The sequence below is a fragment of the Thunnus thynnus genome, chromosome 9 (genome assembly GCF_963924715.1).
Source record: "Thunnus thynnus chromosome 9, fThuThy2.1, whole genome shotgun sequence".
NCBI lineage: Eukaryota > Metazoa > Chordata > Actinopteri > Scombriformes > Scombridae > Thunnus > Thunnus thynnus.
In genome coordinates, this window is record NC_089525.1 from 13887462 (window position 1) to 13959550 (window position 72089).

Sequence of the window (72089 nt, forward strand, 5' to 3'; positions counted from 1 at the left end):
GTCCTCAACCCAGAGCAGCTATTGCCTATTGTGTTTTTTTTGTTTGTTTGTTTTCCCCAGCCTGTTCTACCCTCCACACCTGCCCTGCATTCAGTCTCGTTAGCCCCGCCCAGCTCCCTGGCGGCAGTCAAAAAGTACGGCCTATCATCTTTTCCCTTAACCACTCTTCCTTGACCTCGATGGAAAACGCCACAAGGTAAAGGAAAGATGTGAAGGGGAATTCATAAGGTCTTAGGAAAAGACAACTGTGGTGCTAAGAGAATCCGACTGCACTTACACTGGGCTATGTAATTGTGCGACGGCGGATGCTGTTGATGTGGGTCTGCTGTGGTGAAACTTCAATGTTCTGAAGATGGACTACAAAAAGTGCATCTTAGATACTTCGCCGTTGTTTCATGCAGGCTATATAAATGTGGACAACACGGTGAAAAATATTACTTCATTACCAAGGTAGGAGTTGAATTTAAAAAAGGAACATAGGCTACCAGTCACAAAACTGAAATGAAATTGTCACATTGAGAATGTTTGTTCACACTCACCCTCCTGAACCCCAATTATTGTATGAAAATAACCGTTAAATGTATGTAAGATAGGCAGAACATGTTAGGCCTACAAATCTACTACTGTACATATCATCATTCTTAAGTTTCAAACATGCTGAATCAAAAACATCATCTGACTAAAAACGTCTCATATGCCTTTTTCTCAAAAAACAGACTTCTGTGTTATGGTTAATATGCCAATTAGAAAAAAGATATGCATACTGTACTATTAGCTCCCAGCAATTTTAATTGAGCAACGTTTCAATCTACCAGAGATCCTCTTCAGGCATTGTCAAATCAGCATCACAGAGCAAGACAAACAATATGTAGGCACAAACATATTCGGCACTCAGGTGATTGTAATCTGCATGACTGAAAGTCAATCTGCTCCCAAGTGAAACCAATCAGGGCAGATATGGACAACACTGTCTGATACTCCCACATGTGGAATAGAACATGCCTCTATGAAAAAGGCAAAAACAACTTGAAACAACAACATCAATATTATACAGGCACATATGGAATAGAACACTTCAAAAGTTTAATCAAATATAGATCATAAATTACGAGTCATCCAAAAAGTAAAAACTATTACATAGAAAAATACATAGAAAAATAGAAAAACTACCATACAGAAAATACATAGGAAAATAGAAAAACTACTATACAGAAATACATAGGAAAATAGAAAACAGTAATATATATGCCGATAATATGCCAATTATAATCTGTTATTAGCATGTCCATATAATAACTTAAGAACCACCACACAACTTAGTAAACACCTAAAAATGTTGACATTATTGTGCTTTTAAGTTGTTATGGTTGATACAGGCTGTGCATGTGTAATGTGACAAAATAGTTGATTCCCCAAAGACATTACTATCAGATAATCAAGGGCTCAACACTACTGCACTCAACAATTGGGTGCAGTAGTAACAATAACCCATCTACCCAGCTGAGTCATATATATCCCTATGAGCCCATCATCAAAAGTGGCCTATAAAAAGACAGCTGGGGAGTATCAGAGTTAAACTGCAATATGGGAAACATGGAGCTTGCTGCTGCTGTGTGGCTCACCTTTCGGCCAAACCAAAGAAACATTCATAGGAGGGTAGGGCTGTGGAGGCTCACAGCATTTTGTTTACAAATGGTAAGAGGATGCTGATATGGGTTTTGGACATAGATCACAGGATATGTTTCAACTGAACATACTATCAAAGAATAACTGAAATTGTTCTTGCATATTTAATGTGTTTTTTACACAGAATATAGCTGTTGTTTTGCCTTACACAACGATAATGCATCATTAGGTTTAAAAATGAAAAAAAGGAAAAAAACACAGCACAATAGTTATTTATTTACACTTTATTCTATTTAAACTTTATTTTGCCTGAATGGTGTCGCTTGGTCGCTTTAAATATTGCTGCCGCAAGGAATTGTAGGACGGAATTATATCCTTTCCTTTCATAAAGGATGGTTAAGTGTACCCTATGCTAAATGGGATTAGAAAGAAAGCACTGAAGCACCTTTCCTTAGCATTTAGAGAATTCAACAAGCTCTCATCATGGCTGCCACTTAGATACTTCCGGGTCATTTCACTCAGTTAGGAACCTTCCTAAGCAAAAAAGACTATTTGACCGCAGCTCCGGTGTCTTTCCCAGCCAATCAGCTCCCAGCTGGCCCTTGTGTCTTGCCACCTGTTTCTTGTTGCTTCATTAGTTCAGTTTATATGTTTTCAATTCAGTTTTGTTGGATCCTTTGTTCAGTTTGCACTGCTTTGTTCTGTTCTGTCTGTTCTGTTCAGTTTAGTTCAGTTTTCCTTTGCCTGCACCCGAGCCTAAAAATAAAGATGTTATTCTTCAGCCTTGCTGTGCCTGCAGTTTCCTGCATTTGGATTCACCTCCTCCGCTACACATAACACCCGTAAATATTCAGTTTATTATCATGTAAGACAAAGAAAATCATGAAGTCATCACATCTGAGAAGTTGAAAACAGCAAACATTTTGCATTTTTGCTTAAAAAGTGACTAAAATGATGAAGTGATTATTAAAATAGTTGCCGATTAATTTTCTGTCTATCGGCTCATCTATCAATTGACTAATAATTGCAGCTATAGTCTGTCTTTAAAACTATTGGCATGATTGCTGGCGTCATCAAGTAACATTTTTACTCAAATTATTTAAAGTAACATTTCAATTATTTTAATTATTTGAATAATAACAAGAGAGTTCTTGAGTGTTTCTAAGATACTTTCTTTTTGGGCTGTGTCACCCAGAGTAAAACTGAAAGTTGGAAGGAATTTTTTTTTGTCAGTCACAGTTTCCTCTTGCTAATACGAGGAATAAGCTTGACTCAAAATATCCCCTGTGTACCTACACATCAAAGAGATTTTATGTGCTGTGTTGCAACAGCACATGTGTTACTTATAATGATAATAATAATTACATTAAATATAGCCGCAAGTGGCAATGAACAGGGTCCGAGCACATTGAAATGAATTGTCCATGTGAGGATTCAACCCCTGGACCTTTGTATTCCAGAGAAGGTGGCTGCACCACTAGGGAGATGTGGTTTCCACACACCTTACAACTTGAGGCAATGACATCAAATGTGCAAACTGGGGTATTTTTGTCTGTTTAAACTTGAAAGGCTTACAACAGTGAAAATGTTGGTGAGAAAATTCTGAGAAAAGTCACACATTATTCTGATGGTTTCGGGTGTATTGTCAAATATTTTGGTGAAATTTGTTTAAAAATTAGATGAAATAGAAAATGTGCATACAGTACAGATTACATCAAGATATTGAATATCACTGCAGACTCACCATTTGACCAATCTGAAAACCAATTGACACACTTGATATTTACCATCTAGAGAATGTCTGTGTCAATTTTGTTAGCATATGAATGAAGACTTGTGGAGATACAGATGTTAACTGGTTTTGCATACTACAAATATAGAGTGACAGACTTCTGAATTGACCATGGGTTGCAGTGAGGCAAACTTTTGTCACCATCAGGGGATGTACTGAAAAAATTTCAGCTCAATAGGACATATGGGTGATTTATTTTTGATTTTTAGAAGTTTGGAATGTGAAATGTCAAGAATTTTAGATTTGTTGTAATAAGCCAAGCCCACTTACCACAATCATTACCAAATTTTATACATCGATTGACACATGAACGCAGATCGAATTTCATATGAATCCATTGAGCTTTTTATGTTATATAAACTTTTAGCATTTGTGGCGCCCCCTAGTGGCAGAATATCCCAGGACTGGGTAGCGAAGCTCAGACCTAGCATCCGAACATGTGCACCAAGTTTGGTTACAATCGCTTAAGGCAATTTTGATTTAAGAGCATTTATGTAAAATTGAACTTAAAGACACAGGTTTAAAAATGTATAATTTAAAAATGGATTGACATATTGAAATTTCCTTGATAACTTTTGATCAGGGACGTCCGTAGATGATACTGAAAAAGTTTCAGGACGATTGGCCCAACAGTTTCTCAAAAATAGGTTTTTGAGGAAATTTTCGAGATAATTTCGAAAATGTTAACTTGATTGTTATAGTGCCACCTTCAGGTCAATGAGTGTCTTTGACCTTGGCTGAGTAGTGGGTGGAATTTGAAACCCACTTGCCAACTTTGATGACTTCTGGTCTTATGGTTTTTGCTGCATGGGTTAGGGTTAGGGTTGCAACGCTTTAAGCAAAGAAAAATAAGACAGAAAGAATAATGAGAACAAAAACAATAGGGCTCCAGCAGCGAGCTTCGCTGCTTGGACCCCTAATAATAACTGCATGCTGGCTCACTGTTACAGTATTTAATGGACTGGGGTCATCACCGATTCCATCAATTCCTGTGCTTTCCTTGGGTGCGACAAGCAGGCTGCTAAACCAAAATCTGAGGGCCAAGCCACCATAAAATTTTACTTCTGTGTAAGAACATAAATTTGTTACTGCAGTTCTTGATGAGAGCAGGTAAAACAGATTACCTACACCTCATTCACATCACTCTGGTTCTTATTTGGTGTCTTCCTCCTCTGACGTGTCTGCGGGTTGTAGTCTGTGAGTATCAGCATTTCTTGTTAATATAAGCAGCAACACTTCGGTGGAGAGTATTCAACTTTCCTCTCAACCTGACAGTGCTGGCTCACGGTCTCTTCCAAAGACATGAAGAAGGTTAATGTTCAGAGTCTCTCACTGATGATGCTGATTGCAATGATCTGTGCAGCACCACATGGACAGACAGATGAACAGACAGACCCAAAACTTCTGCTGGACAAGATTCAAGAGGAGGTGGAAAAAATTATTCTCAATAAAACGGTAAGAAAACTATAAAACTACATGTGGTTTGTTTGTTTGCTTGTTTGTTTTATAATATACTGACGTTCTTATCTTGTCATAGATGTGGAAGGATATATACGTGCCAGAGATACCAAAAAAAGATCATAAAAGATGTGTGGTACGTTGGAAACATTTTACAATTATTTTGATTAATGTAAACAGTGGTCTTTGACATTTGTCAGACATTGCGGAAGTAATTAACACACTTTGCATGGAACGTGTGAAGATAATGATTTGGTTGCCATTGCTAATTGTGACTTCCTCTTCACAGGAAAATTTCTTCTGTTTAGCAGAGGAGGCTTTGGAGAGCACTAGTTTAAAGAATCTCGATGGTCTTTTGCATCAGTACAACAAGGAGGTAAAGATAATTAATTGTTATTGAATGCTTTTTAGTCCCCTCTGAAACCAAAATTCAAAAACAAATCAAACATGTTGCTATGACTCTAAAAGGCATTTGTTGTAACAATAAAAATGCTCTTTAACGGTCATCATTTTCTGTACCATTTTAATCCTGTGTTCAGTTAAATCTGTGTGTGCTTAGAATTGAAATTGTTGAAATGATTTTGTTTCAGAAATTGAATACCAACTGTTTCCTGAACAAGAACAACAGTGTTACTCTACACACAGTGCTGCAGGACATCAAAATCTGTATAAAGCATGCCTTGAACGAAACGAAGTGACCACAGGAATTATCAGGAGGGATTGTATTATTTAATTAAGACATGTAACATACATAAGTTATATTTATTTATCTAAAATGTAATGTTTATTTTCTTACATATCCTATTTTTGTAACATTTGTATTTATACATAATTAAATTATAATGTGACAGTAGTTTGTTGTGAGAGTCTTACTTTCCTCTGGCATATAATGTACTATTTATCAATATATGATGTATACAATATTTAGCAATCCAAGTCAAATTGTCAGGTGTGAAAAGGGTCTGTAGGCATGTCAGATTCAAAGCAGGCTGCTAAACCCAATGTGAGGGCCAAGCCACCATAAAAATATACTTCTGTTGTGTGTAAGGACATACATTTGTTACTGCAATTATTGATGGGAGCTTTGCTGGTGAGGGATCAATGGGTAACTTCTTAGTAACAGATGCACCTAGTGGAACATTTGATAGTAAAACAGATAATCTACACGTCATTCACATCACTCTAGTCCTTATTTGGTGTCTTCCTCCTCTGACGTGTCTGCAGGTTGTGGTCTCTGAGTGTCAGCATTTCTTGTCAATATAAGCAGCAACACTTCGGTGGAGAGTATTTGACTTTTCTTCTCAACCTGACAGTGCTGGCTCACGGTCTCTTCCAAAGACATGAAGAAGGTTAATATTCAGAGTCTCTCACTGATGATGCTGATTGCAATGATCTATGCAGCATCACTCAGACAGACAGATGAACAGACAGACCCAAAAATTCTGCTGCAAGACATTAAACAGGAGGTGGAAAAAATTATTCTCAATAAAACGGTAAGAAAACTATAAAACTACATGTTGTTTGTTTGATTTCTTGTTTGTTTGTTTTATAATATACTGACATTCTTATCTTGTCATAGATGTGGAAGGATATATACGTGCCAGAGATATCACGAAAAGATCATAAAAGATGTGTGGTACGTTGGAAACATTTTACAATTATTTTGATTATTGTACACAGTGGTCTTTGATGTCTAACAGACATTGCAAAAGTAATTTACACACTTTGCATGGAACGTGTGAAGATAATGATTTGGTTGCCATTGCTAATTGTGACTTCCTCTTCACAGAAACATTTCTTCTGTTGTGCAGAGATGATTGTGAATGGCACTAATTTAGAGAAACTCACCCGTCTTTTGCATCAGTACAACAACATAACTAACGAGGTAAAGATGAATTAATTGTTATTGAACATGCTTTTTAGTCCCTTCTGAAACCAAAATTTAAAAACAAATCAAACATGTTGCTGTGACTCTAAAGGCATTTGTTGTAACAATAAAAATGTCCTTTAATGTTCATCATTTTCTGTACCATTTCAGTTCTGTGTTTAGCTAAATCTTTGTGTGCTTAGAATTAAAATTGTTGAAATGATTTTGTTTCAGGAAGGGAATACCAACTGTTCCTTGACGGATGATAGTGTTCGTCTACACAAAGTGCTGGAAGACATCGAGTATTGTGCAAAGAAGAGGAAAATGAAATGATCACAGGAATTATCAGGAGTGATTGTATTATTTAAGTAACACATGTAACATACATAAGTTATATTTATTTATTCTAAAATGTAATGTTTATTTTCTTACATATCCTATTTTTGTAATATTTCTATTTATACATCAATAAATTATAATGTGACAGTAGTTTGTTGTGAAAGTCTTATTTTCTTCTGGCATATAATGTACTATTTATCAATATATACTGTATATAATATTTAGTAATCCATCCTCATCATTCAAGTGAAACATGAGGCAACTTTTTTTAGACACCACTTGCTTACTGAGGTTACAGATGATCCAGCTGTGGGATTTGTCCTCAAGTGAACTTTTCAAATCACCAGTAAACAATTTAGGAATATCACAATTTAACACTGAAACGCAGAAAGAAAGAGCAACAGGAATGTGAGATAAAACATGTCAAATAATTTAATAAATAAAATATCCAGGGGTTTGGTGGGTGTAAACATTTGACATACATTATGATACAAAAAAAGTCAGTTTGCCTCCACTACAGAACATTGTAAGATTAAATTAGCTCACAAAAACCTCATACTAGTGCATTATACTGAGGCAAACAGTATGTATCTCAATATAAAGCAAAGTGTTCTGACATTTAAAAATAAAAGATGACTTGCTTAGATTAGCAAATGGCACTAACATACTGGCATGCATACCCCCTATGCTTCTGACCTACAGGAAAAAGTATAAAGCGCACTTTTCAGTTACATACTTGATACTACAAACTCTCCTCTGATTGCCCCCCCGCCCCCATTATTTCTTGTCTTCTATAGGGAAGAGACTGAGGCTACGGCGTTCGCTCAGAGTAGAATAATTTAATTTAAAGTGCACCCTTCATTAGAATTCACTTATAATGTTTTCGTTACAACTTGGACTGTGACCAGTTTCTCAGAAAGCATGAAATTAGTGCAACATTGGAGACTTGACCTGTGTGTGTTCATCACGAATCATGTAGCATGTAAAACCGCACAACTTTCAGAAGAAGATCCAGTTTTTAGGTCATGTTGACAATTCTATTTTCAACCATCTGTAGCTTCTTTCAGAGCATTGATCATTTTCAAAACTACTGGTGCTGCAAGTGAAATATGCTTATGGTAGATTTCCCCTTAATGCTAATGGTGCTTAATTTAAACAGGCTGCTGCTGCTGAAATGTGTTCTAAAGCAACATTAAAATGTTGGAGATCCTCAAAGAAGTCTTAAGCTATAATACAAATAACTCGTCCTCTTGGCCAAGAGGTCTTAATCCTCCCTGAACAACTGCTCCTTCACATTTAAAACCTTGTCAGCTATACAGTGTATTCAGATAATCTTTTAAATAATGTTCAACAATAAATTCTTCAGACTCAACTACTGACTTCTTTTTCCTAAGGTTATGTCAAAGTTGTAGTGAAATGAAGCTCTCCTCTACGGTGTCTTCACTGCAGAAGGGATTCGATCACAGCTTCTGGCTTTGCAGTTCTTTTCCTGTGTAAAGATGGGTACGTGATAAGGGTTATCAACGGCTTCAGGAAGCTTTCAGCCTTCTCAATTCTCAGAATAACAGTATATCATGATATACGGCAAATACCATCTTGCAAACGCTTCATATCAACATGCTAGAAATAGACAAATTATTACCATTTGAGTCCACAACCAATAACATCTGTTTGATCATATTCACAGTATTTAACCATAGTATCTGATGTAGTGTGTTTGGCTGTGAGTTGAGATGGGCTTGAGGCCAAAAATGTACTATCAAGTAGTCACTCAAAATCAGGTTTCTGCTTTTCAGAACTTCAAGCCTCTTCAGCAAATGAGATAATTATCTGATATTAAAAAAGCTAAATGTAAACGTGGCCAAGAGGCATTCAAGTCTGATTTTTACATGTTTTTATGTCCATTTTATGCCGTTAATGTCTGTCTTGATGTGACGCATTTGGTGCATGTCATTTCTTTTGCTGTAAAGCACTTTGAGCTGCATTTCTTTTTGGTGTGAAAGGTGCTATACAAATAAAGTTATTATTATTAATTATTATTATTATCATTATTAAAACAACCTCAGGAGCGGTTGGAGATATATTCTAGCCTGATTCTGCAAATACATATGTCATTCCAAGATACATAGACATTTTTACTATTACTACACCTGTGAACAGTCTGTGTAAGACGACATTAACAAGATCTTCCCCTGTGATAATGGCAGCTTAAGTGTCTCTGAAATTGCACTGAAATCAACTATCTCTCACCCTGTAATTTGATAAGCAACAGCAAGAACAGGATTTGCGATTTCAACATGTAAGGTCATACAGAAGGTGCCAATGTGCTGTTGTAGAATTTTTCTGATCCCTGATCAGTGCAACCACTGAATTAACTGTATGGGTGAGGGAGCGTCGTGAAGATATTATAGTCCATACATGCGAGTCATCCATGTGAGCTGATGGATAGTTGTTCTAGTCTGCTCAATTATTACTGTAGCAACTAAACTGCTAAATCGTGCAGGTTATTCTTCATCTTGCATTTTTGGCAGTTACCGGGAGCGTTACCACCACCCTCTGGACTGGAGTAGACCTCACCCAGAAAAAACCGAGACAAACCGTGTCTGTGGTGTCTGTGGAGATTACCTTCGCCCAGTCTTGGGTCGGCCACTCTTGCTACTTTTAGAAGTCTTGGGCCTTTCTAGTTTCATCAATGACTGCCGCATGCTCTCCTCTGTGTAGGCCAGATACACATGGGACAGGTCCACCTCAAATGGCTACAGGAGGCAGGGACAGAAGCGGAGAGACGGCAAAATATGGCATTGTGAGGTAAAAAATCAGGAACATCAGTCATTACACAAAAACAGGGACAATAAAAACAAAAAACATAGAAAGAACTCACATCCTTTTCTTTTTTGTCTGGGGCGGGGGTCTGTTTTCTCATATTGTTGCCAGTGTATGCCACGCATTTCTGAAAAACACAAGATAAAATAAAAATACAGAAATTATAGAGAAGTCTAAGTTTAAACCACAAACCAATGTGTGAATGTGTGAGTCATGCAAAGTCAGCTCACCAGCTGCCATTCTCCAATGTCTTCATTCCAGTGCACGTAATTCTCTATCATCTCCTGCACAGGAAAACATGAGCAAATATAAAAGGAAAGACATTGTCATTGATGCAAAGCCGCCCCCCTCAGACATCTGTGCCACCCGTAAGCAATGAACGTTACCAATGCAGCCTTTTAGCCATGCTAGCTCTATGAATGAATTTGTTCATCCCTTTCAGCCACAACTGTAGTTCGTGTTTAGTGATAGTTAGCAAATGCTTGCTAATGCCCTAAGCTAAGATCAGTATTAGGGTTTAGCTCAATGATAGGTATGTGAGGTTGTGAGCAATGTTTCATGAGGTTCTTTGCATTGAACTAAACATATGTTCCAACAGAAACATTATAATGCTTCAGTTCATTTAAAGTGACTGTCCATGGATCAACTGTATTAGCTGTTTGTCTGCCAGGAGCTTGTGTCAGATTATTATACACAGAATAGTTTAAAAAAAACAAAGTTGTGTAAATGAAGTTATGTGGTGAGTCAGTAACAAAGGGAGATTTTTTTTTATTTTTTATTTTATGCCTTTTCTTTGTGTGCACAGATTGGACAGAGCAGATAAAGTTATGGGTATTTGGTGCAATATGAAAAAAATATGACAGAACCATAGTGCTACTAAAGTTAAGTCAACACACACACACACACACACACACACACACACACAGACCTGGTATTCCTGTGGAATAAAGTTGTCTATGATGAGCATCTGGAGCCGGAGTTCGCGGCTCAGCTGACGGATGTTCTCCAGGAGGCCCTCGATCTCTCTGTGATGCTCTTGCTGCAGATCTGCCATCTAAAACATAACAACCACAGTCGATCAATTTCCTTTCTTCCACCGATTAATCAAAACTAACTACAGCCATGGAGAGAGTTAAATATGAAAAACAAAATAGTAGCCTGTATGATTGTCCCCACACATTACACCATGCTATGCTTACTTCTGATTTGGCAGCCATCAGCATGGTCCATACTTTCTTCAGCTTCTTAGTCTTTCCTTGAGCCTCCTCCTGAAGGCTAGTGTACTTCTCTTCAATGTCCAGACGTTCTTGCTGTTGAGAGAGGGGAGAGGGATCAGCAAAATAAAATAATCCTTTATTAATCCCACAGCAGGGAAATTTGCAGTGTTATAGGAGCAAAGGGGATAGCGTAATAGCAAGAAGCATCAGTAATAAAGCAACATATAACAAGATAAGTAAACTGATTCGACGGTTGACTTCACATTATTGCACAATATAGGAAATAATGATATTGCAGTTGAGTATACATTGATAATGCACATGTGTGGGTTGTTAGTTTGTGTGTGTGTGTGTGGTCTATGGGGAGTTGTGTTGATCGTAAATTCTGACAGCAGCAGGAAGGAAGGACCTGCGGTATCCAATTATAGTGATTATATCAAAGGAAACTGTGGTCATGTAAAGGACCTGATTTTGTGCATCTAGGACAGTTTTCGAACCCTGACCTTTGTATTATATCAAAAGGCACACCAGTGTGCATTTACATTTATACAAAGAAAGTGAGAGAGCGACTATGTTAACCCTATTTTCCAACCACAGTGATGAAGTAATTTCAGTGTATATATATTGAGATCAGCATCTCGTGTGAACTATCTGATATCACATCCTTTTAATTTAGGAAGTGACATTGTTCTTATTCAAACACATCTTATTGATTTATTTTGATCAACTGTTAATTCAGACATACAAACATCTTTGCAAACAAACACAGCATTAAGCATTTAACTCCAGGATGATCAGTAGACATATTATTTGAGTGCAACTTAAACCTTACTTTAGTTACAGCATGATAGTGGTTGTATAGTTTTAAATGTGATGTAATCAATACATACATTCATGTAATCATTTCATACTGACTACAAGCATGACTGCACTCGTCATCAGCTGATCCACTTAATGAAGTACTCTGTAGTCGGATCAGTTCTGCAGATCGAGCTGAGGTAACTGCCATGTGTCCTTACCTCTTTCTCCTCCAGCTCTCTCCGCAGTCGCTCTGCCCTCCTGCGGCGTTCTTCCAGTTCATTGTTGGACTCCTGCAAGAGCTTCTCCTGCTCCTCAGCCTTGGCCAAGAGGTCCACGCCACCTACGATCACCTTCTTCTCTAAGGCGGACAACTTCTCTAGCAAAAGGTGATGCTCCTGCCTATGAGAGTTAAAGGTAGATGAGGGTATCAGACAAGGGGGTTAATGGGTGATGACGAGTTCTCGGATGACCGAAATATAAATTCTTTCCGTGGACTCACTGAGCTTTGAGCAGGTCCTTCTCCCTCTTCTCCAGCTCTGCTCTTGCCTTGTTCCTCTCCTCCTCCTCCATGTCCAGCTTTGCCTCCAGGGCCTTTCTTTCCTCTTCAATCTTTGCCTGCATCTCCACCATCTTGTCCGGGGAAACCTTCTTTCTCCCTGTAGAGAGACACACAGGGTAGCATACAATACTTTTAATTGAAAATTTAATTTAAATGTAGCTTCTCTTCTAACTACTTGTGTATGTTAGAGTGATCACAAAGCAGATTAATACATCTGATAATCAGCATCAGTATTATTTAACCTGTGCAGTTTTAGTTTATAAATATGTATCTGCTTTTTTTTTTTTTTTTTTTTACAAAAACATTAGTCTAGTTTATTTTAAGGACCTTAATCCTAACAGCGAGATCCAGCTGCACAAAGTTTTTATTCACTAATGCACAGTATTAAATAATTATTGTTAGTGTAAGCAAAATTTGAAAGGAAACTATATCCAGTGTGAGATTCTCTAAATGACACAGTGGTTATGTAGATGGTGAACATGACACTCACAGATGGCATCCATATAAAGACAGACAGAAAAATGTTAGTGGCGATTATACGATAAACCTATTATCTATTAGTAAGATTTAGTGAAATAACTACCGAAATGACTACACGACTTTCATATGGATAATTTACGTAAATAGAGACACCATAGCTACAGGACAGTAGGACCATGTAGATTCTCACACCAACCTCTTTCTTCTTGAATTAAGAGGTGTAAAGCAAGTCAGACAGGCGGCATTTGCACCAGGAGGAGGAAAGAGAGACAAAGAGCAACACATTACAGAGTGATCTGGAAAGTCTTATGACTCTATGGAGTGGAACGCCACATGAGGGAAGGACAAGGAGTGGGAGAAAGACCGAACATCAAAGACAGAGAGCTTCTGTAATAAGAATAACAGAGAGGTGAGAAGATATGACGTAGAAAACAAATAAAAATAAAACTTTCACATAATGAAACATGATGTAGGTGAAGGCCTGTTTAGTGTCTTTTGATGATAAGGGTCTGACAAAGTCTGGCAGAGGTGTAAACTGGAACTGAGAATATTCTGTCATACAGAAACTGTCTATGATGTGGACACATTGTGGTCATTTAGGTCATGCATGAAAAGAGTAGGAGAAAAATGTACTTCTTCAGAGGGTGTCAATCCTTTTGAAACAATCGAAGCAACACAGTGCAACAATTTGAATTCTGTGCACAAAAAACGTCAACACACAGTAATACAGGGATCTGTCCTGAGACATCGTTGTCAAAACAGCCACACCAGGAAACTCTGTAATCATTTTCATGTAAATCCAAATAATATTTGGTACATGAAAGTACAGTAGTGTGGTCTGTAGCGGTGGGGGGATTTGGGTTGTGTGTCTACAAGAGTGGCAGAGAGTTACATCTGACATGGGGGAAGTAAAAAGGCCCCTTTCACACATGCACTGTAATCCATAAATGCACAAAATTCACTCTGGTAATTTGACTACTCAGGACATAAGAAAGCTAAAGTGTCAATTAAATGAAAAACGAGACAAGAGAAGGTTACAATGAAGTTAGAAGCCACACTGGAAAGAAATCACATGCCTCCCTCTATCGAGGCTGCACAGTCATCTAAGGTTGTAAATTTAAAAAAATATTTTATTTCAATAATGGAAAATATATAGTATATATATATATATATAATATACAGTCATATTTCATCTGCATTTGGATCTGTATTATAATACTCTGGTGACCTAGTTGTTAAAGTGTTGATCATGACACACAATGCCCCCACTTATTCCCCATCTCTCTCTTACCTCAATTTCCTGTCACGTCCTGACTGTCGTCTGTCTAACAAATATATAAAATCCCCCCGAAAATAATACAAAAGATGAAGAAATCCTTAAAAAAAAAAATCCCTGATCTGAGTCAACACCAAAACCTGATCATTTCTTCCCAATATGTCCAAAATAACTTTTTTACCAAATACATCAAAATCATTTTTGGAAGTTTTTGTCAAGTTCTGCTAACAAACAAGAATCAATAGATACGCTCAACAAAATTTAAAAACATGTCTTTCTGATGTTAAGTAAAATCTTATTTTTCATGCAGGCCTGCCGTATTATAATGCACATCATATCATGACCCCTTCTTCAGACAACTGTGCAATTTCACTCTTTTACATGCTACTTAATGAGCACAGAGGTTAAGAACTTTAGAAAGGAAATACTACGAATGACTCAAGTTGTCGAGGAGACATAAAGGCATCAGGAAATTCCCCTCAGAAAACTACCTACACACACACACTGCAAAAAATATCACACATAAACACATTGGCCAAGTCGCGTAACACTTAATTAATTCCAACTAAACTAAAAAAAAAAAAAAACTTTTTAAGCCACAAACAAACGACATACCGGCTAAGCAGGAACTGAAAGGAGAGACAACTTTACAACCCCCAGGATGCCCTACTTTTCTAATTTTAAAGAGAAACTTTAAAAGCAGTCCAGGTGCTGCTAGACTGTGCATCACAGTCAGCGGAATTATCTGTCTTATTTATTTTGGATAAAATTAATAAAGAACAGCTACAGGATGCTGTGACAACTTTTCAGGATGCATAAGTGGAGGCAACCCTCCACAAGCGACGTCTATGGTCAGCAATCAAGCCGTGGAGATAAAAAAAAGCATTCAACGACAAAATATACTTTATAATTATTCCGGTAGCCTGCACAGCGTGGGAAGTGACAACGCTAATTTTCTGCAACTTGATATTTCGCAGCAGTGTTTCCACCATGGTGACTGCCTTACATCAATATTAAAACCAGAAAATTTACGGTTTCCATGTGTGAAAAGGGCTTAAATTAATGAGCATGTGGGCTGGTAGAGCAGGGGCTGCTCTAACTCACTAGTCTGAGAATTGTCCTCAGTGGGTGGTGGTACTGAGGAAGAGCAGGCAAGTTCTGAGCTATTGCTACTGTTGCTACTGTCTGCAAGGGAAGCAGCGAAAGTACCATACCCTTTGAAATTATTATGTGAGAAACAGGTAGAGGAGATCTAGGAAACATTGGTTAGCAGAGCTTAAAGCAAAATATAAGTGCTCTACATATGGTACAGGTCCTACAAATCAGGCAGCTGTGGGTGCACACATGCAATATACTCACAGAAGTTGGATGGTTTGCTTGTTATTAATTCAGACTAATCAAATACTATAACATTAAAAGAAGGATAATGAAAACTGGAATTTATAAAAAAAGATACTAATATAAAAACACCTGGGAACAAGATCTCACAGGAACAACAACAGTTTCACAGCATTGCGTCATAATTTGATTGCTTAACTTATGCTTATTCATCTGTAACTAACAAATTCCACTTAAAAGCAGAGCAGAGGAGAAGGTGAGAATACCAGGGGAACTCCTAAATGAGAACAGTGTTATGTCTAAAGCAAGCCCGATCAAAAAGAGTGGAGCAACTTCAGCTAGATAATTATCCGAGCTACTGGATGCTGACTCATGACAATTTAACATACTGATAGGAGGTGAAACTAGATATACAGCAAATATCCAGATTTTTATCAAACCATTTACCAAAATTGCAAATTAAACCACAACATAACACCCTTCACAGACTTGTGAAGATCACATCAAAAGATTTTTTTTATTTTGCTGATGCATGCTTAATGTGTATGCATTAATTGCAAATTCTCACCTCTTCTTCTCCTATGGCCATCTCCTGCCTCAACTGCTTCATCATCACCTTCATCCATCTCTTCTGATCCGCTGCCCTCTGAGCCAGAGATCTCCTCGCCTAGAATGGCACATTATAAAGAAATGTGCAGCAAAAAAACCCCAAAAAACATTGTAATTCAAACGGCATGATTACTTTCTACTGTCTTTACAGCTGAACTAGAAATGACTCATTACCTTCCTCCAGTTTCTTCTTCAGCTCTTCGATCTCTTTCTGAAACTGGCGCAGTAAGGCGTCCTTGGGGTCCTCATTGATTCTGGCTTTGTTCTTGATGTTTTTAGCCCTGTTAGCATAGCGCAGGGTACTGATGGTCTCATCGTAGTTATAGTCTGCAGGGCCTATATTTGCACACTGGTGAGGAGAAATATGTCATTTAAAATGTGAGGCAAAAACTGCAATGTCATGGTCTAGTACGCTAAGATTTTGTGCTTGGAAACAGTCAATGTGCATTAATTGCTCTTTGAAATGGAACTTTTGTTGCTAAAAGACGTCAATTTAAACTTTTTTTTTTTTTGCAACTCTAGCATGCATGCTTCTACTGTTTCAAACATTCATTGTACCATCATGGTCTTGGAGTTTCCTCCGAGTGAATCCTGCAGCAGACGGGTTAGTTTGGAGTTCCTGTAGGGCACGTGTGTGCTCTTGCCATCCACCAAGGCGGAAATGACATTACCCAGTGTGGAGAGAGAGAGATTGATCTTTGTGGCTTCCTTTAAGCGCTGACCTGTGGCCCCAGTCTTGCCTTGTCTCTCTGAGCCCTGCAGGAAGGAAGTGTGGCAGACAAATTGGTGGGGGTCAGATGGACCCAGAGTTAAAAAGCATATATTCACCTTACACCTGTATGATCTTTCTATTTTGACTCAGAACTTTCTGGCCGCAGATACATACTGCAAGATCAACCAGGTGGAGTTTTCCCATGCGGACATGTTGGTTTCCATCAACACCCTTCTCACTGCACTCGATGGTGATGGTGAAGATGGCGTGAGAACGGGAGCTGTGTTCATTCATGTTGGTGGCACCAACAGACCCTGGATACAAGGAAATAACATTTGACACAAATGACTCATACAAGTTATTATGACAACACACTTATAAACATTTTCTGTTTATTTCAGGCATGCCCTAGATTTACAATAAGAAACAATTACAGATTTTGTTTTATGTAAATCAATTAGTCAAATCAACACAACCTTGTATGCAATCAAGACTGCTAAAGCCTCTTCGAATGTTCATTTGTGTTTCTCACAGTCAGTGATGCGGTTTGAACACGTAGCACAGCTAAATATCTCTGAAAAATGTAGATCAACATTTGATGTTGTGGGCATCTATTTCCTTGCTATCAGTTAGTCTGCTTACGGTTTTTGTGGCCCAGTGTCATAATGCGGTCCATGTCATCAGCATTGTTGACGACGTAGCCAGAGAGGTCTTTGATGTACACACCAACATCTGGTCTTTCTTTGACCTGTGACGATAAAACAGACCTTTACCATGGAAAACCGCAGTGAGACATAACCATTTGATATGTGCAAATCTGCTCAGTGACGTTTTGCAAGTTTCCATGCTTGGAAAAATGACTGTAATGCCATTTATGACAAATCTTCCAAGACTGTTTTGTTTTTAATCACTGGATTCCATGATTTAGAGTAAATTAAAAAAAATTTAATTTTTTTTTTTACCTCTAGCCTCTGCATCTGGTCCTTGCCCAACAAGTCTCGCACTTCCTCATTGTAAATCTCCAGGTACGAAACGCGGACCAAAAACCTGTGGCAGTTTAATATGTGTATATACAGTCAGATTCCACACATAAGCAACCAACCAGAACAATAAACTAACATTATCAAATCCTATTCCTCTTCAAGGCAGTGGGCAAAACTTTCATGCTCAGTTTAACAGATTTTTTCCCCCCCCCACATACTTTGTATTATCAGAAAACCTACAAGCTCCCTCATTAAGGTAAAATCAGAGGTGCACAACGATGTCTACCTTTGCTTTTTCTTTACAAGCACTACCTGGGTGGTGTAGCTTTCAAGGAAACCATGTAAGGTTAAGTTACGTTGGTCCTTGGGGGAGGGTGGGGCTCATTTATTTGTAGACAAAATTGTTTTTAATATTTACAAAGTGATTGCTCTCTTACCTTGTGTCACCCTCTGCCTTGGCAATGTGACCAAAAATATGAGCAAAGGAGTTTGGGATTATCCCTCTGAGCTCTGGGACTGCTCTCACACCCTCCATGGTGAATGTTTTCCCTGTGCCAGTTTGCCCATATGCAAAAATGGTGCCTGAAATGGACGTATCACACCATCAGTGTCAGTATAGATTATAACAATTATAGATATAAAACACACAATAATTACTATCATTATCATTATTATATTATGATTAATAATGAAAACAACAATTCTAGTATGACTATGATCAAATGAGGATTAACGCTAGATTTATAAGAGTTTTTACCATTGTATCCTTCTAACACTGAATCAATGATGGGGCGGGCTGTTAGATTGTAGACATCAAGCTGTTTGCTGTCCGGTCCAAACACGGTGTCAAAGGTGAAGGTCTTGGGAGGCTCATGGAGAGTCTCCAGTTTGTTGACCGTTATGGTCCCACGGATCTCGTCCACCATGACGGCCTGTTTGTGGCCCATCACCTTCTCTTTCTGGTTAAGGGGCCGACATCTGACCACCACCTTAACATTATCACTGACCTCCGGCTTGTCATGTTTCTCAAGCTTATTGCTCTGAAAAAAAAAACACCCCAAAAACACACACAAACGAGAAGACATAGTGAAAGCACTTATTAGTCTGGCTCCACAGTACATATCAAACATGCTGTGTCAGTTTACAATCCCGGCAGATCTCTCAGGTCACGAGGTGGAAATCTCCTCCATGTGCCTGAATCATTTTCAAAGTCTGCTGAGACGGCATTCAGCGTTTATGCACCTAAAGAATGAACAGTTAGCCTGCTGATCTTAAACGTGCTCCAAAACTGTGCTCTCTTAAAAGCAGTGGAGCATTTTCTTGAATGAACACACCTAATTTGTACAGTATGTTTCTATGTGTGTGTATATATACATATATACACACACACACACACATATACACACACACACACACACACATGTACATATATATATATGTATGTGTGTGTGTGTGTGGTGTGTGTGTGTGTGTGTGTGTATGTATGCATGGATGTTTTTGTTTATAAGTCCATTTTTGCTGTTTTATTTTGTTTTTATATAAAGCACTTTGAACTGCTTTTGTATAAGATGGTGCTATACATATAAAACTTGAACTGAATGTAACCTAGGTAACATTAACTAGTTAGTTGATTAATTACAAACCAACATTTTTCAACATGGACATAAGGATACTGCTGTCAATCTGTTTGTAGTAAGTAAATAACACCAAGCAGTTTATGTGCAGATAGCATTAAGTAATTTGGTCAAAACGTTAGTTAGCTGGTTGACCTATACATACAGTGGCAATTTGACCCATTTTGACATTTGAAAGCAATAAAAAAAAAAACACCATAAATTACATTCTTTAAACCTGACATTTTGACTTTTCCTAAAGTGGCCAAGAATATACAGAAATGGAAATATTTGAAAATGATGTATTCGTGTGCAGCTGGTATACATTTTTGCACATAGAGGGAGCTCTGGGTCAGTGCTGACTGACTGGCAGGTTTTAATGAATATAATGAAACCTACCATTCAAATGTTGTTGCATTCTTCACTTTCAACAAATTAATAGAAATAATCATGGCTGTTATGTTCTCTTGCTTTAGATAACATGAGATCATGATATAGTGTGACTGTGAATGTATTTTCTCTATAGTGGCAAACCTAAAAGAAAACACTGCCTCTGCTCTCTGAATCATACATGAAGGATCGATCACCCCATTTATTGATGACTGATAAGATATCTATGGATGAAAACTGCATATGTGGTTCAAAACCTGGTATAGGGACTAAAATGAAGGGATACTTAAGCTGGGTGAGAATAAGAGCAGTATGCAAAGGTTAACTAACGTCATCTGATTAGCCTTGGCCGCTTGCTGGGTTGCTAACTCGGGCAGGTAAAAACGTTGACAGACGGACCACAGAAGATTTGATTAAATACTTGTTGAGCTCAATGTTTATAACACTTAATGATCAGTGAGGTGTGGTGACTGATAAAATGTAATGCTGAGAATAGTGCGCTATTTCCTAGTATATCAGATAAACGACATGCTAACCGGTTAGCATCACATCAGTGCGGTCGGAGGAAGGGAGGAACCCCTTCACCAACAAAACAAAAAAAAATGCAAACAGGCGTGGCGACTTACCGGCATAGCAAGATTGCAGAAACCGATTAGAGTAGAATTTTAGTGACAATGAGATATTTGTAAGGCTTTGACTCTAGCTTATCCGAGGAATTTATATGCCAGCGCAGCGCCCATATCATCAAAAGGCTCACATCCGATAGCTTGTTGTCAGGTCTGCTCTGAGTCGGTGTGCGCATGCGCTACAGATTGGTTACTGTAACTGCAGCAACGCAGATGTAATCAATACGTATATGGGCTTATCATTGCAGATATTAGTATTGTGCAGAAATACCAAAGAAATGTTTGAGATTATTTAGAATCAGTGTCTCAATCGCAGCCCCCCCCCCTTCTGTGGGCATTTATTTTTAAATAACCAAATTTAAGAGATCCTTCTCACAAACATTGTTGTCAGATTTTCAGATATTCATATCTGCATCAGCCTAAAAAGATAGAGTATCTGTCATGCTCTAACTTTGACCTCATCTAAAAGGGCCTCAAGGTTAGAAAATCAAGTAAGACATACCTTAAGCGTGGTGTGTATCCCTGATTAAAAATGTAAATTAATTAAATTTGCACACAGTGGACTTGTGGGAGCCCCTAGGGGTTATAGGTACTCCAGCCTTGCTGACTGCTGCAGCTACAGGTTGCAGAATAAGGACATGCAGAACATTTAGTAACTCCAAAACATTATATAGAATAGTTAGCTCAGCTGCAACATTAAAATAGTTGTTGCATGAGTGTTAACTTTTTAGAAGAAAGATAAGGCCTAATTTCATATTGTGATACTTATACATATTTGTCTGCTTTCTGTTGCTTATTTTACACACATTTTTGAATGCAATACTTTTGCATTTGACCAAGACTCTGTGCAAATACTGGAAATAAGACACCACCTACTAATGTTCTGGAAGTATAGTTTATTACCACATAAGCAGTACAGATATTTTACCTTATAATTTCTCTAAATATAGTTAAATATAGTTTGTTTTCTTTGTGGGTTTTGACAAAGGCACTCACCAATGCGTGTAACATGGGTTTGAACAGGGAACAGCCATTAGGTGGATTTTTGTGCAAAATCTTATATTCGTACATGTGTAACATACATGCACATACATTGAAGGACTCAATCTCTGGAGATTTAATCACACTCTCACATGCACTCAGGACAAAAATAAACACTTTCTTCATAGGATTGTCATTTGGCAGTATTAACCTTTGGACCTTAACACACATCCTGTTGTTCAGCAGGTCAGTCAAGTCATTTGGCAGTTTTGAACACAGGGAAAATAGAAATATACTACTACAGTAACACTACACAGTCAGCTGAGCCTCTCCAGGGCTTGAAGAACACTACTGTGAAATAAGCCTGTGTGGCCGCTGCTCTCCTGAGTAACCAGAACTCGTCTGTCGGGTCGAGGTCTGTGGACAAGGACGAACTCTCCTTGAAGCAGACTGAGTTCAGAGTCTGTCTGGGCTAAATGCGTTGTGGTCACTCTGTGTCTGAGAAGGAAAACAAGCAAAAGATAGTAAAGATCTCTGTGCAGTGAGTCACATCAATAGCAATTTTTCAAGCCTGCCGCTTCTGTCTGATAATTAATCACCACTCTCTGTTTTCAAGGGCAAATGCACAAATACAACACACCTGCTGGGGCTGAACTGAGCTGACACGGCTGAGAGCGACGGCTGGGATGATGATATTGGTTTTTGGGGGTTAGAATTCAGGTCTGTGATGGCTGGTTCAAGGCCTTTCCTGAGAATAGGAGCTTTTCCTTCTTTAAGAATGATTCCTGGTCCGTCTCTTCCCAGGGTGAGTGATGGAGCCCACACTTCTAGCGGAGGGGGGCCAGGCCGGCTGTTAGAGGGAACCTGACTTCCCGAGGACCAGGAGGAGGTCCGAAGTCTTGGAGGAGGGGAGTCTTCATCTGTTAGGAACCGCACTGACTTTGCAGGCTTGGGAAGTAAAATGTTTACAGTAAGGCACATGCAGAACTTTGAGTTTAATAGTGCAAACTAAAACAAATTAGTGCATAAATAGTGAATAACTTATGACAAATACAAGCTCAAAGCTCTTGCATGATACAAAAGTATTACTTTACCTTATCTGTATTGTTCTTGTGTGAGTCAGGTCTGACCAGAATTGAGTGAGGGCCATTAGAGGGCTGTCTAACATGGTGAAATGCTGCCTCATGAGAAGTGATGAAGTCCTTGTCCTTCAGGACTGAAGCAGCAGAGGGCGCTGCTGACTCAGTCATCCAGCGCAGTGGTCTGCCAGAGTTGGGAAGGATGCCACTGTTTTTCTTCCTCTGCAGGGCAGGTGAGTAGCCGGACGCCTGAACTTGTGCAAAGTTGGACGGGACATTCAAATTGGACGAATGAGAAAACGTGTTTGAGCCTGAAAAAAATACATTTAGAAAGTTAAAAGATGATCTTTGAAAACCTTCTGAAATCTCTAATTCAATCAAGATGTTAGATGATGAGCTGGTTGCTCACTCACCTCTATGTGGGTTAAAGATGCGCCTCACGGTGTCCCAACCTTGTGAACCCCCACAGAAGGACGATTTTCCAGCGCCAGTGGATGTCATTGCGTGCTGTGCTCCATTTGGCACAGATGGGACCTGTCCTGTTGAGTATATCGCTCCATCAGCGTTTACCCGATCAAGAGCAAGGACCACAGCAGGATTCTTGGCAGCTGTGGGTTTCTTTCCAGAGACTGTGTTATACTGTACGGACGCATTAGCTGCTTTGGTCTCCAGAAGTCTGGCCGATGTTCTGCAGTGAGGCAATGAGACACATTAATATAAAAAACTGAAGTACCTACATCACGTTATACTGTAGTTTAAGTTTATTTGCAGCTCGTTATATAGCTTTATATTTCTGATTCATGAATCATATAAATGTGTACATGATGACATGTCCTCCTGCCCACACTAAACTACTGAATCCTGAATCTAAACGTCATTTAGCCCCCACATTCTGCAGTCAGGGATCATAGCCTTTCACCTGAGCACAGGAGTGACGTAGTTGCTGGGCAGAATGCCTACTTTGCCCGTTCTAAGAGATAACCCACGCAGCCAGCCTTCTTTGAACTTTCCGTAGACTCCCACCATCTCTCCTTTCCTCAGCTCCAGCTCCTCTGGGCGTCGTGGTTTATAGGAGTACAGGACAGCACACCTGAGGAGTCACACAGAGGGTCACTACCACGCTTTCTACAACATATATCCAGATTAAGCTCAATTTTATGGATATTCGAGTGGTTGGTGTTTCTTTGTATATGGTTATGTTGCACCTTCATTTAATTAATATAAGGTTTAAAACAGTAACTCACACACTGATTGAGAGCTGCTGCGTGGAGGAGTTTTTGCTGTCTGCAGGGGCAGAGGACATCTGGGGGTTCACGAGAGCCATAGAGATGTTGGGTGGAGTCTCACTGGTCATCTTCTTCTCACTCTGTAATGAGTTGGATCCAAAATTATCATTATATTGAATTCAAAAAGAGGGATGAACATTATTCTTCCAAAAGATATTAGGGGGAAACACTAAAAGACAAACTACTGATCTCTTAGAACAAGTGTTTTGGGTACATTTTGGCAAACATCAGTTCCCAAAAGCTCGGATGGTTGCACTTGAAGAATAGAGGCATACAAACACAACTCAGAGCGGTACACAATATATATAATAATAGAGCCGTAAGTATCTCAAAGACCATCTTATGGGTACTTGTTCCTTTAGGTTCTGTGGTGCCAGGAATCAGAAAATGACTTTTAAAAAGGGAGTCAAATTAAAGCTTAACTCAGACGTTTAAGCTCAAACTGCCAAATATGGTAAGCTAAACTAAATATTCCCTCACTAAGTATTTTAACGATGATGGTGGGGAGCGCTGTCTAAACACATCAGTCTAAATTCAATTAGGTTGAGATATGTTGACTGCGAAGGACATAGCATATGATTCACATAATTTCATATTCATCAGATCATTCAGTGACATCTCTGTCCTCTTGCATCCGCATCTGCGGAGTTTCTCCACTCATTTATTCAGATTCTTCCTTCAATTTGTCACCCGTCTGACATGATTATTTGAAATGCTCAGCTCAATCTTTATCAATATAGACTGTTTATATTTTAAGCTATGTAACATACAGTAACAGTAAAATGTATATGTAATGGCATGACAGACGTCTTTTGCATTTTATTCAAGCTTCTCTTCAAAGCTGAGCGCTAAGAAACTCTGACAGGCCTCAAGTCATCAAGCAGTGAGTCAGGCCTGACGCAGCCAGCGTCTAGCAGGGAGTGACACTGAGGTGTGTCTCCAACTGTTAACAACACAGTATGAAGCTTAATACCTAATTATTTAATTACCAAGATGAAAAAGCCTTTTAGCGAGAGGTTTTTTATATACTTTTAATTTTCTCCTCTGACCAAACAAATCCCACACATGTGAGGTTTTCTTTTTGTTATCATTAGAGAGGGATGAAAATAACTTTCCCAGTGCCTATTATCTCCTCAGTGACGTCCGCAGATGCTTGCTGCTATTTACAGCACTACCACCCATCTACTGCTTAAAGCATTAATACTGGCCTGTAGGCAAAGGTTCTCTGTATATAGCATGTGCCTGGATCCTGATGTGCTGCAATGTATTCACACTGTACCTCACAGAAACACAAAGCAAGTCTTAATTAAGATGCAGCTATTGCTACAACCACATTCTCACTTGTCAAAAGCAGTGCTGTGAGGCAGAAGTAAAAAGAGATAAAGTTAGGATAGTATATCCTGAAGCCTTCCATCTTATATGAGCAGATGGATGTTCATCACTGTCATCTATAATGTCTTTGTCCATGCGTACGCTGAGCATAGAGCAAGGCTTTTATGACACAGCCTTGACCACTAAATAGTGAGAACTTCCTGTTGTAGCTTTCTCTAAATCACCTCTACTGTAGAGAAAATAAAGGCAGCAAGAGGGAAATTTAATTTTCATCTTGTAACATCTTGAAAATGTTGTTTAATGCAACAAGAAAGAAGCCAAACGCCACTTTTTTCATGTATTGAATTATTTAGTTCTTTTTATTATTCTGTGTCCTTTTTCTATTCTTGGTTTGTGTTTTATCAGATACAAAGAGCCTGTCTGAGTTATGCTGCAGTCACGCTATGGCCAGGTGCAGTGACCCAGCAACGGCAGTGGCTATATTTACATGGAGAGTATACCTCTACTGGCCGAACAGCAAATAAAGTCTTATTCTGTTCAAACAGGGGACATCCTCTAGAATCCCTGCTGCCATAAATAAACCAATTAACAGAATATATACATGTATGTATGGAAATCAGAAGTGTTCAAAGTCAAAGACACAAATAAAATCTTATAGAATAAATAATTGCATGAATAGATATAGTTTAAATATATAATATAACTATGGGATTTGTAAAATATCTTGATACAGCTCATTATTATGCAATGGTATTTCAGCCTGTGTCTTTTCTCAATAACAAAAGAGTTAACTGCAGGTCATTTGTCATTTGTATGTAATTTATTCTCTGTAATTTAAAATATTTCTTTTCCCAAAGCCAATTTCAATGCCACACCAGAATTTTTTCCCTGTTACTGTTTTGTTTTATGATGGCACTTAATCACAAAGTCTTTGTCTGACAATTGAAAAAACAAGGCAGAGGCCAGTTGTGATGAGATTGGCTGTTCAGTCTGAATGAGCAAAAATGACCTACAATACACTACTGTGTACTGTGTCCTTTCTAATCATATTAAATACAAATTTATCTGTGCATAGAAACATGTATCCAAAGTGTTTTAACTGTATACAGAACTCAGAAAGATCAGCAAAAAACAAAAACATCTCCGATTATCAGAATGCCATGTGATATTTTAAGTAATTTTATCAGAAAGAATAAGCCTGCAAAACGTCTTGCTGTAAAATGAAGGAAAAATCTCCAAATTCCAGCAAAAAAGATTATGTAAAAATCTATTTGTGAAGCTCAACACTTACGTATGTGTATGTAAAAATGTGATACACATATACATGTAAGTAACTAAACAAAGTGGGTTTTCGGACACACAGGATGACCAATACTTTTAGCTGTGAGATGAACACAAAGTGAAAATGTGTCAGAATCAATTACTGATTAAAAGGTCCTGCACAAGCACTTTCAATTACTCTGACTAATTAGGGCTTTAGTCAGGCTGAAGTTGGATGAAGCTATGCAGGAAATTATGTCACCAAACTCTGTGAACTAATAACATGAGCTTGAATTATATTAATCACATTTTGTACTATGAAAGTTTATTCTATTAATAGAATGAATGTCGTGTGGTTGAGGGCAACTTTTATGAGCCCAGAGAGGCTCAATACATTCAATCAATTCAGTCAATATTATTTTAATGCACAAAAACCTTTGGTAACAAGAAAGATGTGACGGATATTTTGACTATTAAATGGTGTTTTGGATTTCTTTATTTCAAGATGTGAGTTTGAGGCAGACAGGGTTCCTCACAAAGAATCTTTTTGTAACAATGATAGCTGGTATCTTGATGCAGCAGAGATGTATGATACGGTATTAAACTTTTTGTCTCTTTTCCATCCTGATTTATGTTCTTACATAATCATGCCAATATTCACACTAATTGTTTCATCCACAGTTGGTGGGAAGCTGCATCTCCTTGTGAAACAGCGGAGCCAGAGGTGAGAGGTGATGGGGCGCAACACTAAGAATAGCACACATGCTGGGTTGGTCAGTAGGGAGCTCAGCTTCAGCTTTAGGGACGGAGCCCTCCTCTCCTTTAAAAAGGGAAGTGCATGACTTGTCTGCTATTACTGGTCCACTGATGTGAGAGTGAGTGTTACCTGCTTAGTGAAGAGGAAGGAGTGAAGGCAGGGGAGAGAGAGAGGGGTCTGTTATGTAACAAACCACCAGTGACTCATCATCATCAGCATGAGAGAGATAAGCAGACACACTGAGGGACTCTCCAAGCCTCCCACACTCTTATTTTTCCTCCTCTTCCTACTTCTTGTGTTTTGCCTTTTTGCAGCTTGGGAAATTTTGTTTTCTGTTTCTTTTGCCAGCTCTACACCATTCTTTCTTTTCCTTCAGTATTTCCTCCTTCTTTTCTATCTCTCCCATTTCCTCATTTTTTATTTCAAGTTTCAAGTCTCTTCCACCTCCCTTCCTCTACTGGTTTTTCTCCAACCTGCATGAGGTCTTGCATTTTATGCTCTGACATGTATAATTGCAGGGCAGAGCTGAGAAATTTCAACTGACTCAAAGGAAATCATTATCTCAGGGGGCAAGGCACTTGGCAGCAGGTTATATTCTTAAACCTTGCAGAGACTTTTATGTCGGCACTTCACTCAAGCACTAGTTGGCACTACAGTATCCTCATTATTTTGCCATTATTTCTAATGTACATGAATGGACTTACATAATATTGTTGACATGACATGTATACATTAAAAGCTTTAAGGTGAGGTAATCAGACTAAATAAGTACATATTTTATTATTCTTTGGGTTTTTCACAGCATGGTTTGTTATTGTGTTTCTGTTATGCTGCACGTCATCTAAACATATTTTGAAAAATGAAATGCAGTGTATATGTGAACCCTCAGCCACATCACTACGCTGTCTACCACATGCAAACACTTGCCTGAAGAGTTTCACAATGTCTGATTTAGAAATTGTCTTATTGAGGTCTTAATCTTCCATCCATCATCCTGTCATGCGATACAGTCTGTATAAAATATGCAGGGCATATCATGTTGGTCATATGAAAAGAGTCGGTGAGCAGACAGTCTTCATAGTTTGACACCCAAACGTCACTAAATTATGAGTTTATTTAATTCATAGGCGCCAGAAACAGCTTCATGCAAGAATGAAAAACAGCCAAAATGGCAAAAGATACTTATATTTGTAGTCAGTTTTAAGAGTCTTTGAGACTTGAGTGTTCACCTAATAATTTAGTAATTTAGAAGACATTACCTGAAAGTTAACAGAAGTACTTTAATTGGGCCTCTAGTTCAAGTCAAAGGAGCATTTTTGTTTTTTCTAAAGCTCTACTGTTCTGCCAAACTTCTCTCAAGTTCTTTATTTTCTTTAGCTGGAGAAAGAAAAAGGACACAAACACTGTTAGACTGTTATTCACTTCTGACGAGAAACCCTGGCTTATGTCCCAGGACTGTTGATTAAAGACCTTTGAACGTTTCGGTCCACTCACCTCCAGTCCTTTCATTCCTTTAATCCTGCATATTTCATATCCAACCTTTTAACCACATCTGTGTTGTCTTAATGAGAGACACTTAATCGTGTAGCAGCCAATACAAGGGCGATGCCTCTCTCACATTCATTCCTTAAGCTTTGTGTCATGGTTCCCTCCCTGTGCCTCTGAGGACAACTTGATCCCTCAAAAAAAAACACCTATTATCTCACAGAAAAGTTTCATGCCTTTTGCCAACCACATGTTTACAGCAACTCACTGCAAACTACACAAAGTCAAACATAGTTTAGCTCACAAATTGTGAAAGAGGAAACTGAAAGAGATAAAAATATGAAACTATCACATCAAAGTGACATGCATAAAGGCAAATATTTTGGCACATGACTCACCTGTAACAGGTGTCTGTGTGTGTTGTCAGAGTGGCGTCTAATGCGCTGATAGTTCACTCTGGAGGGGTGAGCGTGTCCCCGGGCAGCAGAGGGCAAAGAGAGCCGGTATGTGTGACCCTGACGGTTGGAGCTGTTGAAACTGCTGATTTTGGTCGACTCTCTTTTGACCGTCTGATGAAAGTTGATGCTGCTGGCTCCGGGCTGTTTCCTCTGGTTGGAGAGAGGCAAAGCATTGATGATGGGTGTCTTTGCTGGAACTTGAGGGACTCTGTAATGGGTGGTCCTGTTGGATGCGTCAGTGGCCTTGTCTTTGCCCCCGCTCCCGGTCCGATGGTGAAATTCTGCTGAGTCACCCCCCCTCCGACTCTTTCCCTCTAGCAGTTTGACAGTCACTGAGTTTGGCTGGAAGAGATGAATGCATGAAGAGAAACCACAGTGAAAACCAGGACAAATCCTTACAAAGAGAACAGTCAATCTTCAATCGAGAAAATCCTCTCCAACTCGCTCCTACCTGCTACTTGCGCCTGTCAACCTCTGCTCCTGCTGATCAGTGAAACGGCTGTCTAAATACATCCACTTATGACTACTCCACTCACCCCTACAACTTGTTGGACAGGCAGGTAGGCAGGCAGACAGACAGGAGGATAAGTACCAGCCAATAAGCCAGGAAGTGTTGACTGGCGCTGAGAGAGGAGCAGGAGGCAACATGAAATATAGAGCTGCACAGACAGGCAGGCAGGCACACAGACAGGAATGGCAGGGTTAATGCTTTCACTCCCCACAGTGATGTGCTGTTATGCCACCCAAGCAGAGAAAGCATTACTGTGTCTTCACGCCTGGCTGCACGACACTCGAGGAGAGGCAGGCTCAGGAAGGAGAGGGGAGAGGAGAAAAGAGGAGGATGAAAGAGTAAGAGCACAGAGGTAGAAAAGGGATGGAGAGCACTGCCGAGGCGGGGCTTTAGGAGAAGACATGGATGAGCAGTAGAGGAAAGGAGGAGTAAGAGGAAGAGAGAACTAATAAGGGGAGGGGAAGAGTTAGAGAAAATTAGGAAAACAGATGACAAGTGAGGAAAGTAAACAAGAGGAACTGAATGAGGCACTACGTTAACCCCAATGTATGAACGAATACAATTTTCCCTGGCATGCATGAAGTTAATTCCTGGAGGCAGAAAGTACAGAGGAAAACAAATGACAGTCAGCTAGCTAAGCAAGCTCTGCAAACCTGAGTAAGCCACATAGTCACACACTAATAAGAAGCTGCAGACACAGCAGGGCTTCAGAGATTAGCTCTCTGCCTCAGCACTTTGCGGCGCAGGAGTGACATTTACGGATGAATCAAAGATTTGAATGGAAATCAAGGTAGCACCCCGGCAGTGACCCAGAATTAATGACATCCAGCGACGACATCTATGGTTCAATTCATTACAAGAGCTAAACTATCAGAGCAAAGTGGCCAAACGGCAGGTGTCAACCCTCATCACACTGAAAAGGCCATAACCCACATTCAAATAAAGAAAGAAAGAAAGAAAGAAAGAAAGAAAGAAAGAAAGAAAGAAAGAACTAACCTCAGTAAACTGCAAAGGGCAAATTCCAACTTTGTCCCCTAGCTTGGCTTCAATCCAGTGTTCATCCACCCGTCTGATGACAGTAAGGATGTCTCCCTGTAGATAAAAATAAGTAACACACACAGAGAGAAGTGAACTTAAGAGTGGCAAAAGTGACAACAAGGTGAAAGGCAGAGAGACTGCTGTAAAGAAGAAAAAAAAAACAAGTTGCCAGGTGCTTATAACAGAGTGTGCTCGCCCTGGAGACTGAGCACTGAGCTCTGAAACTCTCCAAGCCCAGCGTTTCTCCCACAGCATGTGACATGAACGCCCTTTGTGTCTGCAGGCCCAGTCCTTTCTGCGGCCAGCCTCGCTCTAAAAACCATTTGACCATCTGCATTTGTATTTTCAAAAAAGGCAAGCTCAAGTGTGCATTAATGGAGAGCACACTACTAAGTAGGCCTACTGAGGCCCTTATATAACTCTCTCAGAAATCCTTCAGGGTAAGTAACAACCTCTGCAGCAGAGGTCTGTGCCTCCAGTTGTACAAGTCTCAATTTTTAGGCTTTCAAAACAGTGAAAAGAACAAAAAGCAACGACCACTGACCATTATGTATTAGTACAATTGGGGACTTCCTGTGCTATACATGATACATAGATGCACTACCAGCTCAAATAAACCACACCAGAGGATGCAGACAGTGAATCAGGGAGTCAATTAAGCTAAGCAACTGAACTGACAAGGACATTGTGATAGTTGTATCACCAAAGGCAGCAAACAAGTTTGTTTTTTTTCATAACTGATGGATCTATATTTTGTTTATTCCAATTGATAAATACATTGTTTGGTCCATAAAATGCAGATGCAGATAAACTGACAAATGAGTATTTAAAGTTAAAAAGTAATCATTTAGTGATATTAACCAGAGAAATCAAGCAAATTAAAAAACAGTTAAATGTTTGCAGTTTCTTCCCGATAAATGATCCTTAAGTGGGTTTCCCTGTGTGTGTTTTTATATTGACTTGTGTTTTTCTTATGTCTTGTCTTCATGCCTTTCTATGCCTTATGAGATGTTGGATTGCCTTGTCGCTGAAAAGTGCAATACAAATACACTAGCTATAACCTCTGCCAGGAAGTTGTTTAGCAGAGGTGCTAAGCACCCACATCCAGACACATCTTGTTTTCTGATCAGTTTGGTTAGTAGATGACAGTCTAAGTCACACTCATTAAGTGCAATATAATAAAGGCGAAACAGCACAATTGTTCTTTTCCCTTTAAAAGTAATGTTTTAGTTCATAAAAGTGTGTTAATCTTCTGCATGTGTGCTTGTTATGTATTAATTACAGTGCAGATTTTGTGATGATGATGTTGGAGGAGGTTATATTCATTTCTATTTCCATCTCTGCTATTCAACACTGCAGGAAACCCTGCTAGTATTTTAAAAGATAAGATGTGCACATACAAGTGAGTGAACTCTATGCAAATGAGCATTATACTGCCATGTTAAGTAAGTAGTTTGAGAGTCAAACCTTCAGGAAGCTGAGACAATATTTACTGTCTTCTAGATTCATTTCTTCAGGATTAAAGTCGTACAGCGCTCTGGAGAGAGCCGGTGGTTGGGACTGCTGGAGGGGCTGCAGCTGAGGCATCTGGCTGACGGCCTGCGGCGTGCTGGCAGTGACAGACGCGCCGCTACTGTCACCGGCGTTTCCGTGATGCCAGCCTTCATCCACTTTGTATTTCGGCGTGATACTATTACAGGGCGTGAGCACCGGTGAATCTCCTTGTTGGTAACGTGTTGAAGCTCGGACAGCAACCTGAGGAACAGAAGAAAGTCAAATATGTAGAATGTTCAAGAAATATGGTGTCCGTTGTTTAACATGATTCACTGCATTTCTCAAGATTGTGAAATCAAACTCTTTTATAGGTTTTGGGTTGCAAAAGCTCTTGAGGCTGAGCTCTCTTTTAAAGGTGATAAATTGCCAACATAACTGCAATTTCAGACGGTGAACGCCCAACATGAAGCTATTTATTTTGTCCTAATCTTTAACTATGACAAGTCGTGACCAGATAGATAGATAGTTGACTTAATTAATCCCTGGAGGGAAATTAAATTGTTGTAGCAGGCAGATACATTAAATTACAGATGACAACAAGTACATGAACACAGCAGCTATGATGAATAAGCAGAAAGACTAAAGAATGGATAAGTGGGGATAAAGACTGATAGTCTGGTTATAAATAAGATATGAGATGAGGGCATAAAGTGCTGCAGATTAATAACATCCAGATACAGTCAAATATTCCAGTGTGAAATGAGCAAAGTGATTAGAATAATAACAATAAATAAAAGGTAAGTCCCTGTCCAGATATATTCAAATGTTCTGGTAATCCTGATATGCAAAAAGCAGAGTGTTATAAGCAAACAATAAAGGTAAGTTTAGTCTACGAGCAGTTCAATGTCAGCAGGCCTGGCAAAGGCAGATGAAATTTTGAGTCTGAATGACCTCCTGTATCGCTCCTTTTACACACCGGGGACAAGGAATGTAGTACAAAATATTGTTAATGAAAAAGAGAGACAAGAAAGATAACACACAGACTAAAACATCTGTCTGGTCCAAACACACATTTCGGGCTTTCAATCAGGATGTATCACTCTCAGTGATTCTCCTTCGGTTCACCGCAACCTGGTTTTCAGTACAAGAGTGTAGGCAGACTGAGAAAAACTCTTATGTTTTTAACACATTTTGTATCCAAAAGACACAGATGTATAATATTCTTATCTAGATATGCAGATGTGTTTCATATGACACATTCTTTTTCCTTTTAAGGATGATGTTATCAAGTGTTTCACGGTTTTCAGTTACACTTTTTCAGTAAGGTTAAGAGACAGGAAACCGCCAAGAGACAAACGTGATAAGGAATATTTTATAACTTGTGTGAATCTTCACAAAACTAATGTCCTTCAAAAAAAGAGAAGAGCATTGCATTACTTTCTAGATTTCTACAAATATACAAGTTAAATGGAAATATCTTTCTTGAAGAATTATCTATAATACAGTGTTAATAACACAGTGTGAAATATCATCGAACTGTTTACAATCCATAAATGTGATTGATGTCATTGAAGATTGGGACGATCACAACTCTCAGGGAAAAAATAAAAAGTAAAATAAAAATAATACCTACTCCATCTCACACTCAGAAAAAAAAAATTGTCCCATTTCTGGGACAATTTTCTGAGCAGTAACTAAGTGATGTTGTCTTCCACAGAGTCAGTCAGGGGACCCAATTTGTGCTGTTTATTAAAGCTGAAGAAGAAGAATACTGCTGAGAAATGATTCCTGAGAAGAGAAGTTGATGGATTTGAAGAAAACTTTTGAGGAATTCAAATCAACTGGCAAATAATTACAAAAAGCAAGAAACTGTCTACAGTTTTCCCTCATCAGGTCCAGCTTGCATTTAATCTCTACAGTATGTTGATGTTATTCTAAGATGAGCCCACTAAAATGGGACTTTTGTGATACGTGGAATGAGTGAAAGGATACTGCTGGAATAAGTTATCTAACACAGCTCTGAGCTGCAGGTTGTCTGAAGCGTCTAAAACGGTAGGATGATCACAAACTCTCCCTCATGAACTCAGCTGAGCTTTTCAAACTCTGGCTGAACTCAAGTGAAGGATTACAAGTAAACTCTTGAACGCCCTGAACAGTTTATACTGAACATAGTACTATTGAGAGGGAAGGTCTCTGTGTTTCTAATTGTTTCAGAGAATAAAACATCAGCATCTAATAAACACTGTGTAATGATTTACACACTGTGAAGTACATTTATGATCCGCAGATCTCTGCTGGGTTTAAATTAGGTGACAGCGTGAGGTGTGTTGTACAGACCTGCTCTATATAGATAAATTATTTTTAAACATTCATAGCTTTCTATTTTGTTATTTTCTTTTAAATTGCATTTTTTATTACATTTAACTAAAAATTCTGCAAATAAAATGAGAATGAATGACAATTTAAACCATTTTTTTTCTCTTTTAACTATAAATTTAAAATAGAGTTTTCAGGGTTTAAATCAAATTCTCGTCTTATAACATTTTTGTTACATTTTTCTGGTGTTTTAAAGCCTTTATTACAGTGAAAAGATGACAGGAAATGAGGGAGAAGATATGCAGCAAAAGCCTTTGTCCAAGCTGCTTTGTCTTGGTCGTGTTTTGATCCTGTCCTTCATTAGATAACTTTTGGTCTTTAATCTTTCTCTGTTTTATGTAAGAAACTAATTTCTCCCAACCATTAACTTCTGTATCTGGAATACTACCATCAGATGTCAATTTATATGACCTAATCTTATTGATAAGTTCGAGATCTTTCTGCATTCTGCATCTTCTGCATTACTTTCAATGAATTCTTCTTAATCTTAAAGCTATTACTCAATACAGTAAGTGTTTAAAGTTATAATAGACCTCTCCGCAGGACTCAGGAGGGTTGGGGTCTCCCATGTTCTCTGTGATACAAGAAGCAAGTCATTGTCAGGCTGAAATGCAGCTGTAAAATAACGAAACACAATTCGCACAGGTTTATGGAAATCTCATTGCAATAGAGACTTGGGAAAATACTGACTCATACTTTACCAGAAGAAACATTTTGATAGTTCAGATTACTTTCCAGCTCTTTATGTGTCATGTAATCTTATACAGCTGTTCATGGTTAAAAGGTGAAGAATCCCACTCAGCAATGAATAAGTAATTCATAGATCAGAAATGAGGCATACAGCCCGATTTCAGAGTGTGGAGGAATACATTAAAGAGACATCATAGTGGTGGGCAATGTGACGATATATACTGTGAGGCAACATAAATTTGCCATACGGTTTATACAGAGTAGCTCTCCCTTTAACATGTGTGGGTGTATCAGGTCATTGTGAGCCATGTTACAAATCCATGAGCAGCACTGCTTTATGGAAATACTAGAATTTTATATAATTGTTTACACCAATGTGATGAAGTACTAGGATTTTTCAGTATTTATGATAGATTAGCCAAAAATAGATGTTTATGTGTGGTTATTTAATACATAAACAGGTTTCCAGTTCATTTTCATAGAAAATTTACTTCATCATGATATATATCAATATTATGATATACACATGCATATGCTGTGACAGAGGATTTGATCCATATCATGCAGATCATGTTTAAAATCCAATAATGATGTTGATGTGAAAGAACGAATGTATTAAAAATGTTTTTTAAAAACTGTTAAGCTTTAGAAAATGGTCAGCATTGATGTAAAGTGTTTGTAGGAGATGGGCTAACCTAAGCTAACCCAACACTGTGACCACACTTTGGGTTGCATGCACATCCTGATTTTGCCAAGTGGTTGTTGTCCTGAGACCAACATTTTGTATGATAGCCCTGGGACAACATCTGCCTCAGCCAGTCAACGTCAGAGAGCCCTGCTGCTGATGCCTGCAAAACATTTTTTTTTTAAAAAGGAGGTAAAAACAGCTGTGCAAAGATGTGCACATAACGAAGTGAGACTGACATGAAAGTTCTAAAATTTACTTGTTAGTTTATACTAGTCTGCTACTACAGTCTTATTATTAAGAGGATATTAAAATAATTTCTTTTTAGATTAGCATTTTGCCACCATGGAAGTAAGCTAACATTAGCTTACAAAGGCGAGCTAACACTTAGCCAAGTTGCCACCAGCCAAAACTAACAAACATTGCTGTCTTTCTGGTTCAAACTGAAACAATATGAAAGTAATATTTAGATGTTGATATTTTTATTGTGTGCACAGCTAAAAAAAAAAGCTAGCTAGCTTGCTCATGTTTGCTAGACAGCTAAGTTTTACCTTTTTTTTTTAACTAGGCACACTAAATATTACTGTACTTTCAGATTGTTTCATTATGAGCCAGAAAGACAGTAATGCTCATCAGTTTTCGCTAGTAGCAACCTGGCTAACTGTTAGCTCACCTATGCAAGCTAATGTTACCTTACAGCCATGGTGAAAAAATGCGAATGTAAAAAGCAAATATGTATTTAAATATCATCATAATAATAATAATAAACTAACTAAATAAAATTTAGTTTTAAATAAAATTTTAGAACTTTCATGTTGGACATAGCACTGTTTTTAAAATTTGCAGGCATTGGCAGCAGGGCTCTCTGTGATGACATCACAAATGTTGATTGGCTGAGGCAGTTGTTGTCTCAGGGCTATCATACAAAATGTTGGTCTCAGGACCAAAGTACATCCAGCTGCAGCCACAGCTTGAACATGAAGGAAGTTGAACTTCCAAATATGGTTCATGGGCTGGAAGGATCACAGCAGAGCCATCTATGTGGCTCTGGGTCACAGAAGAGAGCGCGCCAAAAACATGATGTTGTTTATCTCAGCTGCTTGGCCGGTGTTGACACAGGAAAAGAAAAGATGGCACACGGAGCTCAGAAGAGATTGACAAACTTCGACAAAATATGGTTAATGAACCTCTTATAGTTTACATTCACGGAGTGCATGAAGATTCCAGTAAAGGTTTTGTAATGGACCCCTAGTGGTGCTGACTCACCAAAAATAACATTAATGTGAATGATTTAGTGCATTAGTGAGCCCCCCTTATGTGGTGTTAAAAAGTAGACAATTATTAATTATAATGATTGTGAAGGGTTGTTCAGTCCATACCAATAACATATCAAACTACAAAGGCTAATGTAAGATTCTGAAATCAGACTAAAAATCATGTTGTCAAGTTATAGTAAATGCACATGTTTGAAACTAATGATCCCATGATATGAATTTTGAAAAAGTTATTCAATTATTCACATTGTAAAATGTATGAAAACTACATTTTGATGTTCATAAATATCAACATGTATAACATGTTTTTAGCAGTTAAACTAACACAATTCATAGATTCTCCTCATTATTTCTGCTTAATAGTTGCAAAAATACCTATATTGATACTTATTTTTTCAAATCATTTCATTTTCCTAAGTCACCTTTTGTTTGCATTCATTCATTGATTAGACCACATTATTTGAGTTGAAAGTCATATATTGCTGTGGCTCAAACACCTAGACTAGGTTATCCTCATTTCTTTGCTTAATAGTTGTTAAGATTGCTACTTTTAATTACTTATTTTTGATCTGCTTTGGTCTATTGTCTTCCTCAGCCACTGACGCGTTGTGTATAAGTGGGCACGTTTTGGAGGAGGCATGGTTTGTAGGGTCTGCAAGGCCCTTTTCCTCCTCCACTTGGCAAAATCAGGGCATGCAAGTTGCAATATAGTGTTCAATCTTGTTGCAGTGTGACAGTTACAGTAATACAGTTACCACCATCAAAAGGCGGTGCATGTGTTGTAGTGTATAGATATGCACAGAATAAGGCCGGGGTCGAGCACTGACCTCATTGTGCCCTTGCTGCCCTCTCTGTTGGCTCTCCTGCTGCTGCTGACCCTCCCTGACTGTCATGATGCCCCTGGCCAAGGCCACTGCGTCGTGGGCTGTCTGCCTGCCGGGCCCCTTGAACCCCTGGAGCCCTTCCAGGAGCTGCACTAGCAGGATGTTTGCAGGGAGTTCCTCCACTGTCCTGGCCGGGACAGGGGCGAGACACTCTGGGCAGAGCAGCTGGGAGTTGGCTGCCTCCTGCTCCTGCAGACAGGACATACAGAAAGTGTGCTGGCAGGGCAGGACCTTGGCGGACACATCCAGCTGCTCCAAACACAGAGGACATTTCAGCAAGGCCAATAGAGCCAGCTCCTCCATTTTAAAACGGCCACCTCTCTTTGTGACTAGGGTTTCTGGTACATCAGGAACGCTGTAATCCACCATACTGGAAGAGAAACGAATGAAAAGCTAGTACAATGACAGGAACTTCACAATAACAGACCTACAGCATTACTGTCCAAAGTCCTCTACTGTATCTAAAGCAATAAGTTCACTAACAATATAACTTCAATGTCTGATTCAGACAGTCTGATAATGTGTAATTGTAAGATAAGGAAAAACTTTGGAGTAAACATTACACACTGCTTGCGTGGGTGTTGCTACGTGCTCACAGGTGTCGTGTCGGCTCACCTGGCTGCACAGGTAAGACCGCAACAGGAAAAATCCTCAGAAGACGAAATACTCCGACATCTGTTTGAACAACACGGACTAAAAACGACTTACACATGTGTCCGCTGACTGCCGGCGTAATATTCCCAAAAGTCCGATTAAGGAATGCGTAACTCCTTCTTCCCCGCTGTCGCCATGACGCAGTGCGTTGAGCACGGGACGGTGCAGCAGCGCGTGAGCTTTCACTACCGCTGACAGGCTCGTGCCGAAATGTTATCAGGACAAGAAACCTACCTGTGGAAATGATAGTCATAAAACACAGTGGTAACAAGCTCTCTATTACAACAAGGCTAACTCATCAAGAACTGTATCGGATTTCAGTGTCGCGTCTGACTGAGTTTAACCCTTAATCAGCCCTTAATATGAATATATAATTTAATTTGACGACAGGAAAATGAAGCAATGAGATCGAAATAATACACGTATATAAAATAATTATGGAAATATCATATATTCAAATACAAAACTTTAAGTAATTCCTCAACTAGTTCTTAGTCATGAATTAATTCAAAAATAAGTTTTGGGTGACTATTTCAATTAAATAAAGATCTAAATGATCAAATTCTGCCTTCTGATTCAGCCTCATAATAGTTTAGATCATTTATCACTTTATTTACATGTTCACTTCTCTGAGTGGCCCCATTTCTATTCATTTAAAAAAAAGGGGGGGAAATAAAGCAGAGCAGTGTTTACAGCACTGTCATGTGACATGGTCTCCCTCTGCTGGTGCATTCACTGACCCTGCAGCTCTGCAGCCTCTTTTCATCACCTGCAAGTGCCAGAACAGCCCACGTCAGTCCTGCTGGACACACCTGAGTAAAAGAAAATCAAATAATCCTAAACTCATCCTCCATATTTGTGAGAATATTAGCCTTTGCTGGACATTCAAAGCAGTAACAGCAGATGATCATGATGATCATAATCACTAGTGTCATCCATTTGTTTGTGATTATTTGGATTTAATTTGCAAAGTCCAAACCCCAAATTCCCTTTCTTGCATCTCAAGACTAAATAATTCATCCATATTGGCTATGTACCGAAAGTTCAGGACATACGTTTGAATTTTTTAAACAAACATGAATCTTTCATCTCTTTCTTCACGTCAGCAGAACTCAGGGAATTCTAAAAATGTACATATGGCTTTTACAGAGAGAGAGAGAGCAACAGAAAGAGAGAGGGGGAGAGAGAGAGAGAGAGAGAGAGAGAGAGAGATTAGCCATGACTTATTTACATGTTCATATCAATGTTGATACAGGTCCTTCCTCTCAAGCCTCTAAGAGTTTAATGGCTCCGGCAGAGGAAAGGGGGGCCTAAACAGGACTTGATTTTAGTTCTGGGTAATGTTTTTCTGGATTGAAACTTATTGCTTGATGACTGTAGTGTAGTGTTGTTGTTTTACTGATCAGAGGAAGTCAGCCCATAAGTGCTTATCCGCTTCTTACAGGTCAGTCTGGCCTCTACTGAGGAGACTCGGATGTTGCGAGATGAGGGACCATGTATGATGGTTCTGACATATAGTCTATCTGATGGAGAGGAAAGGGTCTCCCCAGGGATAGCTCTGAGCTTGGTGTGCTGTCTCTCAGAATATCATGGCTTGTCACAAGTTGGTGTATAAGTAGGAGCGCCTTCTTCTCCAGCGTTCATATTTTATTTAAAATGCTGTCTAACGCAGAGAGTGCTGCTAACTCACTGAATGTGATCTGTCTCAGCATTGCCTCTCTCAATTTTTTTTTTTTTTTTGGGTCCCTTTCTACCCCTCTGTCTGTGGCTGTGTTTGATCATTTGACTGCAGAGCGTACAGATGTGCTCCAGAGTGTGTGAGGATGTGTTTCAGCAGTTTAATTTGAACAAGGTGTCAGTCAAAATGTATAATCCTTGTGCCGCAGTTTGATGAGGATTAACCACAAATTGAACAGCACTTTAGGTGCATCAAAGCCACGTAATTAACTTCTCCCTTTCAGAGGGAACTAATCCTCCACCAAAAGTTAGTCGCTGTCATAGTTGCAGCAGTTCCCAGGTGATGATTAGGTGACTCATTTTATTGTTTCTATTTCTTTTTAGAAAGGTTTATTGACCAGCCTCAGTAAAAGCCAGCTCTCACTCTCACAAAGTAAACATAAGGTGAGGCTGCAGTTTGTTTGGGGGAAAATGCATTCCAGTTAAACTGGCTCAACCGGAACTTCTGCAGTTTTTTGGATAGCCGCAGGTGCCTTTGTGTGTATATGTAGACACCTCACCTTTTATGCAGGTGCAATGGTCCACTCCCATTGTCTGACAGACAAAGTCCAGTTGAGTTAATGGCTCTCAGTGTGCTGTCACTGCAGGTCAACTGACGCAGTCATGACTGCCTAAAAGCCTGGGAATGTCATTTAGGGCGAAAATGTATGCAGAGCAGCCGGCAGATGCTTTTTTTAACATCCATCCATAAAGCAACTTTGCGATTCTTCCACCCACAGTTTGTTCTGCCTGGTCCTCCTCTGCCAGCAGATTGAATCCTATAAATATTTCATATTTGATAAATAAATGAAACAACCTCTTTTCTTACTTCTGGGTAGCGCACTAAGTTGCTCCCCTACCTACGTATGCAGGAGCTTATTATCGCAGCTCTGACATTGTTTCAGTCATTGCCTAAATTAGGTTTGGCTCAGGGACATTTTCATTTATTTTTCAAATATGCGTTGAATGCATCTATTCTGCTGGTAGCAACACAAATGTATTTTCAAAAGTAGGTGCTCCTATTCAGCTTTGAGCCATTATTGAGATAGTTGGGAAAGATCTCAAGATTTCCTAAAGCATTTCATGAATTAAATATTTTGTAACCATGGCAGTGTCAAAGCGTTCTCAGTTTCTTTAGGTAAACAATAAATATAATATTCTCTCTTTTCTCAGCAGCCTGCAAAAGAAGCTACATGTCTGCCTTTCCTTTGGATAGCATAGTGACATCTTGGCCCATCGTGTCATTAATGACCTCCTCTTACTGCTCTCTCAGCCTCGTGTGTCCCCCCATACATTACTCACATGGGATGTAGGCTATTTACAGCTGTCTTGTCAGGCTGCAGGCAGTGTGCATCAGCAGCACTCTGGGTCATGTGACTTCACGCTACACCTCACCTTTGCGTTCATGTGTAAAAGTAACTCAACCTAACTAAACACAACCTAAGGGAAGCAGGGTTTAGGGGCGGGATTTGAGCTTCTAGCCAATTATAGCTGAAACACCTGAGCCAGACTAAAGTTTAAGCTTTCCTGTTGCATGATTTTTTTTTCTCTATTTTTTATTTTTTTGTCTGCAGGAATGACGGTGTTGAAGTCTTTGGTGTGCAAATGCTCCAGCAGCTGTTTGAGTTGGAGATGTGCATGAGGGAAACTAAAAATAGGACACACACACCTCTGAGCCAGCTGCCTCTTCACTGCCTTTGGGACTGCCTTTGCGTCTCCCGTCTCTCCTCTTTCAGTCCTCTTGCTCTCCTCCTTCTCTCAGAGTGGCTTTGTTACACCTCTCTCTCAATTTTCCTACTTTTCTGAGTCCCTGAATCCAGCCTTGTGTGTCTGGCCTGTCCTGTGCTGGCATGAAAGACCTGAAACGGGACACCGCTTCCCCTCACTATGGTCCATTACCCAACCTGATGGGAAACTAGAACACTGTGGCACAATAGTGAAAATGTGAAGGCTCTGTCCCATGAGTCTCGGATCTGATTATTTGAGAAGCCCACAGAAGTTTATATCCATCCTAAACAAAGAAGATCTGTGCTAAAAGGGTTATTAATATCTGAAATAATGTGTTTGAAAAGGATCCTGGAAAAACAGCAAACATTTTTGTATTCCAAGGTTGGCGGGACATCAAGTGTGCCTTTGTGTGGTTGGAGCATTTGTTGTCCTGCTTCATTATTTAAATAAGCTTCCTGAGCATATGAACCTCTCATCTGAAATATGAGACTGGTCATTTTCCATATTTATGTTTCTGCACAAAGGAAAATGCTGACAATATTCTTCAGGTGTTTAAATTGTCAACACATCCCATGAAAAGACCAAAACCAACAAATACTACCTGTGTAGCGAAAACCTAAGCTGTCTCCTTCCTCTGATAGACCTCCATCATTGTCCAAAAACTATTTAAAACCAATCACTGAGCAGAAGTATTGATCGGATGACACATTCCTTCCAACTCGTATCATCAGACAAGAATGTCAATATTGGACAATTCTGCAAAACCCCAGATTGCATTCAATGCAGGGATGTGCAGAGGGCCCATTATTTGTATTTGTATCTGCTGGTAGCACGCTGGTATTTAACATGTTTTTTTTTTTCTTCCTGAAAACAAATAATTTTTAAAAAATATTTGTATGAAACAAATATTCGTAAAAAAAAAAAAAAAAAAAAAAACATTATTTGTGCTTTGCCGAATAATGTTTTTGTATTCGGGCACACCCTTAAATTCAATGCCAAGTTTGTTTGTTTTTTCTTTTGTACGTCCAATGCATTGATTTAAAATTCTTGCTCTCTGCAATAACTGTGCATGGCAACCACAATACGTTAAGGTTAGGAAAAAGATTGTGCTCACGTAGAATATGGTTAAGTGTGGTCATAGTTAGGCAACGAAAACACTTGGGTAAGGTTGAGGAAAGATCATGGTTAGAGATAATAAGAAACAAGGACATTAATTGCAGATCTGTAGGACACAAACTCTGGTCTTCTGCATGAAAGTTGGACTCGCCACACACCCATCCATCCATTGGCTCAGGACGTAAATTGTGAGAATCAGAATCACAATCAGGTTTATTGCCAAGTATGTTTGCACTTACAAGGAATTTGCCTTGTTGTTGTGGTGTATAACAATCAAAACATGCAAAGTAAGAGAAAATTCAAGTAACACAAGTCAAGTAATGATACATAATATAAAATAGAAATTTACAATACAAATATGTAAAATATATTCTAAGCTGAAAAGAGCTGATAGAGTTTAAAAAGAAGAGAATGAAATGTACATACAGTATATTGACCGGGAATGTGCAAATGTTCATAGTGTAATGCAGAATCGTCCAATATGGACATAATCTGAAGGGACACTGGGCTGGTTCCTTCAAAAAAAGTCAGTAACTGGTTTATTTTAAGTTGATCCAATATAGACTGTCCTGGCACCAAATGTGTATTAATCCACAGCTGAAAATAGTCCCTGACAAAGGGGACAAAGGGGACTACTTACTCCTATTTGTGTAATGTTTGCTGAAAACTACAGTGCCCAGCTGTTTTAGAAAATTACTGAGTTTGTTTTTTTAATGAGATGAACTATTTGTGGCCTGTTTTTAAAGATTTATGTCTCCAGTAGGAAAATGGGCTTGGGGCTAAGTGCCACAGACAGGATAGGGAAGATGGAAAGTATTGATAGATGCACTAAAGCATTGTTGGTTTTTGTCTTCTCATAGGATTTATTGCCAGTAATAGAAGTATAGAATAACACATAAACATCAGTTTATGCCAAATTTTAGAGCATCAATTCAAAGGTGAAGCAGCATTACAGACAAAGATTTGGCTCTGCTCTACGAAGGACAAAAATCAGGCAGGTCTATATGCATGTATGTTGCACGGCCTATGAATTAGAAAAGAAGTGGCCTCTATTTATCATCCCCGAAGACTCCATGAACAGGAAAATTCTCTTTCACAAAGTAAACGCAGTAACATGATTATTATGGCCTGCTGTATGTGTGCAGATGATGAAAGTAATTCACATCTGAAATGACTGGCTGAGTTTCTTTCACTCATCTCCTGTGGAACAAACCCCTTCAATCACACCCTTTGATGTGCTTTTGTGTGTGTCTAATTCCCATTCAGTAGGCAGATACATGTGTCACACTGTTTGCTTGGTATCAGTTTTGGAGACAGACTCGAGCATTCAAAATAGGTTACGCAACCTCTTCCTTTCTCTCTTTGCCTCATCGTTATTCATGCACATCTATTACAAACACACATCTGTGATACAGCACTCCAATTGAATTATTGTTCAGGAAATTAACTGTTGGGCCAACCAACAAGGGCCGATTGGAAAAGTGAGGTTGAAGATACGAGAGAGGTGAGTAGTTATATAGAAAATTATGAAATCCAAATTAAAAATGTTAAAGTACACGTTGAGAGCTTCTGTCAGTCAAGCCTTACCACTCTGTGACATTTTTCGATAGTTGGTGGCAGTGATGAAAAGTGTGTCAGAAGTGATTAAGGTGACACTGAATGCCATCTAGAGGCCAGATCACAACTGCTGGTGAACCATGGATATAATCTGTATGGAGCACAAAAATTGGGAAATGTCACCGGTCCCTCCGAGGGGTTTCTGCATTTGCTCAAGGCTCCCTCTCTCTCTCACACACACACACCTAAACGCACACACACTGTTCATAGGCCTGAGAAAACAGGAATGTTTTGAGCTTTAAATGTGGAAACAGTGTTTATAGATTGTAGCTCATTAGGCCTCAAGATGATGTTGACATAAGTGTGTTGCATATATAATTAAAGCTGCAAGCAGCGTTCAACTGGCCCTCGCGCCTCCACGCACGTTGGGCCACGACGAAATTGAAGGTCTTCTGTCACGGGCATGTAGATGTCTTCAGACAATGCAAGAAGGAGAAAAACATCACTTCCTTTGTCCACTGTTTTGCCTGCTGCTGGGGCTGCTTTGCTGCAATTTTGTAGGGGGCACTATTCAGCCAGTTTGCATCACTGATGTAATATTGTCATGTAGACGTGTTCAGGCCGGGACTCTTATCATATAGTTTGGTGCAGACTGGAGCATGTACAATAAAGTTATAGCAACTTCCTCTGTCATGGCGAAGCATCAAATCTCAGAAAACAGAAACAGAAAAATACTCATATATTTGAATGGAGAGTGTGAGTGAACCGCTAGGTGCTTGGGCCCTAATAAAGGAAAAACTGCAGTACAGAGCTACAAATTTTAGTTTTGATTTTATTTTTCTGCAGCACTTTATCACTAAACTGTCACCCTCACTCAATGAGCTCCATTCAACCCCCCCCCCCCCCCCCCCCCCCATTCTCTCTCTCTCCCTCTCAGTTGGAGAGGAGAATGTCACTCTTCTTGTGAAATATCCTCATAAATCCCATGACTTTGGCCAAATCCTACATTAAAAATCACATTCTTTTGTAGGAAATTTCGTCGCAAATCCATTGATACAGGTTTCAAAGTGGTCAGACTTATAGTTTAGACATCAGAACCATTTGTTTGACACAAAGTCCATGCCTGGAGATTGCCTCCCCATTGGTTTACATTGTAAGGTGTGATGTGGCACTGCAACTTTCAGGGCTTACAAGATCTAAACCATTCGAGTTATTACTAACTTTTTAACAATTTTGTTCAGCTCAGTGTCGTAAGTCATGTATTCAAGTTTGAAGCCGATACCATTAACGCCTTAGGAGGAGATAGCGTTTCTTGGGAGTCCAAAATTGGCGCAAAGTCGTACTTTGATTTGCATATTGCAGACTTCCTGTTGGATTTAGGTCAGGGGTGTCAGTGTATGATTTGTAGGTCTTGATGAGACAAATAATTGAGTTTTGGTTCGATCTCTCTATGACATTCCTACGGGCCGTGGCGGCCACATTAGATACATAGGTGGTACTATAGAGCACATTTTGGCACTTTGGGGGATAATTTTTACATTTTATCAAATTTTTCACCAGACCTGATGTACGTGCCAAATTTGGTGAGTTTTTGAGCATGTTTAGGGGGTCAAATTAAGGGTTAATGAAAGAATAAGAAGAAGAAGAAGAAAGAAACAAACACACGAAATACAATAGTGTCTTCACCCCTTCGGGGCTCAGGCCCTAATAAGAAGAAGAAGAAGAAGAAAAAAGAAACAAACACATGAAATACAATAGGGTCTTTGCCCCTTTGGGGCTCAGGCCCTAATAAGAGGTCTAAAAGTGATCTATATCTTAGGAATGCAGAGAGTGTTTTCTTTTATTGTGTTTTAGTAACAGTTCTGCAAGTCGTCTGCCCTAATATTGAAACATGGATTTCTAAACACTCCTTGTATCTTATTTTCCTGAAAATAACAGCAATCCTGTAGAGAACGGGATTATCTTCATCCTGTATGTGAGTCGCGTCTCTATTTCCTCGAGGAGCTGTGATCCAGGTTGGCTGGATCTGTAGTCTCCTTTATCTAAAGTTAATCACACAGCGGACTTGTCCCTGACTCATGGCTGGCACCCAAACTGTGGATTTATCACACATACAGTACACACACACACACACACACACGCACACACACTGTGTTTTCCAGGGCAGCTCAGTATCACCAACCGCTTACACCCTGCCCTTAACACACTCGTCTTTCCTCCTTTCACCTTGACTTCACTTTCTTGTGCCGGACCTCTTGTAGCTTAAAAAAAAACTACTAAGCAGATGTTGATATTTCATCCAGCAAAAACAGACTTTGTGGCATTAAAACAAACGACAGACAGAGCTGTGGAGACTAGAGCAGATTTAATCAGTGTTACTCTTGAGGCTAAACTTTGGTTGAGCTGTGTAAGAAGCTTGTAGGTTAAAACCACACGAGCAAGTAAGCTCTTGATTGTGGACTGTGATAGACTGCAGGCCGTCTCCATGAGGGTGACTAATTAACAGCGCCCTAATTTGAGAATCAGTCATTCTTTGGTGCAGAAGCAGGCTGTGATTTAATACCACAATCAAAATCAAAACCAATCACCCAGGCTTTCAGGGTCTGCAGGGTTATTTCTGAGTTTGTTGCCATGGCAATCAAGTCCATCCCATCGTGGCATTTCCAGAGTGTAGTGAAGGATTAGATGGTGATGTCAGACATCTGTGTCAAATCCTTCTCCAGCTCATTTCAGCCGTTTTTCATGTTCTCGGATGACAGATGACAGCCTGATACTTCCAGAAGAAGTGAATGTGCTATGATTAGTTTCAAACTCTTGTTTATATCCCACTTCCTTTTCCCGTCTCCTGGCTTCCTTCCCCTCCCGCCTGAGGTAATATGGCCTTTGAGGTAAATACCATTTGTTTTGTGGCTTTCCTATGATGGCTGAATAATGGTTTGAAGTATGTGGCTAAATGAGAGTCTGAGGCCAAGGATGGGAGTAATCTCGCCTTTCTTTCTAAGCGGTGACACAGACCAATAGAGATTAATGAGAGTGCAGGGGTCTTAACGCTTTCACGGCTACAGGAGAAACAGCATCTGCTCGGCTTTGTTTTGTTTACACTTCTAAACTCACCAACAGCCGTTTATTGGTCCTACACTGCTGCACTATATTAGCATCAACACTATACAAGTCTTGAACAGAACAAAAATAACAGAGTACAGAAGGTTTTACCCAGGATTTTAGAAATCTGAGGTCCCCAATCACAACCTACAGCCCAAACCCCCTCAGAAGATTTTGATCAGACACCAAAAAGAAAGTCAGTACACTTTATGTACACTTAATATGTCTAAATGTTGTTTCTTCTCCAAACTACCAAGAATAAGAAAATTGATTGTGGAAATACTGAGCTTTTTTTGTTGGTCCTTTATTGGCTTCAAATTTTATTGTACTCAAAAGTCCACTGAACTCTGCCTGTAAAATACACGCCATGTGTAAATTTCAACTGTTGAACGATACCTAGAAGCCCCAATATGCCAGAAAAATATAGAGGACATGATCCCAGCGTCCACAGTGTTAGCAAGACAAAAGGCTACAGCCAAGCAAGTGGCTATCTGAAGCTGTACCTAATAGTTGTTAAAATATTTCAGTCTAGACCAAAGTGGTGGATTGACAGACTGCCATCACCATCCTTAGAGCCAAGCCGTTATTATGGCTAAAAATCTGTTGTTTGCAAGTCTATATTAAATAATCTATATTTTTTTCCACAGGCTCCACATGTTTTTGGATGAACTCTGTACTATTATTTCTCCATGTTCATTATTGCTGTTGATCTGAGGTCATAAATTCACCTGATAAACTGTGTGTTTTTTTAAACTCACCACTGAAAACACTAGAATATCCATATGACGTATTTTCCCCCTGAATTTCATATTTCCAGGCCTGATATGCTTTTAAGTCATCTGAGCAGATATGTTTAGTGCACTGTTTGTAATCACAGAGCAATGGCAGCAGGTCAGCGGACGATACAACATGCCCACCATCTGTGTGCAACATTTAATCTCTGGAAGGATTAATCTGGTACTCCATGTGTAATATGAGGGGTTTCTTACATGCATAATGCACAAATCTTAGCAAAAATTCAGTATGATACCCTTTTAAAAATACATCCTGCAGTCCTGCGTTGGAAGGTGACATTTAAATAATTGTTTCTCTAGAGAAAAGAAGGCTGTTTAATGAGTGTAGCTGGAAAATAGATGTATTTGGCATTAATATGTGGCTTCTGTTGTGTTTTGCTGTGTCCCCCCATCCTTTAAAGACAACAGATTACTGAAAATAGATTGGATTACATTCAATGGATTGTGGCAGACTGAGTGAGAATCTTCCTCACTGTGGGTTTGTGTGCCACATGGTCACCTCCCAGCAATGATGGCTGATTCGCTCTAAAATGAAACCGATTTCAATTACAAAAAATTCAGCAGATTCTGTGAATCCTCCAACAATGATTTTTGGTCTATCAGCGACTTAGACGCTCACATTGCACAAGTTGTGCGAAGGATTTGTTTTAATTAAACCTGAACCCCCTCCATCGCCTTGGAGTCAAATTGAATGCTCAAATTTAATACTGAGATTATTTCCCTTACACAGTAATAGCTCTGTAATGCATTCAGAGCAGGGTTTCTCCGCAGGCCCTTGTTAAAAGGCATGAAAGAAATTAACAGCCAACTGAGTCTTTATCTCGCTTATACACTCAAAAGGGTTACACATAAGGAAAAGTCCTCTGAAGCTATTTGTGGATGTTTTATAAAGCAACGACACCTCAAGGTATGGTTGGGGCATGCAATTCTAATTGCACAGCACTGGGAAAATGTTGGAAGGAATTAACACAATGTTCCCCTACTGATTATCTAATAGGCCAATACATTAGCTGAGTACAGCACATTTTGACTGTACAAAATTTGGCTCAACAGAAGTGTGAAATCTTCCGTCTTCACTCCTGTATAATATCGTACCGACAAAATCCATTATAAAATTCAAATTATAAAAGGTTCATGCCATAATTTCAGGTTATAAAAGAAGGTTAGTAAGTCCTTGTCCATTCTCCCATAACTTTATAACTGTTTACCTGTCTTGCTATATTCATTGTCTGATATCACAGCTAACAGACAATCAGTGATTATTTTCCAGATTTATGATACAGTGTCCCACAGTATTTTATCCCTTGCAATATACTCTGTACTCTTCCTTTGATTTATAGAAGCCGCTGCCCTGCTCAGCTGCACACACCACTGTATGCTCCTTATGCTGTGGTGAAACAGCGCTGATCAGTAGCCCAGGGAGGTGATTTATGAGCAATGGGATTTCCGGTCAGAACAGCTTACTTGAGCCTGTATATTCTCCAGAGCAGTCCTTGAGAAAGAGATAAGGTAATGAGGGAGAAAATGACAAGTAGAAGACACTTTGGCTGTAAATCAGCCTTCTTACAGCTGCCGAGAGAAAGCGTATACAAAAAAAAAACAAAAACCAGTAAGTACACCTGCACAAATGCTGCTGGAGCTTCAAGTTCACTTGACTGACCTCATAACAAGACAGGAGACTGGTTTTTCTATTGTACCCTCATTTTCTTCCCTTTCTTCACCCACTTTTGGACTCCCACAGGGAGCCAAGGAGAGCATGGGTATGGAGGTATACCTAGCTCGCTCTCCTCCACTCCTCACTCACAACCCCTGGATGGATTTTGCCTCATTAGGAGCTTTGCACCTGGATTCAGAACCTTGTTTTGCAGTACAGGAGGCTGAATGGATCCCAGAGGGGTTTTGAAGAATATCCAAGAATGTGTAGAGTTGCACATGATAACTAACTGTAATGCTGACAGTAGTTGTCTGAGCGCTCTGAGGAGGTGAATGATTGTATGTCCGTTGCTGTACCTCAGTGCTGGCGCCAGTGCAGCCAGCTGAGGGAGGAGATAGGGCGCCAACAAAGTGCAAAAGTAGACTCACAGTGGATTCAATGCCTGCTGAAGTCAGCACTATTGACTGACACCTGTCACTGCAGTATGTGTGTTGGGGGGGTCTGTAATAGGCTACTTGCAGGGACAGATTTCAGACTAAAGACCAGTTGATTGGAGACAGCTTGTCCAACTGGGGACAAAAGCTGTGTCCACAATTGGTAAAACACTGATTTGTGGGTCAGTGGTTAAGGTTCAAGTAAGGGTTGGGTTAAAGCAAGTAGTGGTTATGGTTAGGGTTAGGTTAGAAGAGATGGCTCTTAAATTGCCACAATTGTGGGTCCGGTGCGTGAATGTAAGTCTATGTAATGTCCCCAAAAGTGACCTAGGACAAGAGAACACACATCAGAGTTTATTCACTACTGTGTGTGTGTGTGTGCGTGTGTGTGTGTGTGTGTGTAATGATGAGAACAGGTCTTCTGACTACCCAGGACTCCCTACTGAGGGAAGCCCCATAAAGATTTGGCCTTCAAGTTGGTATTAATAAATCAATACACTCAGTTGCCAGCCCTGCAATAAATCCTACCTCTTTGAATAATATTTTGTTCCACTCTGAGTTGTTTCTAATATTTTCTCTAATATAAATGAGTTGGGTAAAATATTACTATAATGAAATACAACATATAGAATAGATGATTGATCTACTGGATGTATAAACTCGACACTGAATGTAAATTACCATTTTTTTAAACTTATTTTTGTTATAGCGCACAGAATTGCAAACAAGCAAAGATTTTCTCAAAAGTATGATATCACAAATGTTGTAATGTGTCTTAAATAATCTTGGACTACCAGAAATCAAAGAGTCGGTTCACCCAAATTGCAAAAGGAAAATATTTCCGAGATTTCCGCCATTGAGGTGGATGACATTTTGTCACAGCATCATTTAAAATCAATTTCTCATGTCTCTCTTTTCAGAAGCAGTGTCCCCATTAACCTGAATAGGCCACAGATCTCACTGTCAACCGTTTCATGGCGGCTATTTCTTCAGTAGAAGGAAAATTGTTCACAGTGAGGTCTGTGGATCACTCAGAATAACTGAGACATAACTGACAGTGACTTCAAAAAGAGACGTGACTGTTTCATTTTAAATGTAATTTTTCAATGCTGTGAACACTAAATGAGGCTCCATTCATCTCCATCTCATTGTGTTCACGAAATCTCAGTGGCAGATATCTCCAAAACTGGGACAAATCAAAACAAAATTAAAGCTACAAGCAGGGTTGAACGGGCCTTCGCGCCCTTGCGCACGTCGGGCCACGGCGCAGTCGAAGGGCTTCTATCACGGGCATGTAGATATCTTCAGACCCGGGCTGTTTTCAGACAGTGCAAGAAGGAGATAACCATCACTTCCTTTGTCTACTGTTTTGCCCGCTGCTGCAATTTTGTAGGGGGCGTTATTCAGCCAGTTTGCGTCACTCATGGAATATTGTCATGTGGACGTATTCAGGCCGGAACTCTTATCAAACATGTAAAGTTTGGGGCAGACTGGAGCATTTGCACTAAAGTTATAGCAATTTCCTCTGTCATGGCAAAACATCAAAACTCAACGCCACACCATGGCCACAAGCTTCAACGATAGCTAAATTATAGCATATTAGGCACATTACCACCACCCTCCGCTTCGGACTGTAGACCAAATATTAAATCCTACACATCAATCCTGTCTGTCTAATAAACTCAAAAAAAAAAAACAAAACTGCTACTCCACCCACTTGGCAGGTTCATTTGTAGCCGGGTGGGAAAACGTGACTGTAGCTATTAACGCCACCAGATGGCACTGTCTAAACTTGGAAAACCCCTGTGAGGGAAAAGGATGTTGGGAAACAGTTTAGAGAGAGAACCGGAGGAGAAAAGCCATCTTGTTTACCACGATGTGAGCATGCAATGTTTTCAGGTTATTATGGACTGTTTCTGAAGGTAAATATCATGTAAAATGTGACTGTTGATACGAAATATCAAATGATACACATTTAAGAGTAATGGATACCTACAAATTGTAAGATGTTGTATGCTGATGTTTCTGTATTTGTTGGATGTTGACAGACATGCAGACAGTGCATAGAGCATAGTCGTGTGGGGAACTCGAGGTAATTGTGTCCCGCCATCACTTTTGTTTGTGCTCCTGGACAGATGCACAAGTCAGTATGTATTTTAGTTTACACATTCATTGTAGAATTTCAACAACTGTGAATGTATGTTAATTGTAAATTTGTGGGCTCTGTGTGTTATACATATAAGACTCATAATTATTGTAAAATAAATGATAATAACACCAAACTTCATACAAAGTTTGTATATGATGTACTGTATGTATATAGGCCTTTCTGCTGTATCCTTCAAAAATGAGCTGCATTTAACTGTGACACCCATCCCCCCATTTTCTTCCTTCCTTCTCCCTCTCAGCTGGAGAGCAGGATTTCAGAGCACTCTTCTTGTGAAATATCCTCAAAAATCCCATGACTATGGCCAAATCTTACATTAAAAATCATATTACAGTAGGAATTTTCGTCGCAAATCCATTGATACAGGTTTGGAAGTGGTCTGACTTATAGTTTAGACGTCAGACGCCTCAGTTTGGCACAAAGTCCATGCCCAGAGATTGCCTCCCCATTTGTTTACTTTGTAAAGTGCGATGTGGCACTCCAACTTTCAGGGCTTGTAATATCTAAACCATTCGAGTTATTACAAAGTTTTTCATAACATAACAGTGTGTTAAGTCATGTATTAAAGTTTGAAGCCAATACCATTAACGTCCTAGGAGGCGATAGCGTTTGATCGGGGTCCAAATTGGCTCAAAGTCATACTTTCATGGGCATATTGCGGACTTCCTGTTGGATTTAGGTCAGGGGTGTCAGTGTATGATTTGTAGGTCTTGATGAGACGAATAATTGAGTTTTGGTTCGATCTCTCTACGACATTCCTACGGGCCGTGGCGGCCATATTAGAGATATAGGTGGTGCTATAGAGCACATTTTGGCACTTTGGAGGATAGTTTTTACATTTTATCAAATTTTTCACCAGACCTGATGTGCGTGCCAAATTTGGTGAGTTTTTGAGCATGTTTAGGGGGTCAAATCAAGGGTTGAAGTGGTGTAATAATAAAGAAAGAAGAAGAAGAAGAAGAAGGAAACAAACACTCGAAATACAGTAGGGTCTTCGCACCTTTGGGGCTCAGGCCCTAATAGAGTTCTAGCAACTTCCTCTGTCATGGCGAAACATTAAATCTCAACAGTGTGAGGATGAGAATTTCTGGCAGGGTGAGACATGGCTGCCTTGCTCACACCTGTGTCATCAAAATCAAAGTTTTGCGCCCATTCACTTAAATTGCACGACATTGGATTTTTGTCGATATCCGATATGCTGATATTTCCAACTCATTGTGGCCAATTGCCGATGCCAATACTGATATATGCACATATTTTTACCAGCTGGCTGAGGAGGCTATTATGCATGCAATCATAGATTATACTATGATCAAGAAAGACAGTATATGAAGGAAGAACTTAGGAAGACTGGAGTTCAGTAGCTCAGCATTAAAACTTTAATGAACCTGCCAAGTGAGTGGAGCAGTAGAGTTTTCTTTGAGTTTATGAGACAGGCAGGATAAATGTATAGGATTTATTCTCTGGTCCACACTTCGGAGCAGAAGGTGACAGTAATGCACCTAATACGCTGGTTGCCAACCACCGGCATAAACCAAAAAGAAGAAGTTATTTTTCCCTAAACAGAGTGGTACATCCAGGACTAACCTCAGCTGGGAGGCTAGCGGAGCATTGGCATGACCGGAAAGAAGCACGACCAGTTAGCTTCTGATAGCCTCTCAGCTAGACCCAGCTCTCTGTTTGGATCCAACCAGACCACCGAGCCCCGGTTTGTTATTCAGGTTAAATTGGGAAGAAGCAGCGAGTCTGTCGGCCAGCTGAGTGAAGTGAAACCTGCGGAACAAACACCAGGACCAACAGAGTGAAATAGTCCGTAGAGGAGGTGCTGTGTTAGATAGGAAATCCCTCGGCTGACAGGATGTACCACTCTGTTTGGAAAAATATTTTACTCTCCTCTTTTTGGTTTATAACAGCAGTTGGCAACCAGCGTATTAGGTGCATTACTGCCACCCTCCGCTTCGGACCGTGAACCAATGATTAAATCCTACACATTATTCCTGTCTGTCTAATAAACTACAAAACAAAACTGCTGCTCCACTCTCTTGGCAGGTCCATTAAAGTTTTAATGCTGTGCTCCGGAACTCCAGTCTTCCTGAGGTCTTCCCTCATATAGGCTACAGTCTTTCTTGATCATTAGTACAATATATGATAGCATGTGTAATAGCCAAGTGGGAAAAAATATATGCATATATGAACATTGGCAATTGGCAAAAATGACAGTCAAAAAGTAATTGTGTTAAATAATCGTGATCTCAGAATGGAACAAGATAATCGTGATTATGATTTTTGCCATAATCGAGCACCCCTAAAAACAACATAAATTGTGATTTACACACACACACGCACACAAACACACAAAGAGTTTAAATATGTATGTGATAAATTGTAAATATGTATGTAATGAATTGTTTTCTTTAAGAAACTGTTACTTGAACATTTTTCAGTGTGCTCCTAAAGTTATATGTGTGCTCCTAATTTTTTTCATTTAGGAGCACATGTACTCCTTGAAAAAAAAGTAAGGATTGAACACTGCTGTCGGATGTGTAGAAACACTAAGTAACTGGAGTGTGGCGCAGTCCAAGGGCTTTTGTCACAGGGATGTAGATGTTTTCAGACCTGGGCTGACAGGTCTTACTTTACCCATCCCCCCCTCCCATTCTCTCTCTCTCCCTCTCAGTTGGAGAGGAGAATGTCACTCCTCTTGTGAAATATCCTCATAAATCCCATGACTTGGCCAAATCCTACATTAAAAATCACATTTTTTTGTAGGAAATTTCGTCGCTAATCCATTGACACAGGTTTCAAAGTGGTCAGACTTATAGTTTAGACATCAGAACCTTTTGTTTGACACAAAGTCCATGCCAAAAGATTCCCTCCCCATTGGTTTACATTGTAAGGAGCGATGTGGCACAACAACTTTCGGGGCTTACAAAATCTAAACCGTTCAAGTTATTACAAAGTTTTTAATAACCTTTGTTCAGCACAGTGTGATAAGTCATGTATCAAAGTTTGAAGCCGATACCATCAACGCCCTAGGAGGAGATAGCGTTTGATTGGGGTCCAAAATTGGCACAGAGTCATACTTTCATGGGTGTATTGTGGACTTCCTGTTGGATTTAGGTCAGGGGTGTCAGCATATGATTTGTAGGTCTTGTTGAGATGAATAATTGAGTTTTGGTTCAATCTTTCTACGGGCCGCACATTTTAGCACTTTGGGGGATAATTTTTACATTTTATCAAATTTTTCATCAGACCTGATGTGCGTGATTTTTTCAAATTTGGTGAGTTTTTGAACATGTTTAGGGGGTCAAATTTAGGTCTGAAGTGGTTAGATAATAAAGAAAGAAAGAAAGAAAGAAAGAAAGAAAGAAAGAAAGAAAGAAAGAAAGAAACAGAACAGATACAAGAGGGTCTACGCCCCTGTGGGGCTCAAGCCCTAACTATGTGCATAGCTAGAGACCCCCAGACATAAGTGAGAATCTATGTTTTTATGGAATCTGGATGATTCCTGTAAATAGTTTAAAGAAGAGTTTGAAGTAGATGGCTGTATTTATGTAGCTGTCACTGTTCAAAGACAAAAGGAACCCAAGAGCACAACTCAGGAGGCAGATATAAAAAGTAAAGCATCTTTACTTAGAAAAATACAAGGATACAAAAATCCAGGTAGTAAAACAAAGTACAAGGGGGTCAGGCTGAGGCAGAATCTGAAATACACAGGCAGAGTCAAAACTAGATCAGGATCAAATAACAGACAGGCATTATCAGAGCGCTGGAAAATAAAGACACATAGCACAAAGACAACCTGGCAGAGGGTGTGGAAATGGACCGGTAAATATACTAGGGAGCTAATGAGGGAATGGGGAACAGGTGAGTGGGGAGGATGAGCAGGTGAGGTGATTCTACTGGTGGGAAGGGCAGGTGGGAGTGGCAGGGTCTGAAATGACAGCAGAATTAGAACATGAACAACCAAACTGAATAAACGAGCAGCCTGAATTTCAAAACTATGACAGACCCCTCAAGGAATGGCTCCTGACATCCCACCACACTGGTCAGGATGGGACTGAAGGAATGCAGAGATGAGCTCTGGGTCCAGGATGCTGTGAGCAGGGACACAAAATTGCTCTTCAGGACTGTAGCCTTCCCTGTCCACCAAGTACTTGACAGTATGTGCCAGCTCTCCATCAATGAGCCAGGTGGGAGGTGGGGGTCTGGAGGCGGGCTGCAGAGGGCTTTCTGTGACTGGTTTAATGCGGGAGACATGGAGGGAGGGATGGATCCTCAAGGGGTGTGGAAAGCACAGGCACACCGCTGCAGGATTAATGACTTTGGAGATGGGAATGGGGCAATGAATCGGGACTCCAATCCCAAAGGCATGTCCCGAGTGGAAAGCCAAACCTGCTGACCAGGTGATATCTCTCAGAGGAGAAGAGTGGAGTGGGCCCTGAGCCAAGTGCAGTGGCAGCATCTGATTAAAGCCTGGACGGAGGGGACACTGGTGCTCTCACTGGTCAGTGAGAGTAATAGGCCAACAGCTGCTTGGCCAAGCAGGAAGGCTGTTGGACTGCAGATGGAACCCAGAGAACATGCTGGCCGAAGCCCTCAACAATCTGCAAAATGCCTTCCAGAAACAGAAGGTGAACTGGGGCACCCGATCAGAGACAATGTCTCTGGGGAGGCCATGCAGGTGGAAAACATGGTGTGACAACAGTTCATCTGTCTCTTTGGCAGTGGGGAGCTCTGGCAGAAGAATGAAGTGTGCAGACTTGGTAAAGCCACATTTGACAGAATGACTGTTAGCTTCAGAGTGGGGCAGATGAAATCCAGGGATATATGGGACCAGAGTTGATGAGGTACTGGCAGGGGTTGGAGGTGACCCACAGGGCTTTGATGGGAAGACTTGTGTTGGGAGCAAATGGAACAAGCAGCCACAAACTCTTGTGTGTCCTCCTCCATGGAGGTCCACCAGAACCACTGACGGAGGAGGTCCAGGGTGTGCTGCACCTCAAGGTGTCAGGCCAGATGAGAGAAGTGCCCCCACTGAAGGACCTGGGAGCGGAGATGAGCTGGGATATATAGGCAGCTATCTGGATAGTTACTGGGTGCAGAAACATCAGAATGAGACTGTTTGACCTTAACTTCAATGTCCCAGATCAGAGCTCCAATCACACAGGAAGGGGGAAGGGTCTCCTCAGTCTCCGCAGGGTTCTCCTCCTTCTGAAACTGGCGAGAGAGGGCGTCAGGTATGGCCTTCTTGGAACCTGGGTAGGAGAGAGTGAAATGAAAATTTGTCCCCCTCCCGGATGCAGACCAAATGATAAGCAATTCTAAGATCCAGTATGGTGAAAACACTGGAAACTAGGAGCAGTTCAAAAGCAGATGAAATGAGTGGGAGGGAGTTCCCGTTTTTCACCATAATGTCGTCAAGTCCTTGATAATCAACGCAGGGACACAGGATCACATCCTTCTTGTCCACAAAAAAAGAACCTTGCTCCTGCAGGGGATGAAGAAGGACGAATGATGCCAGCTGCCAGAGACTCACTGATGTATTTTTCCATGGCCTACCTCTCTGAGATGAGGAAGTGGCCGTCAAGAGCGTTGGCCTGAATGGGGGACTCCAGGAGTTTCTGCAGGATGTTGAATTTATGAGCCAATTTATAATCCAGAAAGTTGGCATCTACCCTGAGTTGATGAAGAATGACATGGGGTGTGTGTGTGTGGCCATCCAGGAGGAACTGCACATGGATTAATGGTCAAGAGGGCATTTCAGCAAGTCAAGCCTGGCCCATCAGCACCCTCTGGATTACTGATGAGCTTTTTCTTTTACTGGGAAGGAGGTGACCAAGTGTCCCTGTTGGCCATCATACATGCAGCAATTCTCCATGTGACGCTGACGGTGTTCCTCAGGGGAGAGATGGGTCATTCCTAGCTGCATCAATATGAATAGTCAGTTCAATGAGAGCATCTAGCTTGCTGGGTAATTCTTGAGCCACTAGTTCATCTTTAATTTTATCAGCCAAGCCATGATAAAAGGCATCATACGGAGAGGGAGACTTCCACTTACTTTCAGTGGTGATTGCCTAGTCATAGTCAGCTACCCGTTGTTCCCCCCGTCACAGGTTAAGCAGCCCCCTCGCTGCCTCCTGGCCCAAAGCTGTGTGATTGAACACCTTCCTTAATTCTGCTGAAAACGTCTGAGTCAAAAAAGGTTGGCAGCTGCTGGGCTCACCGGTGTAGCATTCTCGGTGGGATACACAAGGTTCCGGACTGGAGATGACATGAACAGGAGGACTGGTAGACGATGCAGCAGCCAGCGGTTGACTGAGCAGAGTGAGCTGCTGAATCTGGTCATGAAGAGCCTCCAGATGCTTGTCATGGCATGCAGAGGATTCCTAGAGAGCCCTCACAATAGCAATGAATTATTGTTTGTGTTGGCATAAAGCACTAGCATGTGCCTCCATCTCTTGTCTTAAAGTCTCAAGAGTCAGTTCATAACTGGCCAGATTGTTCTGTCACAGTTCAAAGACAAAAGGGACCCAAGAGCATGACTCTGCAGGCAGATGTAAAAAGTAAAGAGAAAAATACAAGGATACAAAAATCCAGGCAGTGAAACAAAGTTCAAAGGGGTCAGGCCAAGGCAGAATTCAAAATACACAGGCAGGGTCAAAACTAAATCAGGTTAAAAAAAACAGGCAGGCAATAATCAGAGGGCTGGAAAGCAAAAGCACATAGCACAAAGACAATCTGGCAGAGAACTAGTGGAAATGGACTGGTAAATATACTATGGAGCTAATGAGGGAATGGGGAAAAGGTGAGAGGAGAGGATGAGCAGGTGAGGTGATTCTACCGGCAGGAAAGGCAGGCAGGTGGGAGTGGCAGGGTCTGAAATGACAGCAGAATTAGAACATATATGTACAAACAACCAAAATGAAAAAATGAGTAGACTGAATTTCAAAACCATGACAATAGCACTTTTGTCCAAAGCACTTTGCAGCTTTTTTGCCGCTCATTCAGCCATTCACACACACACACACACCAATGGCAGCAAGCTACCATGCAAGGTGCTGCCTGACCATTGCGAGCAATTTGGAGTTCAGTATTTTGCCCAAGGTCATTTTGACATGCAGAAAGGAGAAGCTGCGGATTGAACCACCAATCCTGTGATTAGTAGACAAGCCGCTCAAGTAGAGGACAGTATGGTCATGGTAACCAATTAGTCAAGGAAGTCAAGGTGTCCAAAACGCATAATTTAAAGAGGGCATGTGTCCAATAACTGATCTGTACACATGTTCATTTTACCTGTTGATAATTATAGTTTCTGTAAAGTGCCTGCATCTGCATCTGTATGTGTGCACATGAGTGTTTGTGTCTTCCTGTCCCCGCAGTTTCACTCTAGCAAGGAAGTCCCACTATGCAGGGTATCGCTCCCAATTTTCTGCGGGGGTTGATGTTGATGACATTCACTGTGATTTTGTCATTTCTTCCCCTGAATTCATTTGTAATCTGTTCCATTGGTATTTCCACACATTGGACTTGGCAGAATCAGGCCAGAGTAAGACCCTAAATGTACTCCGCGGCTGTAAATTCCCATTGCTCTAACAATGTCCCTGCAGGCTCCTCGTGAAAGAGCACAGTATGTAGGTTTAATCACAGCTCAGAGCACAATGTGGTTTAAAAAAGGAAAATTGTCCACTTTAACATAAATATCTATGATTTTTTTTTTTTACCAAAAGTGACACCAATGGGAAAATTGGGCCCCTGTATTTGTGGCACTAGAATGTAAAGATTATTGCTGTTAACCTCTTAAAAAAAATCATAAATGTGGACAAACTAGTTTGAGCTGTTGTAACATTTTCTCAAGCTCTAAGCATTTGCAAATGACTGTAAATCTGTCTTTTTTGACAATTGACAGTGTACTGTAGCATAATCCTGGGAATACCCTTTCTTGCCGTCATGATTAACAAATATACAAATCACAAAAGATGTGAACCTCAGGAGAAAGATCGTAAGTCCCGTTGTTAGTCAGCCACATTTCCATTAATTTCCGAGTGTTCCCGAGTGTATTAAACTCAGAAATGTCAGTCATCTAAAATTAGATGAGTGAGCAGAAAAACATGTTGGTCTCAGATATTTATGGAGATGTGCTGCAGGCAACAAGACCTCTCCCAGTAGAGTTTGGATATTTTTTCAGATGAAAGAGATAAATTGCATATTTCATCTTTCTATTCCAGTTGTCGAGCTCGGCAGAAATGATCCAGTGCCTTGATGTATAGTTCCAGACATCTTCCATGTTACACAATAACAACAGTTATCACCTTGGATTTATAATGTACGAGGAAAGTAAACTACAGTCTCTTTCAAACCTCATATAATACTGTTTAATCCTAATATGTATTGTATGAAAGGTTAAATCCTGTTTGCTTGGTTTTTACATCATGCCTCCATTATTCTGTGTGTGAATAACAGTCTTTTCTTGTCGCCTAATATCTGATAAGCTGGGTAATTCTTCCACTTTTGATTCCACACAGGCTTTGCGGTTATTTTCTAATACAAAGGCTGTAATCATGCTGTCAGACCTGTCTCATGTTAAAGAAAGCTGTTGTGGGAAATGCAAGGCCTGCAGGCAACCCTGCCAGATAATTGAGGGCGGTTAGCGGTGGCAGTGATGTTCTTTGATTGAAGATTTAATGTTACTTTGCATCCAAGAAGAGGAAGTTGGGTATCGACTGTCTATAAAGACTGCAAGGCTGACTGTAGGCCAGGGCCAGGATCTGAGGCTATTGATCTGTGGGGAAAGCAGGTTCAGATGGTTCTGTGGGATAGGCCACAAAGGTCAACTGGGCCAGGCCAGGCCAGGCTACGGCTTGATGTTGTGTATATTTGATATGCAAAAACAGATTCATTGAATTTCATTGGGCTATTAGGATTCTGATCATGCTAAGTGCTAGGTGAAATGCCATCCAAAGCGGATCTGGTTTTTAAAGACAGGAAGAGGGGCATTGGATTTCAAACTGAGAGATTTCATGCTGTGCTCCTATTCAATGTGGGCTGGGAGGAAGAGATATGGGTCTGGGTGCAGAGAGGAGGAGAGGAAGAATGGCCACTATATCCCTGACAAATTCATTATGTTACAGTCCCCTTCCAGGTTTTTGCTATTTTATTCTCTACTGAGGCATTAAGAATCTAACGGCCTTTTTATATGAGCTACTGGAGGTAGTTTCACATCCAAACTCATATCTCTTCTTAGTCTGAAGCTAAATACAGACTGTTAAGACCTACATTTTTTAACTTTCTATTTCTGTCACATACGGATCTGATGTCTTTTTGACCAGGATCATAGGTTTCGGTTTAAATATTTGCCTTAGCTGACAAAGGTAGAAGGGTTTTAAGTCTCATATAGAGCAAACTAGATCACCAAATCAAAAAGCTTTTTCCTTTGAACTTGTGTTGGAGGACACTCGCTGTCCCAAGAGAGAGGCAGTTTTTCATCTATCATTACTCAGGCTGTTTTAGGGGTTGCAGCGGTGTGGTGCCCAAGCCTCGCTCCTTACGGATGCGATGTGGCGACACTGCAGAAATCTTTTCGCTAAAAATAGTGCTCACCATAAATGGTGCTTGTGATACACAGCTATGGTTTTCTCTTCCCATTCCCAGGAGATCCTCTCAAGAGGATAAGAGACACATTAAAATCTCAACAAGAAGGGATCTGTTTCACTTCTTAAATGAAGCCAGATTTGTGTGTGTGGTTTGCTGATGGTGGGGTGACCACAACGAGGCAAAATGGTTCCAGCCCAGTGGAGCATCTGTATCCGGAAAATCATAATGATTCAGGGAAAAAATCTCTAACTAAGCTATTGTGATCATGTCTGACTAGGGAATGCAGCTTTCACTAAAAGGAAGGAAAATTCCAGTATTTTTTTAACCTGGGTCTTGTTTTCATACTTTTGGCCATTCTGAGTAAAGGGGTCATGCTAATTTTTCATTTGTCACCTACCAGTACTAGATTTTTATCACCTTTAGCAAGCCAGTTAGATTAATGTTGGCTCCGCGAGCATAAAAACACTATGTCCAGCTGACTTTTTTCATATTTCCAACAGTCTAATTTCAAAACAAAAACACTCTAAAAATAAAAATAAATCAAATAATTGTTCTTGCATTGCATTGTAGAGCTAGTTCTATAGGATTATACAACAGCTCTGCCATAAATTCTACTTTTACGAAGCTTATACATCTTCAGTTTTTTTGGACATTGTCAGAAGATGATAATTCAACTTTATGTTTTCTGGAGTGCATTATATTGAAAAGTGTTCCTAATATTTTGTCCACCCCATTAACATTTTAACATAACCCTGTTTGGCTGCTGAGCTTAGTACATACTTGGACATGCAACAAAGGGGTTATATTTATGCTTTATTGTTTGTAATTTCCAACAGTTTCCACTCTTGACATTACAGGCTTTTAGAATAAACCATTGCATTAGCAAATGTAACGCTACCTCTAACGTTACCCTACACTCTAGCACCAGCTTCCACACAATGAGGAAACACAGCCTGGTTGCCAGAATAAAACGTTGGCAGTTTACATTTCTGCAAACCACAGAAACGATGAATATCTACGTTTCACCACGTGAAATACGTAGCATATTAACATTTCAACAATACATATCATATCAAAATGTCAACAAAACGTATCATCTCAACATTTCTACAATACATATCATATCAAAATGTCAACAAAACGTATTATGTCAATTTTTCAACAAAACATATCATATCAACATTTCATCAAAACGTATCATATCAACATTTCCAAAATACGTATCATCTCAACATTTCTCAAGTGACGTGGTTCACATGCAATCTATATGAGCTGATCTTTCCTACTAAGAGGAGGAGGGGCTGGTGGATGGTTAGTAACTTTCTTGGCAGCAAGTTGGAAGTCAGCAGAGAGTACAGTTCGAGACCACTTCAAAACCAATGCCCACTTCCCGTTTCAACCAACAAAAGCGGGTGTTTTTAGCGAGATGTCAGGACATTTGCAGCCATTTTTCTGGCGAGAAAACTGGGTGTTTTTAGTGAGACATCGGCTGTTTTTTTTTTTTATTTTATTTTATTTTATCCCAAACCATGATCTTTCCCTAACCCTAACCAAGTGGTCTTTGTGCCTAAACCTAACCAGACCTTAACCACAGCGTTGTCACACGACAAAACATCATTATTCAATGAGTAGAGATGTTAATATGCTACGTTTGTAGAAGTGTTGAGATGATACGTATTTCACGTGTTGAAATATATATATTCAACATTTCTGTGGTTTGCAGAAACATTCAATGCCAACGTTTTCTTCTGGCGATTGGGTTGGGAAACACTATGCACAGTGAATGTGTGAATGTGAACAGCAGCTTTTTTTAAAATGTAATATGCATCCCCACAAAATGCTAGCTAGCTTAGTTAGCTAATGAAATGCTCCTTGGCCTTGGAATTAACACTGCAGCTTACATTTTAGCAGATAAAGTCTCTGTTTAACCCATTTCTCACACCTCCGCTTTAGTATTTTTGGTTTTAGAAAAGAAAGATACCAACCTCCAAACTCTTTGGATGCTGAGTACTGCTTGCTATTTACTACCGCTGTATGAGCACCATTTCAACATGCATGTTGTGAAATCCAAAGCTTGACAGACCTGCCCTATTGTTTACAGTTGCTAAGCTATGATTGGGCAATCACTGATTCAAGGTGGGATTTTGCCAACAGTCAAATGTGAGAATAACCAGGTTGAAAAACACCTGCATTTTCCTTTAAATCTAAATGTATTGAAGGTCACAATAAGGTCCACTATGAATAAATACAATTCTCACCCATTTATTAGCTTTTTTGCACACTTACAATCAATGATTAGACAAATATCCATTGGTATTATATACTGTACCTACACAACATCGTCTATCCAACACATAATGACATTAGACAAAAAAGTTTTACAATGGCAAACAGATCTAGGCAGTGCTTTCCTCACTGAAGTCAGTCTCAGTCATAACACAGCATTTTACCCATCACACAAAACAGTGAAATGAAAGTTTGTTTGATATTGCATAATTATGCTAAGGGTGAAATGACATGCAGTGCCATTATCAAAGCCTACTATAAGTATATGTGTTATCAGTGGAGTATAGTGATATTCCATTGCTAACTCACAGCATCATCTGGGTACATCCATTTAATTAAAAACAGCTATTGTGGGCAATTGCACATACAGAATGTGACAGGTTGATGAATTGAAATGATGTTGCCCCTGAGGTTGCTTTGTTGCTTCAACTAGTGATATAGTAGCCTTTAGCACATCTGGCTCACAGCTCTCTGAAGTGAGAACAGGTTAGTGATGTAAGCCCAGGAGTAACCTGATTTACACATGTGCATATCATACACAACACTGTGCATACTTTACAAACCAATGACTGCCTTGTACTATGTGTGCTCCGCTAGTCATGCTGGCGGGGAGGTGGCCATAGTTTTTTTTTCTTGTACATTATGTGTCATAGAGGGTGCAGTCTATTGTCTACGCAGTTTAAAGGACCACTGTGTAAGATTTAGTGGAATCTAGCAATGAGATTGCAGATTGCAACCAAATGAATACAGCTTCCCTTCCAAGCATGTAGGAAAACCTACAATGGCCACAAAACGCAAAAGACCCTCTCTAGAGCCATTGTTTGGTTTGTCCATTCTGGGCTACTGTAGAAACATGGCGGTGCAACATAGCAGCCTCCGTGGAAGAGGGCACACTCCCTATATAGATATAAAGGGCTCATTCCAAGCTAACGCAAAGACAACAACTCTTATTTTCAGCTGATTATACACTACTTAAAACATACTTATGAGTATTATATTCCATTTCTGCCCAGTCTGTTCCGCTAGATGCCACTAAATTCTACACACTGCACCTTTAATACTTTTCATGGATGGTGACATGATACTGCCATCTCTCTTTTTTCTTCTGTTCTCTTCTCTCCACTCACTCATTTTTAGAGACGGTACTTTCTCAAGAGCTCTGATTGCCACATGTACTTCCTCTCCGGAAAGCGATCAGGAATCCTAATGCGACGGAAGTCCTGGATACATTTCTCCAGTTCTTGCTCAGGGGTCAGCTTCTCCTTGTTTGCTTTCCTCTTTGCAGCCTCTCGTTCCCGGACCCCGAAGGTTCTCACACGGAGCATGTCAGTTTTGCGGCGCATCTCTGCCTGCTGCATTATGTGAGATGGTCCTTTATGCATGGGACGGTCCAGAGTCTGGACGTTGGGGCGCCGGCTCACGGGGCCACAGATCACAGTTCCTTGAGGGGAGCTGGCCTCTGACTGGGTCTCAGAGCAGGAAGTGGAGAGCTCGTTGAAGGAAGTGCCACTCTCCCCCTCACGCTCACTTTTGTGGCTCTTGCAACAGCAGTCGCAGTGGGAGGACGACCACCGAGAGGGCCCACCTGGAAAACACACACACACAGAGACACACACACATACACACACTTGTTTTCAGTTGTTTTGACCACATGCAGTAAATTTTCTGTTGCAGCAAAACCTTCTTTCATGCAGAACGGCACTGTAAACTAATATCCCAGCTATCTGTGTGGTGACAGATTCCAGCAGTAATCAAAAGGAACCGTTGCACTGATCAAGCAAATGCTGACAAATGCCTACAAAGCAATTTCAATGTCATACAGATATCTTTAAATGAATATCAGATGAATGTGTGTGGTGATGTGTGTGGGGGGTATTTAGGGGGCTGCAGATGTAAGAACATGTAAGTTATTGCTTTTGACATTTAATTGCTGAATCTCAAAGAGCTGGTGGGCTGTACGTATTGCTTCCTCTGATAAGGAGAACCCCAAAGCTCAGTAGAGTCAGTACAGCTCCCTAAAAGACCTTTTTTTATTTCCCAAGGCAAAGCTTGTCTCTGAGCCAAAGCAATCTGCTTTGCCTTCGCAGTTTCTTATTAGAACTGTAACTCGGCTGCTTTGTATTAAGCAGGTGCTGTATTATTTTCTGTTTTCAAGTCGCTCAGTCAAATAAGTCGAGGAACGCGTTTTCTACCTTTGGGAATGCAACAAGGTAGAAAAAGCAGGTAAACACAAAGCATAATTTATCTTGGGTGGTAACAGAACAGGGTTAGTGAAGAAGGGAATGAACAGACGCCCTGCAGGTGTCCTGACCTGTCATGAAGACTGGATGAGCAGTGAACCCAATACTAGCAGAAGATTTTAGTAGTCTTCTTTCCTCCTATACCTACTTCTTGTCTCATCTCACATCCTCCTACACTGCTAATTATGAACTAGAAATACTGTACTGTACTGCCTGCTGGCTTGTGAAGTGTTCAGGTAAAGACAGTAAACACTGTAGCTGTCATCTCCAGAAATAACCATGAACTATGGTCTCATTTAGATGTACAGGTAGAAATGTACAGTTTTGAAAAGTGCTTTGCTCCCTGTAATATAAACAGCAGCTTATGAGATAAACTCATGCACACATACTCTAAAAACCTCTTAATGGCTTTTTCCAATGTGATGATACAGACTCAATAGCAATAATATCTCAGAGGGAGCAATGATTTGTCCATTACCTCCTTCCAGTGCATGCACCAATTTACACTGAGCAGAGTTCGAGGGGGATTTTAACCTTTCTGTGTACACTGTAATAATGACCTTATCTCTGGTGCAATGATTGCATTGAGCTGATAGTGCGAGAGTCACTAACAGCTTTTTAATGGCTAATCCATGAGTAAAGAGGCCAATCAGCGCACCAATTTCCCCCCGCAGAAAATTAATCTTTCTGAATCCAGCAGACAAGCAGCACCAGGCAAATGGATGCATTTGCCTGGTGCAAATGCACGAGTGATGAGGATGAAGAGGAAGGAGGCTGAGCATTGTTTCTAAATGGATGGATGCTGTAGTCCAGAGGGGAACCCGTTTAGGAAACTAGCCAACACCCAATAATAGCATCATAAAATTTTCAGGCCATGCAGGGGAATGAATTATATTAAAGCCACTGACAGGTTGGGAAGCACCTGAGCTGTCGTTCTGTTTTATCCAACAATTTGTCTAAGTGGAGCCTGGACATGGAAATGACTGTTGCCAAATGACGCAAAAGCAAATATGTGTGTGTAAAAATTCAGCCACAAACTGCATGTTTTGGGCGAAGTGGTGTGATGTCGAGCTTTGATGTCCCCCTTCAGAGCCAAGACAGGAAATGACTAAGAGTCTTGTCAGGAAGCACAGTCATACTCGGGTACGTTTAAACAAGTGGGTGTGTATAATACACTTTGGTATCTTTTCAGGGAAGCTATTGATTGCGATGTGTTTTTCTCAGATCCATAGCCTGTCTAAGAGATCATATTCCAACCACATTAAAAGACTGGAGGCTGGTCTTCAGACCAAACTCAGGCTGTGTCTGCACTTCTCATAAATAACACAGAGAGAGGGAGTCGACTTCTGCAGCACAGAGGCCGACGTGTCACACAGGGTATCCTCAAACTCCTCTCCATTTCGAATGAAAGCAGGAATGTTTGTCCTCATGCCTGAGAAAGGTTGGAGTTTTATGGAAATTCAGCTGCCTGGATGTTAGATTCAAATGACACGTTTTATCCATTTAAAGGTTTGAAATGGCAGGAAAGTAGGACATGATGTGGACTGAAGGCAGAGTGCTCTGACAAACTTAGATGTAAATGTCAGTGAATTTCTCGCCAGACATTAGTGTGTTTGTTTGTTTTTTTTAAATCTTTTTTTATTTTTTTCATCATTTTTTCTAAACTGACTCATCAGGGTGTCTGATGCTTACTGCTTTAACGGCTGAGCAGCTCTGAGCTTCAGTCGTGTAATCTGAGAGAGGCTCAGCGCTATCATATGCTCCAAGTTGAGAGGCAAAAATAAATAAAGAGGAACAAGAAAGATTCATCACTCAGCAGTTTCATGACCAGGGGGTTATTTATTTCATGTTCAAACTTGAATGACCCAAAGCTGTCTGCTTCTCAAATTTGAATCTCAGCGGTGATGTGAACTGTGCCCTCGCTCTAAATAAATGAAAACAAGTGTTGAACACAAAGCAGCATTTTAGATCCAAGCTGCCTGAGTCACACAAAAACTCACTCAACTTCTGAATTTCTGAAATAAACATGAGTTCATGAGTTTCATTATTGTCTCTTATTTGCTGAAACACAGCTGTATCCTATGAGGCTGAGTGGTGTGAATCATCTTCAAATGCTTCAGTTGCTGCATGGTTCTAGTATATTTTCTGGCCAGAATTTTAGTAGTGAAACAAACAAAACAGAGAGGAATCTAGCACCCCGGTTTTTAGTTTGGTGCAAAGCTGTATGTATTAGCAGTAATTTTGTCTGACAGGTTAAATATGCATATTCATCCAGCCAGTCAGCGAGTTAAGCTTACATGAGCAGAGACGCTCTGATCTTAGACACACTCTTATATTCTCCAGCTCCCATATCCACACACATATTTTTTACTCTGCTACTGCCTCAGGAAGAGTGTAGTTTATACATGCTTGTTAGCTCACAAATTAGGCCATCGTGTCCTTGCAGCAGAAAAAAAGCTTGTCTTGCAAAGGCAGTGACCGTCCTTACTGGGAGAGGGAAATCCATTTGACCAAGATGGTCCTTTTTGCTTCAAAAGTATCACTTCAGCAGTTTGTGTCCAGCCTGACTGATGGCTACAGCCTCTCTCTTGCCAGGTATATTAATGTCTGTAATATCTACTTTCATTTGAATTTGTCAATATGAATTACCTCCACTCAAGCGGCCCACTCTGCTGAAACAAACCTCATCAGCTCCACTGATGAGCAAGAGCTGGTGAGAAATATGTTGGGGCAACCCATGGAGTTCTTACATGCTTTACACGACCTAATCCATGGACACCGAGCGTCTTTTGCTCTTCCACAGACACATCACTATTCTGGCCCAAATTATCTGCTTTCTATGCAGATAATGACAGCTTCACTGGCGGATAGTTGATAACAAGTGAGTGCTCTCCCCTCCCGGAGTCAGAGGGTGGCGGCCGCTGAGTGTCTCCCTGACAGGGAGATGAACAAGCAACACAGACAGATTGAGATGTCTATATCAGCCTCTCTCTAGGCCTGTCCCCTGACCCAGCGCCACACTCCCTCCCGCCTGCACCAGAGCCGATAAAGCAAGATGAGGCAGGAAGAAAGCGAGAAGATATCCTGAGCATTCAACTTAAAATGCAACAATTCTTTGGGGACAAACTTAAACCAGCTCAATCATATAGTGGACCCTCAATATGCTTTCATTTTTACACTGCTGCCATGCTCCCATAGAGAGAGAGGCGCCAAAACAATCACTACCTTACTGAGCTGCCCTCCTGCATACCAACACAGGGGATCCCCTGTCTTCAGAAAATTCACAGCCCTGCCCACAAAAGAGTTCCACCATCCACGAAGCCATTAAAAGCGTCTCCAGAGGGCTCATTAAGGTGTTAGATGTCAGGCAGTGAGGCTGTTGTACCTGTTCTCCAGCAGCTACGGAGAACCAGGGGCAAAAATGATGGCATTCAAATTATGGCTGAAAAAGACCATTAAATGGGCTTTAAGTTTATTTCTTCCTTTGAAGGTAAGGTACTGGAGGTTTTACGTGTTTTAGCTTATCAACTACAAGTTATGAATATATCACTTTACTATTGACTGTTTTTGAAAACATACAATATGTTTTTATATTAACTTTCTACCCTCAGTGTATGCACTGATCTCTGATTAATTTCAATATGAGACTTAAAATGGCTTGAGATGGGTCATCCATCATCATTTAGTCTTTGTCAAGATTGCATTATCATTGCTTATTAATGTATTTACAGCAGGGACTATTTTAAAACTCTCCTTGTTGGTGTGTTCAAGGACACTCCCAACATCTGTAATAACGGCAGTCATACACTATATTGTTGGAAAATATCCAACCCAGAAAAGGATCAATAAATATGAACAGAGAGTGTAAAAAGATTGCTGTAAATGATTCTATTTCTTGCATGAAAGGGTTGTTATTTAGCACATATATATAATGATCATATTTGTTTAGTAAAAGGGCTAAAACATGAAAGAAACACCTGTATTGTCCTTCAAATAACTGATTTAAGAAAGTATATTTTCCCTTTCAGCCTGCAGATTTTCAACAAACTCAGATTTACTACCAAGGTGAGCCAGATTGTCTACTTGAACTGATGTAGTGCGCAAGGTTCTGCAACCATTGTGAGAAAAATGGCACATACCCGTGCCTCACTTCTGACCATTTTTCTGCCCAGGTGCTCTTTAAGACGTATATGAGTTATTCATGGTAGCGCCATCCATCTCTTGCAGGCATTGCCAATCCATCCAGACTCCAACCGGGCTCTCTGGGAGCTCAGGGACGGCCCAATCTCTGCCTCCATTACACCCAAGCAATTGATTACCTCCCTCCTTCTCTCCCTGCTGCCTTGTGGCCATTGTTCAGGAGCCATTATGGCCACACATCATCTCATTCACAGCCCAAATGAAGACTGCACAGTTATATTAACAGAGTACACCTGGCAAGTATAATCATTCTCCATCTACACTCTACGTGTCTCCCATTTTGACACAACACTTCTGCACAGCTCTTTCAGAGTGGGAAAGATGAAACTGTCTCTGATGTTACCGGTCCCAGTGTTCAATGATGATTTGCTCCACCAATGTGATGTAGAAGCAGTAATATCAGAGCAGGTCGTCCGAGATGATGGTTAATTCTCATGTATGAATTGACTGAAAAAAAGTTTTCCATTTTTAGAATTTGATTTATAGCTTCCAAATGGCCTTCAAAATAGGTTAGCGTTTATCTCACTAAATTGCATCTCCAGTGGATGACTGCAGATGAGGGAAATATTTTGGGATCCCGGATTGCTTTTTAATCATCCAACACTCTCCTCTTTCCCCAGAGATAATTAGCAAAAAGGAGCAAAAGGAGACTGGTCCCAAACGCCAACTGGGAGGTTAGAGTTGTTAATCACGACAGCAATAATGTTGTCACTGCCAATAGGAAAACTTAATGTCCCTATCACGCTAA

The 72089-nt window shown here is 40.1% G+C and overlaps 3 protein-coding genes across 8 annotated transcripts in view; all 3 read right to left on the reverse strand.

Moving 5' to 3' along the window:
- Positions 1-7491: 7491 nt before the first annotated feature.
- On the reverse strand, positions 7492-20679 carry kif3a (kinesin family member 3A). 2 transcript variants are annotated; one of them, XM_067599000.1, is made up of 18 exons: positions 20510-20679; positions 18638-18920; positions 18318-18462; positions 17860-17944; positions 17540-17645; positions 17072-17211; positions 16744-16941; positions 16360-16534; positions 16145-16243; positions 15343-15423; positions 12423-12579; positions 12142-12322; positions 11105-11215; positions 10834-10959; positions 10136-10189; positions 9964-10032; positions 9708-9838; positions 7492-8571 (listed from the first exon to the last, which is right to left on the reverse strand). In XM_067599000.1, the coding sequence occupies exons 1-18, from the start codon at positions 20513-20515 to the stop codon at positions 8523-8525; spliced, it is 2196 nt and encodes a 731-aa protein (XP_067455101.1). In that variant the 5' UTR covers positions 20516-20679; the 3' UTR covers positions 7492-8522. The 2 variants fall into 2 exon arrangements, with proteins under 2 accessions (XP_067455101.1, XP_067455100.1); XM_067598999.1 differs by lacking the exon at positions 15343-15423 and having other exon boundaries at positions 20510-20678.
- A 706-nt stretch (positions 20680-21385) lies between these two features.
- On the reverse strand, positions 21386-39084 carry sh3rf2 (SH3 domain containing ring finger 2). Of its 5 annotated transcripts, none has more exons than XM_067599004.1 (12): positions 38808-39084; positions 38043-38469; positions 32164-32451; positions 30655-30750; positions 29684-29806; positions 29088-29489; positions 23814-23935; positions 23489-23659; positions 22983-23257; positions 22585-22880; positions 22131-22438; positions 21386-21988 (listed from the first exon to the last, which is right to left on the reverse strand). In XM_067599004.1, the coding sequence occupies exons 2-12, from the start codon at positions 38466-38468 to the stop codon at positions 21808-21810; spliced, it is 2688 nt and encodes an 895-aa protein (XP_067455105.1). In that variant the 5' UTR covers position 38469; positions 38808-39084; the 3' UTR covers positions 21386-21807. The 5 variants fall into 5 exon arrangements, with proteins under 5 accessions (XP_067455105.1, XP_067455106.1, XP_067455103.1 ...); XM_067599005.1 differs by having other exon boundaries at positions 29684-29770; positions 38715-39084; XM_067599002.1 differs by having other exon boundaries at positions 38715-39084.
- A 24331-nt stretch (positions 39085-63415) lies between these two features.
- LOC137189251 (BTB/POZ domain-containing protein KCTD16-like) overlaps positions 63416-72089 on the reverse strand; it is a 12698-nt gene continuing 4024 nt past the window's right edge. Inside the window, exon 2 of the mRNA XM_067599007.1 lies at positions 63416-66486. Within this exon, the coding sequence (XP_067455108.1) occupies positions 66035-66486 (452 nt within the window). The 3' untranslated portion in view covers positions 63416-66034. The remainder of the gene's footprint in view (positions 66487-72089) is intronic.

Coding starts and splice junctions, on each gene's coding strand:
- kif3a (XM_067599000.1), bottom strand. Junction 17,646..17,859: donor ACCAGATGCAGAGGCTAGAG/GTAAAAAAAAAA, acceptor TTATCGTCACAG/GTCAAAGAAAGACCAGATGT. Junction 16,244..16,359: donor GAAGAAGAAACTGGAGGAAG/GTAATGAGTCAT, acceptor GTGCCATTCTAG/GCGAGGAGATCTCTGGCTCA.
- sh3rf2 (XM_067599004.1), bottom strand. CDS start 38,468: ATGGTGGATTACAGCGTTCCTGATGTACCAGAAACCCTAGTCACAAAG. Junction 23,936..29,087: donor CACACAGACACCTGTTACAG/GTGAGTCATGTG, acceptor AACTCATTACAG/AGTGAGAAGAAGATGACCAG. Junction 23,660..23,813: donor CAGCAGCTCTCAATCAGTGT/GTGAGTTACTGT, acceptor GTGACTCCTCAG/GTGTGCTGTCCTGTACTCCT.